Here is a 72,089-nt window from a genome sequence, read left to right as displayed (position 1 = left end):
TATACCTCCTTAACATAAAACTAACCTCAACTTAACAAATAATGACCAAAAATGAAATGACAGGTGAAAAAATTAATTATTAAAAATGATTACCCTAAACCCACACCTAAACCTAACCAATAGTGTTGTTAAAGAAAAAGCGACATGAAAAGCAAATTTTCTGATGCAACCTTGTAATTTTGTGCCGCTTCATTGACACTTCAGTCTCACGTATCAGCTTGCATGCTTGACTGGACTCGAAACGAGGACTTCTGAATCTAAAGTCAAACACTCTATGAGGTGAGCTCCCATGGAAGCTAATCACATTGGAATTGTACTACAAGCGTTAAAATTAATTGTTTTTCAAATGATGTGTTATAGTAAAATTGTTTCAATATCATAGCATAGCAGTGTGTGAGTGAAAAAATAAGTGCTTATTAACTCATAGGTTGGAATTTTCAAAGTGTAGTATCATGCTAAATGGAACAGTTTTTTACTACACGGAAGCATGCACCGTTTAACAGAAAGAGGCTCTTTAAATGCATGTGTGTGTTGTCGCTTACTGCTAACGTTAGTGCGTTAACCAAGCTCAGTTCAACACTTGTATCTCAAACAGGAGTTGTGTAGGATTGGTGGTGGCGTAATGGGCTAAAGCACATAACTGTTAATCAGAAGGTCGCTGGTTCGATCCCCACTGCCACCACCATTGTGTCCTTGAGCAAGGCACTTAACTCTTTAAGTGCCTTGTCCCTGTAATATGTGCACTGTAAGTCACTTTGGATAAAAGGGTCTGCCAAATACGTAAATGTAAACAGCATCCATATTCACACAGTGTGGGGTGATGGTAAAGCATTCAACTTACATTTGAAAGGTGCTGCCTTCAGAGTAGTTTCGCTAGTTACATTCTCCATTATTTACGATCATTTGTCAGACCAGCAATAGACTTTATTCACACTAGCGCCATCTTTTTTTAATGGGAATGACATCGAGGCTGTGAGGGATAGACTTACAGTCTCTTCAATGGCATGGACAGTATAAAGCTTTATAAAAGCTCCTAGATCACATCTGATTTTCCACAACTCATGTTGTCTGGAGTTCTTTGTATAATGAATGTTCTTGGACAGATATTTTGTCAATGTTTTTTCAGCTGAACAATACACTAAAAAACTGCACCAAAAACACTTTAAACTGCAGTATGGCCCATTGAAGAGGCTGTAAGTCTATCCCTCACAGCCTCATTGTCATTTCTATTAAAAATCTAAGATGGTGCTAGCGTGAATAAGGTCAATCCAACCAGGTAATTCCGCCCTTCTGCTATGTACGGCAAGCTTTGAGTGCATGAAGTGTCCAATATTCAACACTCCGTTTTGACATTTTAAGAAGTGCATCTTCTGGGTACTCATAGTACACTTCTTTTTGTTGCATCTTCAGTTTTAACAAACTTGTACTAGGAGGATAGTGCAAAAGTGTGCAGTTTGGGGCGCAACTACTGAGTGCATGTAGCACACACATCTGTATGGGGTAGTGGTCAAGAGTATACTTTCAAAGAACAACCATTTGACCGTGCATGAGATGGAACGGCATATGAAAAAAAGTACTAGAAAAAGTATACCCTAGCTTTAAGGTCCAAACCATATTCTGCATAGTGTGAGCACGCAAATGCTTTGTCTATGCAAGCTCAGTTTTGCGCAGTCTTGTTCATTCATTACTTAAGTGCATTCTCAGTGCTATTAGCTATGAATAAACTGTGTATGCTTGTACGGTTAGTTTTCTCTTCCATGTCAAGTGCTGTCAAGGCAGAGTAGCCGTTTAAAGAAAATGTTACTGAGCAAGTTAAAATCAACAATTTATAAGTACAGTAGCTACCTGATAATTAACACGTTAGGTATGTTTAAGGGGACCACATTCCTGCAATGCACTGTCCAAGCATTCGCGTCTGCATTTGTGTGCCATTTCTGGCCTAAATTGTGTTTTTGCTTAGTACAGGCTTTATTAAGTTGTGTTAAACATACAGCGGTTAGCGGCGACAAAGTGTCTGGAAGTAGTTCATTTTCAATGAGTTGATGAACAAATCCGAGAACATGTACCAGCTCTAAAAAACCTGGAGAAAGCAATATGTTCACATTCCCATTCACATCAATAACATCTGCTCAGATAGCGCAGGGTTCCCCAGAAGAATGAGATCTGGAGGCTAGCATCTTTGCTCATGGAAGTTCAGTTTTTGTGATCTGGTGTCATGTGACCAATCACTCCAATCACAATGGATAGGCAAAAAGTCAGTTTCACACTTTCAAGCGTCCTTTAAAGCATTGACCACTGGAAAAGGATGTACCATATTGTAGTGGCATAAATGCCATTTAAACTTTTATTGGAAAAAATAAATATATACCCTGGTGGCCAAAAGTTTGGAATAATTATACAGATTTTGCTCTTATTGAAAGAAATTGATACTTTTATTCACCAAAGTGGCATTCAAATGATCAAAATGTATAGTCAGGACATTAATAACATGAAAAATGACTATTACAATTAGAATCTTTTTATAACTACTTCAAAAAGTTCTCATCAAAAAAATCCTCTACATGCAGGAATGACATCTTTGCAGATTCTTGGCATTCTAGGTGTCAGTTTGTCCAGATACTCAGTGACATTTCACCCCACACTTCCTGTAGCACTTACCATAGACGTGACTGTCTTGCACTTCTCACGCACCTTACAGTCTATCTGATCCCACAAAAGCTCAATGGGGTTAAGATCCATAACACCCTTTTCCAATTATCTGTTCAATGAAGCTGTCAGCTGAGGACATGTGAGGCGTCTATTTCTCAAATTAGAGACTCTGATGTTCTTATCCTCTTGTTTAGTTGCACATCTGATCTTCCACATCTCTTTCTGTTCTTGTTAGAGTCAGTTGTGCTTTGACTGTAGTGTACATCTTTGTATTAAATCTTCAGTTTTTTTTTTTTGCAATTTTAAGCATTGTATAGCCTTCATTCCTCAAAACATTTCTGACCTAATATTGACCTTAAGACATGCCAGTCTATTGCATACTGTGGCAACACACAGACAATGTTAAGCTTCATTTAATGAACCAAATTGCTTTCAGCTGTGTTTGATATAATGGCAAGTGATTTTCTTGTACCAAATGATCAATTTAGCATGATTACTCAAGGATAAGGTGTTGGAGTGATGGCTGCTGGAAATGGGGCCTTTCTAGATTTGATCAAAAATGACTTTTTTCAAATAGTGATGGTGCATTACATCAGTAATGTCCTGACTATACTTTGTGATCAGTTGAATTGAAGTACCAATTTCCTTCTGAAACAGCAACATCTGTACATTATTCCAAACCTTTGGCCGCCAGTGTATATTGGGTCAGAAAACACGGCTACTTTTGAAAGTGGTCTATGGAGCAGCATGTTTTTGCCCTCACAGTATGTAGTTCCAGCATCTACCTGGAGTTGCTAACTGGAACCTGCAAACCAGCCAATTCCTGACTCATTGATGTGAACCCGGTGTCCTCACTTAAATATGATTGTTTATTTTGTCTCAGCATAAGTAGGTGGAAGCCTGATGATGCTACGGAACCAAAGCTATCAATAGATTTTTGGTTTTACTTAAAATAAAGGTCTTTAAAATGGACAAATTAAAATGGTTTTATTGGTTGAAATGGGTGAAGAGAAAGGTCTTGACCATAAGAAAACTGTTACAAACTGTCACCCTGCTTTCTCCAAACCATTAAGATTTAAAGCAATTTTTTTCCCTCATTTATATATATATTTTTTTTACCCAAAAAATACATTAATCCTTATTTTGAAAGATGTGTAAAAATAATGAGTGTGCACATGCGATAAACACAGTCATATCAGTAACCTTATAAAAGCTGTTTTATTCTACATGTACAGGGCCCACTTTTGAGGGCTGCCATGTTATGATCACAGGACCAGCTGAATACCATTCACCTAATCTCTGAAACCACCCTGGCTGTTATTGGACACTTGTACAATCCGGATTTCATGTGCTTTTTTTTTTTTCAGTTTAGACTGAACTGATTTGAATTGGATACACCAAAAGCAGATTTTGCTGCCTGTCTGAACAAAGCCTTAGTAAGTCCTGTAGTAAATTAAGCTCAAATTCCCTTCCTCAACAAACATGCCGTTTCGCAGGGGTGATCCAAACCAGGTGTTAAGAATGTGGCCTCATTCCAGCCTCAAGCCCACAATGATTATTTGGTTTGATTTGTATTCAAGTTGTCTTTTCATTTTGCTGTTCGTATGGTTACTCTCAACTCTACTGGTGTCTGAATCAACCTGGTCTTGTCGGAACGATAGATAGAGACCATCACATTGGAACAAAAAGCCTGCAAATCATACGGCCTGTAACACACTATTTAGCCACAAATGGGTTCAATTCATCTTGATAAGAGACTCCAGAACATGGAGGGAAAAAACCCCAAACCTCATCCTATCACTCTCTGAGAACTACAGGTGCCTCAAGCGACCCTGCGCTGAGTGCGTTTGAAGTACAAAACCACCAGAAACCACTGAGACCGCAATCTACACCAAATATAGGTAGTTTTATTTCACTCAAGAGATGGTTATATGAATGTATATGAATGTCTTGGGGAAAGTCTATATGTTAGGTGCAGTAACTGGTTACCATTTCTTTTAAATTCTTCATAATTTGTCATTACATTTTTGCCTTCACTTGTTCATTTTAAATGGCCCTGCGGGGTGAAAAACAATTTTTTTATGTATAGATATTAAGTATAAATATTGGAGAGAGTTGTCTCCCCCGCCCCCTCCTCCCCAGACTCAAAGCTCACTCGGGTTGGCAGGTTGAGGACCCGCAACAGGAACGAGCAAACTGACAATGGCAAGCGATGAGACTTACACTGTAAGTTTGTCAGCTTATGTATATGTTTGCAATGTTTTTATTGTTTGCAAATTATAAACCAGCTCATTTGGATTTTTTTAACTCTGTCAATTATGTATTGCTCACTTCCATGGCTGCAGCACACTGTGTTTGCCCGCTAACTTGTTTCAAATCTGGCTACACGGGGTGTTGAAATACTATTGGGAAATGGGCCAAAACACAAATAGAAATTTTGGCCCGGAATGGACATTTCAAAGTAGAATTTACTGGCTGAAGCAGTGTTTTCAGAGAAGCCAGTATTTCAACTTAGCATGTTTCCTAAATCTCTGATAACATATTATGATCATTTTATTCTTTAGTACAGTAAATATATTACATATTACACCTTTAACAAAGACCCAATGCTCATATAGTTTTACAAGAGTAACCACAGAGAAACCAAAAACTAACCACACAGCAGCTTCTAAGAAACCACTGACAAGCCATTATAAACGCCAATGAAACCCCTCCAAACTGGCCTTTCTGTGTTAGTGACAGAGTGTCTGTCAGAGTCAAGGGTTTTTGTGGGTAGAGGAATGCATCTCACATCTCTGCCATAGCCAGCCGTGGAGGTAATGCACTCGCATGTTGGCACATGTTAAGGGAAGCGCGCCTTGTCTCTTATTAATAAAGCTTGGCCTTCTCTCTCAAAACTAGCTCTAACCACTTCATGAATCATCACAGATCGCAACCCACAACCATCACAACTGTCTTACGCCCAACCTTTTCAAAAAAGGATTTTTAAAAGCATTTATTACACAAATTTCACAATATGCAAATCATCGGGACATGTACCGCTTGAGAGAGAAAATGAGAGAGGGACAGAGGTGTAGGTGTCATCCTAACAGATTAGAACAGGATAGAATAAAAACTGAAATCTGACAATGACAATGATGGCTTCATCTCTGTCTAATCTAAACATACCAGCATGATCACTTATTTTCCCTTCGGGCTATCGTATTGTTCCACTTCCATTCTGAACGCTCTCGACAAATGTTTGAAATGCTTCTTTGCTTTTGGGATGCACCTAGGCAGTGCGTTAACATGTCATGTTTTTGATGTACCTGACCTCTTACAGCACAGAGCAGATCTGAGAGAAAAGAGAACAGAGAAAAAACACACATGTACATGAACTCATAGAAACATGCTGGCAATACTGTATGTATAAACAAACATAAATACAAACACAAAAGGTGAGAAAACATGCAAAGTAATCCACATAATGCTCAGTGAGACATGCTGCATTTTTAAAGCAGTGTTTCTTAACTGTTTTTGCTTCAGGACCAAGGTTTTATATTGGACACCATGTGGCAACCCAATTTAAAAAATTTGTAAATGCACAAACAACAGCAGAGGGGTCATTTAAATGTGATTCCATATAATGCATTCTGGGTAGTATTTTCTTTTTCCAGTAGTAGTTCATGGTTTTCTAGGATGAGGGCATGTCATGCCACCAGTCCATGTTGGCATCTGCCTAATTTTGACAGATGAATTTGAGGCAAAACATTAATAAGTTTGATTGGACACACATCTTTTGACATCATCAACAAAATAAATGGGAAGCATTATCTCTTCATTTTTAAAAGTTAATGCACCTATTTATTTGGCTATCCTAACTATTTACGAATATACAGTTAATTGCATTACATTCTTTGTATTTAGCATTGTTTTTCCCTGCTGTCCATGACCATATCATAACAAAAATACAACCTATTTTTGGGACATGAACCACCAGTTAATAACACTGCTTTACAGCACCTCACATGAGGAAACTCACTGGATCTCTTGATTACTGGCATATTTTTATTTCTGCAAGGTTTAACGCAACACAAGATACCATACAACACTTCACAGATCATTCTGTCTTTGCTGACCTGAAAAGACCAACCCTATTTGCCATCTACGCCACATATATTCCATCTGTTTCATTGGTTCATTAGAAGCAAACTAAGCTCTTAACATTTCATTAATGTGGTGCGGTTGTGGAACTTCTCACTTTCCCACAGTCCTCGGCTACGCCTGTTCTGGCGTGAACTTTCTCTCAGGTAGCATGGGGCTCTGGAGGAACACGTTGCATAATCATTTCCCCACCAATGGAAAAAAAGAATGCCTGAAGTATGAGAAGAACTGACATACGATTCTGGAATAGCACACTGGAATCTGCATTCAAGCAGGATTGGGCAAACGTTCCAGATCATTCCCGGTTGACCGCGTTGCCTTTCAAAGTACACTCTTTTGACCATGTTTGAACTACCGGAGCTCTTTGACACTACCGGAGCTCTTCATACGCATATTACACAGTCAGCGTAGGGCACCAACTCCTTAGGGGGGCACCATCTTATCCTGGGGGAGGGATGGGGGGGATGGGGTAAGCATGTCTCGCTAACCCCTACCACACCCCCCTGCCCCCATCAATGATCGCTAACCCCCACCCCTAACGATCTGTAAACGGTTTTAGTACAGTCAATGAAAAGGACTGTTCGCATGTCGAGAAAATCTGGGCCACATGCGGACAGTAAATACAACTTAAGCTCTGTCAAAAGCATCTGCGGCCTGCTGTCGATTGCCAATTAAAATAAATTCCACTCTTTCTCCAGTTTGTTAGAAGAACTGAAAACACATTTACAGTAATGCACTTACAATGGAAGCCTAGCAGGCAAAAGTTCTGGAGGGTTTAAAAGCCAAAAAGTTAAGGCTGTATTTGTATTTTATTACGTGCTTGTGGCGACATTGTTGCAAAATTATATTATGCATCTTATAAGTATCGCAGCAATTACAAGGTGCTTTGTTTGAAAGTGACTGATAGCACGTTGCGCGAGCAGCCTCAGTGAACCGGGTTCAGTTTCCGTGGGAATCAGGAAATAATCCTGTTTAAATAAAAAATAGTAAGCGTGATTCTGAGTCTTCATTTACGCTGACGGTTGGGGTTTGGGTTAGGGTGTATTGTTAATTAAAATGTACATTCCTGTTCAACATATTACATTATTTACAACTAAAAATACAACTCTCTTTTGGCGCCAGCTTCGTCCACTGGGGGTAGCGAATCGCAATTCAGTAAGCATAGACTGATTTTAGCAACATAACTTTTGACCTCTTGTCATTGAATTCATAGTGAGTCTGAATTTTCTTGGTACAATCTTACAAAGATTTGATGCCACTAACCGGGCAAAATTTGGCAAATGCAGTTATTAGTTCTTCCTTGTACAAACCCTGTACTTTGTAAAAACAAATACATTTTCAGGTAGACAATGCATCCCAAATGCTTTATGATCAAATAGGTGGTCAGCATGTTGTTTACGATACTTCCGGTACTGTATGACTGGCCACATTATGCCAACTGATTAACAAGTGGCATCTCTCTATCAGACATTTTTACATCGGCTCATGCGTGTTTATCTTCCCCTGTGGTGCAACCAGAAGTGCATTGTGTCAGCAGTGTGGAAGACCTGGGTCTGGATCATGCATTGAAACCAGGAAGTTATCGATTTCGCAATCATTCCAAGTGAGATTCAGAGTTTGCATTTTTCCCTAAAACTTTACATTTTTACTCCACTGATGGTTAGCTTTTCATTCTGAGACTAGATAAATGTTGATGACAAATTAAAGGAAGAATGGACCCTGATCCTTCACTCAATTTCACTCTTTGTTTAGCAGAACACTTTAAGATGTTAACTAGTCAAGGGAGTTAAAATATCATTTTTTGATAGATCTGGTGGTGCCCAGGCCCAACCCAACCAATCACAATCATCTCAAACCCAAATGAAACTGGGCCATATGACTGCCAAGCTCCTGACAGCTGAAATTGAGGAAACGTCAAACATTTAATCAGCCTTGATCCATCCAGTTTTTGCCCTCTGGGGTTTCTCTAAACATGCCAAGTTGCCATTCTTTCACTCTCCCACAGTCAATGTTTACAAATCAGTCACCAGTGCACTTCAGCAATCTGTGTTATCACCATGAGCATGAATTCTTTGTTTTACCTGGCCCAGGTGAAACAGCCAGTGTCAACGTTGCATCTTTTCATACACAGCATCAGCTTTAAAGACCACATGAAGTGGAATAAGTTTTGTTAGTTTTAGCCAATGGATATTAGCTTTATGGTCATCTATATTGTACTAACATTGACAAAATTTGCTTTAATTTTGCAGTCTTTCTCTTCTGGCTAAAAAGACCCAAGATAGATAGAATTGTGTAAGGAACAGAACAAAAAGCATGTGTTTATGAACTGATAATCTGCCATTTTTATCGAGATTTGATGTTGTAGTGCATCTAATGTTCATTTCACCAGGAAACTGCCATGATATGTACATGAGGCAAAACCATTTAGCAAAAATGTAGGTATAGTAACGTGCTACTATGAGACCAGGTTACCAAGACCTGTAGTACCACCACTCCCTAGAAGCAGACTAAGCAGTCTGGGACACTAAAAATCCACCAGCTGCCATTACTCGCACATTATACGTTATTCAAGGACCCGAAAGCAGTTGGGGAACACAGATGATCACTTCAAGCTCATATCACCCCCCTCCCCCGGAACTCTGCGTAGGGCATTAAGTTGACCAACGGTGGCCCTGAAGACCTGGTGTTTGCACAGTTAAACACTAATGTGTGCAGTGAAACACAGTGTTCAGGACAATCAGGACAGCTGCTTCTGTTCCGTCCCATTATTAAAAGGCATCAAAATGCTTTATGCCCCCAACATGATCTTCTGGACACTCTTGGTTTGTGACCCTCCAGTCAATATCAGTGAAATATTCTATCATTCATTCTGATTAACTGCTGATTGGAACAGCTCATGAATTCAGGTGAAGAAAATGATGTCTTTAAGTTCTCTTCCATCTCTGTTTCTGCCCAGAGAATGTGCTGATCTGGAATTCCTTACCCTTGGGAAAGAAGGGGAATTCCACACTTCAATAGTTCTGCAAATGTATTGCCCCATACACACCTTGTCTGCTGAGCTCACTTCCTACTGTGGACCCAGACAACAGGAAGTAAGTGAGTGTCAGCAGGCATAATGAAGGAGAGTAATTCAGGTGAGGGTGATTTATTGCACCTTACACCACAGTGGGAGATGACATTTCTGAAATCAAAAAAACCCATCTCATATAAGCCATTATCGCCACCATGTGGTGACAGCATGGAGAATATTTTTCAATCTAAATTAGCAAAGCAATTTAAAAGGAAAGCTCAATTAAACCCCCCAAGAAAGAGCTTTCCAAAGCTAATACAGATCATAAAGGGTTCAACATGTCCAGTTCATTCATATGAGTACCGTATCACTCGAGAGAGGCCAACAGTTTCTTATGACATCCAGGAACAGTTTGTGATGGTTCATTTCATCTGAGACAATCTGCAGATGAACACAGATTCATTTAACTCTGCCCTAAACATTAATCTCATTACCTGAGTGTGTGTTATACGGTCGAATGAAATGAAATCTGAACCGGTTTACTTTCTTAATAAATGTTTCTGGTCTTAATGTGCACAATTCATCAGTGCAAGTTACTCCATAGAAATAAAACAAGTCTTAATAATCTTTCATCGAAAAGTACTTGCTCGACCTCCGAAATAGCTTTCTTTTTTTTTGTAGTCGTCACTAAGGCCAATGTTTTCACTCCTTGAATTTGAATTCTTGGCTTCAGTCAGAAATTCGTCACATTATAAAAGTAAAAATGGTTGTGAATTTTGTTTCACATTGACTTCAAGGCAAGGCAAATGGGCTTTTCCATGTCAAGTCAACCAAAATTCAGATTTTGCCAATTTGTTAATACTTTTTCTGAAGAAAGAGAAACAGAAATGAAAATGAAAGTCAAACCATTATTTTATAGAGCGGTGCCAAAATGTCAATTTTCACCTGTGATTTTGGAGAAACACTACAGGGGAAAAAGCGTTGAAAATTATTTTATTTTTACACAGAGATAAGTTGGTGTACTATTAAAATCAGTTGACTTCAGCAGCCATTGTTGCATTAAATGCCTATTGTGTCAGTCCAAAAATGGGGAGAAAAACACCTTTTTTGTGTTGTTGTTGGTGTGCCTATAACTCCAGATGTATAAAATATTTCTTATCATTATTTTAGATTCTGGTTCAGAACAAACTTTTTTATATGAACTTTTAAGACCCATTATGGTTAATTCTTAAGAGATATGGGGCTCTCAATGTGGCTCCACCTGTTTAAGCAATATTTCACCTAAAAATAAAAATTCTCTCATGATTTACTCACCCTCATGCCATTCCAGACGTGTCTGACTTACTTTCTTCAGCAGAACACAAATGAAGTTTTTAGAAGAATATTTCAGCTATGTAGGTCCATACAATGCAAGTGAATGGGTGCCAAGATTTTGAAGCTACAAAAATCCTCATAAAGGCATCATAAAAGAAATACATAAGACTCCAGTGGTTTATTCCATGTGTTTAGACACGACATGATAGGTGTGGGGGAGAAACAGATCAATACTTTTTCATCATAAATTCTCCTCCCTGCCCAGTAAGGCGCGATATGCATTAAGACTGTGAACCACCAATACAGAAGAAGAAGAAGAAGAAGAAGAAAGTGAAGTGGAGGTCGACTGAGCAGGGAGAAATTTAGTCAAGAAAGGAATTAAATATTGATCTGTTTATCACCAACTAGAGTTGTCTGGATTACTTTTATGTTGCCCTTATGTGGATTTTGGAGCTTAGAAATGTTGGCACCCATTCACTTGCATTGGATGGACCAATAGAGCTGAGAAATTCTTCTAAAAATCTTTGTGTTCTGCAGAAGACAGTCAGTCATACACATCTGGGATGGCATGAGGGTGATTAAATGATGAGAACATTTTCATTTTTGGAAGAACTATCCTTTAATTGTTAAATTTTATGTTTCTTTGTGTAATACATAAAATAAATAATGATGCTGCCACCTTTCAATGGTCATTTCTTTGACCAGTAGTTTTGCTCCAAAATCATTAGCAAAAATGTTTATTTTGACACCCCTACTATAAAATAATTGATACTCAGTAAATATTTATCCTTGGCATTTAATATTTTGCTTTGCATCACCATTTGTATACCTTTCACCAGAAAAAATAAACTCATTTTGAGCTAAGGACCTCTGAGTGAGTTGATACAAAATGACCCAAATGCTATAATGTATGTTGTTTATTAGTGATACAATCATGGAGGTCTAACAAACTCTTGTAAAATAAACTGTATGTTAAGGGTTTGTTACATGAGATAAAACATACAGTATAAACAAATAATCTTTATACTAACCCAAACCCATCATTGTAATCCTGAAAAAAAAAACTTTCTGTTTCAGTGTGAAGTATATGGATAATGTGACGTGCACAGAACGGGGGCAGCAGGCCCCTGCCCCTTTCATTCACAAATCTAATGCTGCCCTTTGGTCACCCAGAAAAAGGGGTGAAATTGTAATAATTTAATTAAAATAGTAAAATAAAACAAAATTTTAATTAATTGTAATAATCTCACAATAACAGTAATTAAAATGTAGTTAATCACAGAACATGTCTGAAAATAAACAAATAAACAAGTGTATTACCATGGTGATTTTTCTGAGAAATATAATAGAATAGGCTATTATTTGTGATAAAGGAAAAAAAGAAAAACAATATGTACAGTATATATATATATATACACACACAACAATTTTTTAAAAAGCAAATAAAATACTAAATAAATTATTTAAAAAAAATAAAAGTGTTATTTATTCTTTCACCGCAGCTTAGATCTGTGCACATCACTGTATGGATATGACCGAATTCCAAAATGTTCATCAATGTCGGCGCCTATATTCCCACAAATAAGCTGTGTAAATAGGAATGGCAATGCATTCCATTCGGTTGACACTATAATTATTCAGTTTCAGACAAGAATGGGAAGTGACAATGATGACACTTTCCTTCTTTAAGAAACAATCAGGTGAAAATTCAGGAGGAGAAATGGGAGAGCTCTTCCCTGGAGATGGAGAAAATCTGCCAAGATAGATTCACTCATTTAGACTCTTCCTCAAACAGTTTTGGAATTAAGCAATAAACCATAGACATGATAAAAAGAACACATTTTTTTTTTTTTTTTCATAATCACATCTGCAACTATACACTATAACAACACCTTAAAGTTAAAGGTGCAACTCTTTATCCAGAGATGAATTAAAGCTCGAGCACAGGCCACTTCACACTCTTATAACTCACAGGTTGTGTTACAGTCTTTATTTCAAGGATTAACAAAAGCTAGATAACAATTCCCATCCAAGTCAAGACACCCAATCTATACTGCGACAAAACCAAATTGCTGCCAATGAACAAGTGACACAGTGCACTCGCAGTGTTAGATAGCATTGCTGATTAAAATGTGAGCAGTCTAGTTTTGTCATGTTGCACCATTTGTGTGGTGTACAGACATGCTGTAAATATCATATCTGTACTAACACAACATGTGTCAAATGAATTAAAACAGATGGAGGACAGACTATTCCACTTTTAAATCAACTGCATAAGGGATTTCATTCACGCTACAAAAATAAAAGTTTAGCGTAAAAAAACAAAACATATATATATTTCTATATCTCTAAGCTGGATTTCAAAACATATCATTTTTGTGGTCATACCAACTGACCTAAATCACGGGTTAACAATCACATTTTCCGAGGCATCTTCTGACCATACTTCTCAAGCGTAAACGTTTACTGGAGCTTCTACAGCACTTGAGATGATAGAAAACTTTATACAGGCTATTAGAATTGCAGCAGGACGGGACCCCAGGGGCGGCACGGGATACAGCAAGCTAGATGGAATATTCGGTCAGAACGAAATAAAGAATTGTGAGCTGTAAATTTAGAATGAGCTTTTATTTTGATGTATTTTTTATTATACCGTAGTGATATCAAGGCATCATAAGTTGATCTAGGGTTTTCCTTGAGATGCTTTCAAGCCTTACCTTTTTTTTCCCCAGAGGGGCCTCACGAAAAACCATGAATCAATGTCAGTTCAATGGCCTTTTCTTCTATTTTTCTACAAGTATTTAAGGGTTAATCTCATTAAAAAAGTAAATAAAAAAAGCAATAGTTCACCCAAAAAATGAAAAATCTCTCATTATTTACTCACACTCATGCCATCACAGATTTGTATGACTTTCTTCTGCAGAACATAAATTAAGATTTTTAGAAGAATATTTCAGCTCTGTTGGTCCATACAATGCAAGTGAATGGTGACCAGAACTTAAAAGGTCCAAAAAAGCACACAAAGTCAGCAAAAGAGTAATCCAACAAACTCCAGTGGTTTCATCCATGTCTTCAGTACCTACAGTATATAACAGGTGTGGGTGAGAAACAGATCAATATTAAAGTCCTTTTTTAGTATAAATCTCCACCCTTCACCAGCCACAACCAGTAGGTGGCGATAATGCGAAGAATGTGAATGGCCAAAAACAAAAGAAGAATGTTAAAGTGGAGAATGACAAGGCCTCACAAACCTATCACATCACTTCAGAAGACACCAAACTTGCGGAGAAACACTCACCAGGCGTGTGGCAGTGAACTCAACGTGCTACGAGTGTTTCAAACAGCTACAGAATGCAGCGTCTTCAAAAATGAATTCAACTTAACACCCGTGTTAAAAACGCAATGGTTAAACCAACCATTGAAAATAGACAGTTCAGACAGTCACAAAAAAATGCATAATTACTAAGATTACTACGGTAACCTGAAGGAAGAACAGACATACGCGCGTTGTGCACATTCTTTCATTGAGTTGGGCAGCGAACCTTCACATAATGACAAAATAAGATGCATTATATTTTGCTCATGCAATCATTTGAACATTTTGTAACAGATTATTTTATAACAGCCTATAATAATTAATAGATGATACACTGGATTTAACCACTGGATTACTTTTACACTGCCTTTATGTCCTTTCTGGAGCTTTAAAGTTCTGACCACTATTCATTTGCATTGTATGGACCAACAGAGCGGAGATATTCTTCTACAAATCTTCATCTTTTGTTCTGCAGAAGAAAGAAAGTCAAACACATCTGGGATAGCATGAGGGTGAGTAAATGATGAGAGAATTGTCATTAATTAGGCTTATAACTTTCTTTTGGTTTTGGGTTGAAATATGACCTGGACATGTTCTTGACATGATTTTGTGAGATGAACTCTTTAAGGAATATTCAGGATTCAATACAAGTTAAGATCAATTAACAGGATTTATGGCATAATGTTGATTACCACAAAAATGTATTTGGACTTGTCCCTCATTTATTAAAAAAAAGAAAGAAAAAGGTTCAAAATCTCAGTTACAGTGAGGCACTTACAATAGAAGTGAATGGGGCAAGTCTATAAATGCTAAAACACCCACAGTATCAAAAGTATAGCTACAATACGTAAACATTATAACATGATTTTAGTGTGATAAAAATGCCTACTAACCTTATCTGTGTTGTTATTTTCAATATTAGAATTTTGTTGCCATGACAACAAAACTCTGTAATCCCGGTATTGGATATAACTTAACACAGAAAAGGTAAGTAAGTGACTTTATCTCAATAAAATCACATTCAAATGTATAATGTTTACGTCTTGTTGCTATACTTTTTTAGTGATTTAATTTTAGCATTAATAAACTTGCCCCATTCACTTCCATTGTAAGGGCTTTACTGTAAATGCAAATATTTCCCTTTATTAAACTGAGAGAATAGATCAGAGAAGAGCAGACGGATCACGTTAGGAGGGGAATAGGCCAGATTGCACAGCTTAAGTGCAGTTACTGGCTCACCCCAGACTTCTGCTTCACCGGGACGGGACGGGGAGCGCAGAGCAGCCATTACTTTTTCAGTGACTGTAAAAAGTTCCAGAGTTCTTTGATCACCTGCAAGAAAACAAATGTGGAGAGAGACAGACAGAGAGAGACAGAGAGAGAGGGGAGGGGGAAAAGGATGAGTTGGTGAGTTTCTGTGATCTAGCAACTCATTTGGATTCTTGATCATTTGAGCTGAGAGTAAGTTTGGACAAAAACTCCACATTAGCGGTGCGTCTAGGATTTAACTACAGTGCAGAGCCCAGAGGAAGGGGGTGCAGTCATTGCACATACCAGAGGGTATGACTAGTGCCTCTCTTTGATAAAAAAATGTCTCACACCTCTTTGCCTGCTGTGATCCATGCTCAAAAACATACACGTGCACACGAGCACACACTCACATACTCAACCCATTCTACATCTGAGAGGACACCTGCTCAGTGAAGCCTGAAATGCTCCAGCCACATTTCTACAACAGATGCATAGGGTGCAATAAATCAAATCATACAACTCATTACAGACTAAAACACAATAGCACAAACTCTTGTGAAGGGCTGCACAATTACTCCAAATAAAATAAAAATTGCATTATGACCTCACGATGAATGCTTAGCGTATGCGTACAGTAGAACATGAATATTCCAAAGTATACTTAATTTGACTGTAGGCTCATACACGTGGTTGGTGCATGTGCACAACGACTGCTATGAGATCCTGGACTATTTATTGTCCTTCAGACTTAAGATGTATAAAGGCGTATCTCCTGATGAGTTAAGTGGCGATTAAATCTTCTTCGAGCGCTACTTTGTGACAGCAACAGCTCAATTGTGAGCGTTGTCACCTTGTGGACCAGCAAATAATTCCAGGTGATTGCACATACTGCACGTTCAGAAGACACGTGGTTACAAATATCAGGCTGCACACGCTCAGTGTTTGAGTTCTAACCGAAGTTCACTTTGGGCTTAACAGATGTCCTCCGAGTTCGGTTCAGTTGACAAGGGACTCACCTTCATGTACATACTTATTCCAATGTGATTCACTTGCGCAGTAGCTCACCTCATAGAGTCTAGGTTTGGACAGAAGACTGCGATTCGAGCCCAGCGAAACACACAAGCTGACACGTGATTTCATATTTTCATGTTTGTGATGCTGATAGAGGTCTTGGCCCTCCATCAATAACAGACCCAAATATGTTTGAGTTTAACAGGCCTTTCTTATTAGAGTTTCTTTTCTTTCAGTTTCTATTTTATCAACTTTTCTCCCAATTTGGAATACCCAATTCCCACTACTTAGCAGGCCCTCGTGGTGGTGCGGTTACTCAACCTCAATCCGGGTGGTGGAGGACAGGTCTCTGAAGCAGGTCCGCTTCTGAGACCGCCAATGCGTGCATAGTATCACCTAGCTCGTTGTGCATGACACCGCGGAGACTCACAGCATGTGGTGGCTCGTGCTACTCGCCACAATCAACGCGCAACTAACCACGCACCCCACTGAATCATGACCACGAGGAGGGTGCGCCCAATTTGGGTGCTTAGGAGACCTAGCTGGAGTCACTCAGCACGCCGTAGATTCGAACTCACGACTCCAGGGGTGGAAGTCAGTGACAATACTCACTGAGCTACCCAGGTCCCCTCTTATTGGAGTTTCTAAAATGATGGACAGGTAACCGGGGCAAGTTTACACAAATGTGGTCATGCAATTTTGCCATTTTACAAACGCCATCCATGTGTAGTAAGAGATCAGACTAGTTATATTTGTGAATCAGTGACATGAAAACTTCTCAAAGTCGCAATACACACAGCCCTCACCCTCTCTTCCGAAAACACTCTACTTACAATTTACTGCTGTTGTCTTGTTAATATGTAATCATGTAATCTATAAAAAGTAACTGCAGTTACTGATGAGAGCCTCAACAAACAGGTAATAATTTCACACACCAGTCTTTCTTCCTTCCTTTCTCTCTCGCTCGCTCACTCACACACACACACACACACACACACACAATAAACTCGCTGCTGCGGACAAGTGTGCTTACATTTACATATCGTCAATTTGAAGCAATGTTATGCCTGATGAGAGCCACATCAAACACCAATATCTCTGTTTCTCTCTTTCTCTTGTTCATACACTCACACACAAACGTACACACACATGCACATGCACACTAACTTGTTACTCCAGTAAGTGCTCCAGCAAAGCAACACATCCTCCGTTGCTAGTTCTAAAGTGATGTTTTCAAACTAGCAACGAAGACTTCAGCTGTATCAAAACAAGATGTTGAATCTGTGGCCAAGGAAGTAGGTCCACTCACAAGAATTTTAGGGCCTGCTACTGACAAACTATTTAGGAAACTTAATAGCCACATAAAAAGCTCACTATAATCACGATGTTGCTTCATTTTATTTCACCAGTAAAATCATCATGAATTTATCATGTATATTTGATATATCCCCATTCCTAAATGGTACCACTACACAAACATACACACACACACACACACACACTGACTTTTGTGCTCTCTTGCTTATAATTCATCCTGAGACAAAGAGAAGCAACAGCAGACGTGATAGTGCTCTAGTTAAAAGAGAGATTTTTCTCTTTCGATCCAAACTTTGCCATTTGTGAGGGCTGCTTTGCACAACTGCAATATTTTAGGTCAACACCCAGCTTGACACATAAGACTGCGAAACAACTAGTCTAGAAGAGATTAAAAGAGGGCAATGAGTGAACGAAAGATTTAAATCACAGCTAAAGATGTCAGTCTTGACAGTTCCCGCCTGATTATTTCAATGCCAAAAGGTCATTTAGTACATATTTCATTTGCTGATAAAAATAAAAGAGAGAGAGAGAGAGGCAGGATCCTCTCAGTATGCCACCCCCAACCAAACCTCTAAAACACAAGATGCTAATGCTTCTGTATCTCTCTGCTGGCTGTGGAGCAGGGATGTGCAAAAGTACATATTTTCAACTTGACTAGTTGTTGGGTTGAGTGAATGTCTAGTCTGAGTTAAGGAAGCTCTGTATAATTACACTGGTTTAGGATCATGCAGACACCACCAATTTAGAGATGCTACGTCTTGAAGAGGGTTTTAGCGTGCTGTGCTTAAGTGAGTTAACAGTAACTGTTGGACTACCAAAACCAACAAAAGATGCATCTCTGAATCCCCTTTAAAGCAATACCACTACAGCCATCAAAGCACTGTGTTTGTAACCCACTTCAACAAAACGTTTCAAGACAATTACTGTCAGACTCCAAATACATGAAGTGTTGGTCTATTTACAAACCATTGAGGTCAATCAACTAGTCGACCATCTTCACCAATAGCTTCTTCTTAGTCTCTCATCTTCTCAGCAGTAGGGTTTTAATCTTTTAAGTGGACTATACTCATTTCTTATATATATATAAGACCTTTCAGAAGTGTTGATAAAGTGCCATACATACTTTCTCCGTAATGTACAAATGGTATAAATAAGCTTGCCAAAGTGTGACAGTGCTTTATGAAAGTGCAGATACTCACTTGCTTATCTGAGATCTTGAAAGAGCTTTTAGCGTAGTTTTCAAACTTCTGTTCCGTTTTTGGAAGTGACTTCCCCTGTTCAGAGAAACACATTTTTGAAGAAATGAAATGCCTCGTTTTCATCACTCGTGTCTCTCTGCTAAGTGTTGAGATCATTCTGACTTTGCGCCAGAGCGCTGCAGCCGTGATGAACAGGGTGAGTGTTGGGTGTTGGACACACTTCAGTGAACTTGTATTTTTGTGGCCTTTACTGTAATTCCAGTTCCCCTTATCTACAGCAGACCGAATGAAATCACATGGACACAAATCATCGTATCTGCTCAACACAATCCATCCGCTGTATTCTTCCAGTTTCAAACTAGATGTTACTGCGCAACACACTAATCATCCTACTGTCTTGTTTCTGGTAAAAGGAACATTGAGCAATTTTCAACTTAATATCAATGTACTGCATCTATGCTGGTTATTACCATGGACAATGATTTTAACTCGTCCCTCAGTGTGTATAAAATGAATGGGAAATGAGTTTATGACTCATGTTGAAGGCATATCATGTATGTCAAGATGGGACTAAATTTACCGTTTCTGGACATATCTCTAAATCGTCTTTTTTTGAGATGGGACTACTTCTCTACGTGGAGGAACTTCCGGTTGTGCAATACCAGCATATTTCCTGTGGGTGGAGTCAAGTTTGTTCCTTGTGTCCTTGTGCAGAAACCATGCGAATGTAACCAGGCTGAAGTTTTTGTGACTGGCAACTGCATGTGTCAAAAGACAGGATATAACTTTGCATAGACAGAGTTAGTAAGCAATTCTATCCAACCAGTCTCATGCTTACAAATTTAAAGTATACACATTCTGATTGTACATTGAACAAGAGTGTCAATTGCATATTTGAAGCATTTATTAGCGGTGATGTACTCTTGCCTGCTTGGCTTCCAAGTGCATCACTGTAAAAAAAAGAAACGTGTATTTTTTTTACAAACTGATGGTTAGGGTCAGGATTATAAACATATAGTGTCAATAGTGTAGGCCGATTCCCAAACAACTGACACTTATGAGCCGATTCTTTTAAATCTACAGCATGAAACATAAAACAGGACCAGTGCAGTCAGATTCCCAAACAAATGACCGGTTCTTTTAAACTTAAAGCTCGTGAGACTTCAGTCAGGCAGTGCAGTTACAGACTGGTTCAAATGACAATGTGTCGTTAAAGAGACGCATGAGTTTTGTTGTAATCGGTGGAATTTTTAAATAATACTTCCTGAAAAGTACTAATAATATAGTTAATGGATTTGGTGAAGGAGATGTAATCGTTAATTCCATCCCTACTGACGGGATGAGTCAGGATTATTGTGTCTGGTAATCAACAACATACCACACATGCAAAGCATAGACAATCATTAGTAACTCGGAAAAGAGAAAATCTCGATATATTAAAGAAACACAATACACTGATTTTCCTTTGTCATGGCATGTATTTTCATACTTTTGTTTAACATGGAGAGGGTCAGCACTTTTTAAGAACATACCAGTGCTATGAGACCCTCACAGAGATCAAGAAGTCTCTAATCGAGAAAACAAAGTTGAGGAGGGTGACGATGTTGACTGAGGTGGCCTCCATGTGCACTCAGTGAATCAAAGTGTTTTAGGAGTTGATTGGGGAGGTGAGCAGGTGGGCTCAGGAAGGCGGCTTAATCCCGGCACAGGGCTGATTCGGTGATGTCACAGACCTGGTCAACCCACCTCCGGCCTCAATCTTGTTACTCACATGCCTCATTAATACCCGACCATCGCAGTGTCTGCTGCCATGGCCGACTTACCGTTAACACTTAACGCAAGTGTTTGTTTGTATGTCAGAACTTTGACAACAACAAATGGGGTGCTTATTTAGAACAGTAAGCGTCGATAAAAGTTTGTATCGGTAGATCCACAGATAGCAGAGAGAGAAAACTCTGCATGGAAGGGAATACATCGAGTTCTTTGCATACCTCTTGAACTACTGATGATAGCTTGTTTTTGACCTCACTCAGGTTGGGAGCCTTCCCAGAAGGACCTGCTGCAGACTTGTCTTTTACTTTCTGTGGTGCCTGTGAATAAGAGAAACCCTATTCATCTACCCAACATCCAAACACACACAGCAAAACATGTTAAAACCCAATTTTTAAACCTTGAAAAAGTCATATTCTCAATAAATACTAATAATTTAGATTGTGACAAAAAATACCTTGTTAATCTTGTTAATAACATTGGTTTATATTCATAATTCTGTCTGTTAGTGACAAATACAGTAACATGTCATGTTTACTTTTCAATTTCAAATATAACTGAAAACCTCTGCCTTAAAATGAATCAATCTGTTTACACTGCAAGTGACGATTTGTCTACACAGCATTTACATACGTTTTTGAGACATCATTACTCGTTTTGCTTCAGGGGGCGCACTTACTTCCGGAGCAGGCATGAAATTAAAGTTGAAGTCAGAAGTTTACATATACTTAGGTTGAAGTCATTTAACCACACCACAGATTTAATATTAGCAAACTATAGTTTTGGTAACTCCTTTAGTACATTTAGTTTGTGCATGACACAAATATTCATCGTTCATCTTTACAAACAATAGTATGTGTGGCAGCGGGGGCGTGGTCAAGCGCCCGTCCGGGAGAGAGAAGCGGTAAGGGCGCTCACACCTGGGCCAAATTATGTCTAACACCTGTGTCTAATTGCAGTAAGCGTGAGGAGAGCGGCATAAAAGCAGAAAACGGAGAGCCTCGAGAGGAGAGCCCGACACCAAGCCAAGAGAAACTAATTGTTGTGATAATATTGTGAAAGTAAAAAAGATTAAAAGAAGCCTTACCTTTGACGCTGTTTCCTGTCCCTTCCTTAGTGGAAAGTGTTACACTGGTGCCTAAACCCGGACATTAAAAAAACCATAATAATGGAACAGAGTCGCCCCATAGAGTCCTCCCAGCTGGCTGAAGTCCTCCAGTCCCTCGCGACACTCCACCAGAGCCACCAACAATCCCTGCTTGAGCTCCGCAAGACCAGGATCGCCGCTTTTTGAAATCATGCGGGCTCAAGCAGAGGACCGGCTCGCCATCCGAGCCTCCTCAGCCAGGAGGCCGCCCAGCCGCAGCCGCCACCCCCGACACCCACGCCACATTGCCCCCACCCGCTATACAGAAGATGGGGCCGGGCGGATCTACCCAGAGGCCTTCATCGACCTCTTCGAGAGGACGGCGGAGATTTGGGGTGGCCCCAAGACCAGTGGGCAGCCCGATTAGTCCCTCTCCTGTCCGGGAAGCACAACTCGCGCCCAACAACTGCCGGCAACAAGCCTCCTGGCTTACAACGATCTGCGAAGAGCCATCCTGCAACGGGTTGGTCGGTCCCCAGAGGAAAGTCGCCAACTCTTCCGGCCTTAAAACTGGAGAAATCCGACCGCCTGCTCGCGTCGCCCAACGGCTCCGCGGATGCGCGTCGGAGGTGGCTGCTTGCGCTGGACCACGGGCGCCGAGGAGCTCGTCGACCAGGTGGTACTGGAGCAGTTTGTCCAGCGCTTGCCCCGAAGACGGCCGAGTGGGTCCAGTGCCACCGCCCGGCGCCGCTGGAGGAAGCCGTCCGCTCGCGGAGGACCACATGGCGGCGATTCCGAGGGCGGATGAGCCCTCTCTGTCTGTCTCCCCTTTCCCTGTGTCTTCCCCTGTTTTTTTTCCCTCCCTCTTCCCTCTCGCCTGCTCTCTCCCCAGGGTCCGCTCCTGCCCCTCGCAGGCGTGGAGCTGCTCAGCTCCAGCTCCCCCGGTCTTGGGAACGCCCACCAAGCCCTTCTCCATCCTTCAGCCGCCTCCTCCTCAGGTGGGGGCTCGCCAGCACGGTGCGGCCGCAGCGCCTGGGCCGGTCTGCTGGAGGTGCGGGACCCGACCACTTCCGGATCAGTGCCCGCTGATGGAAATAGGGGCGTGGTACGGGTCTCCGATGTTCCACAGGCTGCCCCCGATCGGGTTGGAGCGCATCGGATTCCGTAAGAATCTAGGGTATATACCAAGCTTTGTTGGATACCGGCTGTAACCAGACCACCATCCACCAACGCTTGGTTCAACCCGGGCTTTGGGCTCAGCTAAACTGGTGAGGGTAAGGTGGTACACGGGATATTCACAAATATCCCGTGGTGACTCTGGCGATCAAATTCAGGGAGAAAAACATAGTGTAGAGGCAGCTGTTAGTCCTCACTCACCCATCCGCTAATTTTGGGTACGGATTGGCCGAATTTTAGAAAGTTATTGGAGGGAGTTTGTGCGGATGGGTCCTGCGCGAGAGTGAAGGGGTGTGTGATGTGCGATGCTTTGGCGGGAGGCGGAGCTAGGGCCGCCCTCGACTGCTCCGAAAGTGACGGGAAGGGGCGAGGTGGACGCCTCCTCTCCGGAATTCCCGGAGGGGACTTCCCTTGAGCAGTCGCTGGATGATACCCTTAAGCACGCTTTGACCAAGTGAGAGTAATCGATGGTCAACAACTCCGCCGGGTGTCGCCGCCTCATATCCGTGATTTTTCGCTTATTAAAGATCGCTTATACAGGGTGACGAGGACGCTCAAACAAAAGAGGAAGTAACACAATTATTGATTCCACGGAGCCGCCGGAAATGGTTTTCCAGGCGGCTCACTATAATCCTATGGCCGGTCACCTAGGGGAACGAAAAACACTTCTCCGCCTAATAGCCCGCTTCTATTGGCCGGGCATTGGCGGTGACGCCCGCAGGTGGTGTGCGGCGTGTCGCGAATGTCAGCTGGTAAACCCACCGCCACCCCAAAAGCGCTTTTGCGCTCTCTACCATTAATCGAGGTCCCTTCGAAAGAATTGGGATGGACCTCGCCGGGCCATTAGAACGGTCAGCACGCCGGACATCGCCGTGTTAGTCCTAGTGGATTACGCGACGCTGATATCCGGAAGCAGTGCCTCTGAGCAACATCTCCGCGACGTAGTGTTGCAGGGGCACTCTTCAAGATAATCTCCCGGTGGGGATTCCGAAAGAAATCCTCACCGATCAAGGCACAACTTTTATGTCACGGACACTTCGCTAACTTTACGAGCTCTTGGGCATTAAATCGATTCAAGACTAGCGCTTACCATCCTCAGACAGATGGCCTAGTGGAACGGTTTAATAAAACGCCAAAAACATGATTCGTGAATTCGCACACGATGACGCTTAGAAATTGGGATAAGTGGCTAGACCCCCTGTTATTTGCGGCACGAGAGGTCCCGCAAGCCTCCACCGGGTTCTCCCCGCTTGAGCTGTTGTACGGGCGACGCTCGCGGTGTCCTCGATGTCATCCGTGAAAATTGGGAGGAGGGACCTTCTAATGCCAAAAATGAAATTCAATACGTTCTTGATCTTCGAGCAAAGCTCCACACACTGGGGCGATTAACACAAGAGCATTTGCTCCAAGCTCAAGAACGCCAACGCCGGCTGTATGACAGGGGTGCTCAGCTACGGAATTTGCACCGGAGATAAAGTGCTTGTATTACTCCCAACATCGAAGCTCAAAATTACTCGCCAAGTGGCAAGGACCGCTTGAGGTCACACGACGCAGTAGGGGATCTCGATTATGAAGTCAAACGCATCGATAGAGGGGCGCTGCACAAATATATCACCTCAACCTCCTGAAATTGTGGAGGGAGGAGGCGGCCTCTGTGACGCTGGCCACGGTAGTTCCGAGAGGGCGGAGCTCGGACCGGAGGTAAACAAAAACTACAATCTTAACACTCCGGTCACTTGTGGGGACCAGCTCTCACCGCTGCAGCTCACAGAGGTTTCCGAAGTTACAAAAAGAGTTTGCGGACGTGTTTTCCCTCTCCGGCCGCATGAACCTCATACAGCACCACATCGAGACCGAGCCGGGCGCTGTGGTGCGTTGTCGCCTTATCGCTACTCCGAACATAAAAAGAAAGTCGCTCGGGAAGAATTAGATGCAATGCTCGATATGGGCGTAATAGAGGAATCCCACAGTGATTGGTCCAGCCCGGTTGTTCTTGTTCCCAAGAGTGATGGGTCGGTTCGGTTCTGTGTGGATTACAGGAAAGTCAACGCTGTGTCTAAATTTGACGCTGCACTCAATGCCCCGTGTTGATGAACTGCTCGATCGGTTAGGTACTGCTCGATTTTACTCGACCCTGGATTTAACAAAGGGCTATTGGCAGATCCCCTTGACACCAATGTCCCGCGAGAAAACAGCCTTCACCACGCCGCTTGGATTACACCAATTTGTGACGCTTCCTTTCGGTTTGTTCGGGCCCCAGCCACGCTCCAGCTGACTCATGGATCGGATCCTCAGACCGCGATACCGCGACGCCGCTGCCTATTTGGATGACATTATCATCTATAGCAATGATTGGCAGCGGCACATGCATCATCTGAGGGCCGCCCTGAGATCGCTGCGACGGGCGGGCTCACGGCAAACCCTAAGAAGTGTGCGGTTGGGCGGTGGAGGTACGGTATCTGGGGTTCCACTTGGGTCATGGCCAGGTGCGCCCCCAAATTGAAAAGACTGCGGCGATATGCGACTTGCCCTAGACCTAAGACCAAAAAGGGGGTGAGACAGTTCCTGGGGCTGGCTGGCTATTACAGAAGATTTGTGCCTAATTATTCGGACGCCACCAGCCCGCTGACTGATCTCACTAAAAGGGGGCTCCAGATCCGGTCCAATGGTCGGAGCAGTGTCAACAGGCGCTACGCAGATTAAAGCTGCACTTTGTGGGGGCCGCTTTACATGCACCTGATTTTTTCTCCCTTTTATTTTGCAGACGGACGCTTCAGACAGAGGGCTGGGGGCCGTACTCGCGAGCTGGTGGAGGGGAGGAGCCCGGTGCTGTACATTAGTCGGAAGCTCTCCTTAAGGGAGACTAAGTACAGCACCGTGGAAAAGGAGTGTTTGGCCATCAAGTGGGCGGTCCTCACCCTCCGTTACTACCTGCTGGGGCGGGCCTTCACCCTCTGTTCGGATCATGCCCCACTCCAGTGGCTCCACCGCATGAAGGATACTAACGCCCGGATCACCCGCTGGTATCTCGCTCTCCAGCCTTTTAAATTCAAGGTGATCCACAGACCGGGGTGCAGATGGCTGCCGCCGACTTCCTCTCCAGAAATGGGGGAGTGGTAGGCAGGCCGGATGACGCCCGCCTGAGTCGGGCGGTGGGGGTATGTGGCAGCGGGGCGTGGTCAAGCGCCCGTCCGGGAGAGAGAAGCGGTAAGGGCGCCACACCTGGGCCAAATTATGTCTAACACCTGTGTCTAATTGCAGTAGCGTGAGGAGAGCGGCATAAAAAGCAGAAAACGGAGAGCCTCGAGAGGGAGAGCCCGACACCAAGCCAAGAGAAACTAATTGTTGTGATAATATTGTGAAAGTAAAAAAGATTAAAAGAAGCCTTACCTTTGACGCTGTTTCCTGTCCCTTCCTTAGTGGAAAGTGTTACAGTATGCAAATATAAACACACCATGGGACCACGCAGCCATCATACCGCTCAGAAATGAGACGTCTCCTAGAGATTAACGTAGTTTGGTGCGAAAAGTGCAAATCAATCCCAGAACAATGAACATGCAAGTGAAGATGCTGGAGGAAACAGGTAGACAAGTATCTATATCCACAGTAAAACGAGTCCTATACCAACATAACCTGAAAGGCTGCTCAGCAAGGAAGAAGCCAATGCTCCAAAACTGCCATAAAAAAGCCAGACTACAGTTTGCAAGTGCACATGGGGACAAAGATCTTACTTTCTGGAGAAATTTTCTCTGGTCTGATGAAACAAAAATGTAACAGTTTGGCCATAATGACCATTGTTATGTTTGGAGGAAAAAGGGTGAGGCTTGCAAGCCGAAGAACACCATCCCAACTGTGAAGCATGGGGGTGGCAGCATCATGTTGTGGGGGTGCTTTGCTGCAGTAAGGACTGGTGCACTTCACAAAATAGATGGCATCATTAGGAGGGAAATTTATGTGGATATATTGAAGCAACATATCAAGACATCAGCTATTAAGTTAAACCTTGGTCGCAAATGGATCTTCCAAATGGACAATGACACCAAGCATTCCTCCAAAGTTGTGGCAAAATGGCTTATGGACAACAAAGTCAAGGTATTGGAGTATCCATCACAAAGCCCTGACCTCAATCTGATAGAAAATTTGTGGAACTGAACTGAAAAAGTGTGTGAAAATATCCATCACACATTGAGACAAGGAGCTGTTGGGGGTTGGAATATAATAATTGACAATAATAAAAAATCAATACTGTGTGTAGTGAACGTTTGACATGCATATATGTCTTTACCATCTTAAAAGGAATATTCCAGGTTCACTACAACTTGAGCTCAATCGACAGCATTTGGTGTGGTGAAATTGACTTCATACATCCACTAAATCAAAGCAAAACAAGTTGTATAAATGTCACTGCAAAAAAGTGAAATTAGTTTTGAGAAAAGTTCTAGCAGCATTTGTTTGCAGATGCCACTTGGTTTGATATTTTGTTGTTTGATGCAATGAAAATCATGTATTTTAAGTGTAGCTTAAGTGTCCAAATACTTTCGGGGCCACTATATATCATGCGTAGGTACAGAAAACACTATTTCATTGGTATGATCCAGTTGTAGCAGCAGCTACGTAAATGCCTCCAACTTGCAAAAACTACGTTAGCACCTTAAAAGGAAAATATTTTACATGGCCATTGATGTTCAGTCAGAGTAAAGAGGGATAATTGGGTTAAATGTCTATAATATTACATCTTCACTAAAGAATCTAGTGTCCAACCTCTGAGTGTGGGTGTATGTCTGTGCTCATTGGGCACAGGTGAGTGCCCGAGATATACTTTCCCCCTGCTGCACACTGATGTAAATGCACACACACATTGGCCTGTCCATGCATGCAGCCCAGCCAGGAATCTACACTGATTGCAGGTTTAAACTGATGGACAGAGTCTTATTTTTCACAGGCAGAGAGAGATAGAAATGAAGGGATGGAGAGGGAGAGAGAGAGAGAGAGAGAGAGAGAGAGTGTGCATGTATGCGAAGGTGAGATCTGTATATATGGCAAAGACACCAGCAATAAATGTTTTGCAGCAGTCATGAAAGGGGCCGTTCAGACCAGATGTGTTTGTTGCGTTAAAGAAGTGAGATGCAGTGTAATGAATAGAACAAACTGCAGGTGTCACAAGATGTGTGAATAACTTAAGAATTTGGCTCACTTGGGCAATACGCTGAAAAAAGCTGAAATAATATAAAATCTGAAATAAACGTGATAAATCAAATTAACTGCGTGTGCATCTCCGAGCCATCGAACACTCTGTGTTCAACAGTGGTGCTATTACATTTCATATTCTGTCCATCACGAAGAGTAACATGCAATTTATATATATATATTATTTGTACATAAACTTGTCATTGCCTCATTTCATATGACATTTTTGGGGAAGCCATTCCAGAAATAATTTTATTGGACAAAAACTGCTAAATGTTTTTTGTAACGTTTTTGCCGATTCATCGGCATGATAGTTGGCACCGTTGAAGGGTTCTAGAGTATGAGTGCACACTCTGGAGGTGAAATAAATAATCCCTGACACTGTGGAAATTTGCTGTATTTATATAATCAAAATTTCATTCTCATTTTAAAGTGTTATAATTTGAAGCAACGGCGTGGAAACATGCCTCATCAGCACATATCTGGTTAAAGATAATACATAAAAAAAGGCAGATGCTATTTGCACCCTGGTGCAAATAATGGTGTATGCTATTTTAAGTGCAAATAGTGGCCCCAACCCTGGTGCAATGGTAGATGGCGTCCAAGATGGCGGCGCGGTAGCACGCAGCGGCCACTCCGGATCCACAATGGTGCTATTTTTGTTAAAAAAGCCAGACTTTTGCAACACATGGACATCGGAGCAACCGGTGTTCGTGTCTACCATCGCCAGACACTACTGAAATATAAGACTCATGCAAAAACCAAGCTGCATGATGACCTGCAGGAGGCGCTACGCGTACTCGGCTTGCTGCGGAGACCAGGCCTCCAGCCCTCGGCGTCGCCTGATGCCGGTGGCCGGGGGAGAGGACGTCGTAAGCGGTGTGCGAGAAAACGGAAGCGCGGAAAGAGGGCGGGGGTCCATGCTAGGCTAAAAACAAACCCTAGCCGGCCGGCTCTCCCGTCTATCCTGCTCTCAAATGTTTGCTCCCTGGACAATAAACTGGACTATATCCGACTCCAGCAGGCTACGCAGCGTGAGTTTAGAGACTGCTGCGTCTTTGTTTTCACGGAGACGTGGCTCAGCGACAGAGTTCCGGATGCCGCCATTCAGCTAGACGGGCTCGCCTCGTTTCGTGCCGACAGAAATACAGCTCTCTGCGGTAAGACTCGCGGTGGTGGCTTGTGTGTTTACATCAACACGGAATGGTGCAAGAACTCTATGCTAGTCTCTAGTTACTGTTCATCGCTGTTGGAGCTTGTGACTGTTAGATGCAGACCTTTTTATCTACCACGGGAATTCACCACTGTTTGCATAACCGGAGTTTACATTCCCCAGCGCTAACGCTAAGGAAGCGCTCTGTGAACTGTATGGGGCTATGAGCGAACTGCAGAACGCTCACCCCGACGGACTGTTTATTGTCGCCGGAGATTTCAACCATGCAAATCTCAAGACAGTGCTCCCTAAATTCCATCAGTATGTGGACTTTGCAACGAGAGGGGCTGAACGCGCTTGATCTTGTTTACACAAACATCCCAGGCGCGTACCGGGCGGAGCCCCGCCCCCACCTCGGCTACTCAGACCACATCTCTGTTATGTTAATTCCAGCATACAGACCGCTCGTCAGACGCACAAAACCGCTTCAGAAGCAGGTGAAAACCTGGCCAGCAGGAGCCATCTCTGCTCTTCAGGACTGTTTTGAGTGTACTGACTGGCACATGTTCAGGGAGGCTGCAACATATGGCGATTCTACCAACTTGGAGGAATACACAGCATCAGTGACCAGCTACATCAGCAAGTGCATTGATGATGTCACTTTCTCCAAGACCATCACCACACGCTCCAACCAGAAGCAGTGGATGACTGCGGAGGTGCGCACGCTGCTGAGGTCCCGAGACTCCGCCTTCAGAGCAGGCGATAAGGCAGCCCTAAGAACAGCTAGGGCCAAACTGTCACGGGCAATCAGAGGCAAAGCGCGCACACGCCCAGAGAATCCACAGTCACTTCCAGGACAGCGGTGACACGCGGCGCATGTGGCAGGGCATCCAGGCCATCACCAACTACAGGACAACATCAGTTGCCTGTGACAAAGATGCCTCCCTTCCAGATGCGCTGAACGAATTCTACGCTCGGTTTGAAGTGCAGAACGACGTGATGGCGAGGAAGTCCACCCCTCCTCCCAACGACCAGGTGCTCTGTCTTACCACGGCAGATGTGAGGAAAACTCTATGTAGAGTCAACCCACGGAAGGCTGCTGGACCAGACAACATTCCTGGCAGAGTGCTCAGAGGATGTGCAGACCAGCTAGCAGATGTTCTTACCGACATCTTCAACATCTCTCTGAGCAGCGCCGTTGTTCCAACGTGCTTCAAGGCCACCACCATCATCCCCATGCCAAAGAAGTCTTCAGTGTCCTGCCTCAACGACTACCGTCCCGTCGCACTTACACCCATCATCATGAAGTGCTTCGAGAGGCTCGTCATGAGGCAGATTAAGACCCAGCTGCCCCCCTCACTAGACCCACTGCAGTTTGCGTATCGTTCAAACCGTTCAACAGACGATGCCATCACCACAACCCTCCATCTGGCCCTCACCCACCTAGACAATAAGGACTCATACGTTCGAATGCTGTTCATAGATTTCAGCTCAGCATTCAACACAATCATTCCCCAGCACCTGATTGGAAAGCTGAACCTGCTGGGCCTGGACACCTCCCTCTGCAACTGGATCCTGGACTTCCTGACTGGGAGACCTCAGTCAGTCCGGATCGGGAACAGCATCTCCACCACCACCACACTGAGCACTGGGGCCCCCAGGGCTGTGTGCTCAGTCCACTGCTGTTCACTCTGCTGACTCACGACTGTGCAGCAATGCACAGCTCGAATCACATCATCAAGTTCGCCGATGACACGACCGTGGTGGGTCTCATCAGCAAGAACAACGAGTCAGCATACAGAGAGGAGGTGCAGCGGCTGACGAACTGGTGTAGAGCCAACAACCTGTCCCTGAATGTCGACAAAACAAAAGAGATGGTTGTTGACTTTAGGAGAGCACAAGGTGAACACACTCCGCTGAACATCGACGGCTCCTCTGTGGAGATCGTCAAGAGCACCAAATTCCTTGGTGTTTACCTGGCGGAGAACCTCACCTGGTCCCTCAACACCAGCTCTATCACCAAGAAAGCCCACCAGCATCTCTACTTTCTTCGAAGGCTGAGGAAAGCACATCTCCCACCCCCCATCCTCACTACATTCTATAGAGGGACTATTGAGAGCATCCTGAGCAGCTGCATCACTGCCTGGTTTGGGACTTGCACCGTTTCAGAGTGCAAAGCCCTGCAGAGGATAGTGAGGACAGCTGAGAAGATCATTGGGGTCTCTCTTCCCTCCATCAAAGACATTTACAAAAAACACTGTATCCATAGAAGCAACCAGCATTGTGGACTGACCCCACACACCCCTCACACAAACTCTTTACCCTCCTCCCGTCTGGCAAGAGGTACCGAAGCATTCAGGCCCTCACGGCCAGACTGTGTAACAGCTTCTTCCCCAAGCCATCAGACTCCTCAATACTCAGAGACTGGTTTGACACACACGTGTCCTGAGTTGCACTTTAATTACTGTCACTTTATAACTGTCTGCTACCTCAATAACTGCTATGTGCATAGAACATTATCTCATAGTATGTTATGTTTACATTTTTAGAAACTGTCATCTTTTTGCACTACTGAGTACTGGTCGGCGCTGCACTGTCTATTGTCCTGTTCATTGTCAGTAATTTGTTGTACTGTCCTGTACTTTTTGCACATGTTTGCACGTGCACTTTATATAGGTATATATAGGTAGTTTATTTAGGTATTTTATTTCGTTGTGTAGTCTCATGTGGTCCTGTGTTGGTCCTTTGTTGTTTTTATGTAGCACCATGGTCCTGGAGGAACGTTGTCTCGTTTTGCTGTGTACTGTACTAACTGTATATGGTTGAAACGACAATAAAAACCACTTGACTTGACTTGACTTGACTAGATACAAATTGCACCCTGGTGCACATAGTGCCAGATACTATTTTTACCCATATTTAAACACTAACATACAGTAAATGGGCATCGCTTCAGTGTGTTCATTGTGTTTATTTAGAGTTCAACAGTCACACTACATTAACCTCTAAACCTAACCTTGCCAAAAAGCCTGGTTACTACAATATTAGTAATACAGTGATGCAATCTACACACAAGCGATGCCGAGCCGCGGGAACGAGTGCGATCGACAAACCTTGCCTCCGGATCAAACCCTTCTCTACACTCCTCGACATTCACTATGACCAAATCACTGTGATGAAATCAACAATTATATTACAGTGTATCTATTATTTTAAGTAGTATTAAAGGAAATATTAAGAAAACGGATGGGAACAAGAGTGGGGACAAAACGCGGATTAAACTGCAGTCGCACATTCACACACCGTATTTACAGTCCACGCCACTGCAGCCACACCTACTGTTCAGTTTGCCATATATTTCTGTGGTTCTACCAGAATATTGGGGTGCAAATGGCTGACCTGTGTGGCAGATGCTAATTACACAGGGGTGCAATTAGACACGTCATAAAAAAATGCATCAAATGAATATAAAGGCTATATAGAAAAACTGAAATTAGGTTTTTGATATAATACTGGACATTATGGTAAGCGGTCGCTGATGAAATACTGTTGATAAATGTCTGCTCATAGTTGTTAAATGACATGTGTATTTTGTTTCCCTTATCTTGGCTTGTTTGTAGTAGTTCTGAACAAGATTTTCCAATTAACAGCATCTGGTATTTCATATATTTTGGTCTCTTGTGGCCTACGTCTGGGTCACACCGTCACTATAAGGAGAGACTATGAAACTGATTTAACACATTCAATATATCAATTTGAAAAATTAGCGGCCGATAAATCGTTTAGTGGATTTCCTCCAAAACCTTTGTAATCGGTCTCCGCGAAATCCAACAACGGTCGACCTCTATTGTGTATCTCTGCAAAATCAATTTGTCCAATTTAGGAGAACTCTGGCATAAGGATGACCTCAGAGCTAATAGACATGGCCACATAACTCTACGTCAAATTGTAATTACGTCAAATATGTTAATATAGTGAAACACTTTTCCAACATGCGATTCATTAATATTGATACTACTGATTATTCACAAGAGAAAGTGGACTGAGACCAAGTCACAAGTACACATGAGATTTGAGCACACTTCTATGGCCAGATAAAGAATGCAAACAGAACTGGGTTTTTTACTCTGGTTTCACTCGGTTCACTTTTGATCCACTTACATGAGTCTAGTTTGATTCATTCAAAGGGTAGTGAAGTGTGAAAACACCCTGAAATCAAGTATCTCTTGAACTATTGTGACACACTAGCAGTTAAGCTTTGAGGAGAATGGGTGAACATCTCAAGAAGAAACTCGCAGAACTTTTGTTTCAGCTAGATGAAAGCAGAAAGGGAAGGAGGAACGTTGAGTAACGGACAATGTCTTCCAGTCGTTCATTCTTTGTAAAAACAAAATAAATAATCCCCCTTTTCTCTGTAGCGATTGACGAGCATGCGATAGATCAAAAGGCATCAGATTAAAGGACAAATGCACTCACAACATACACACACACACACACACACACACACACACACACACACACACACACTCACTCAGGACTGGCAGTGGGCCAGGGAGGCCCGGTGTGGTGGAGTCATTATATAGCAGGGCGTTTTTCTCTTTTTTTTTTTTCTATTTTTTTGTTGGGAAAGGACAGCTGTAGAGTTAAGACAGCTGACAGACAGAGAGTTCAGCGAGCTTTTTAATCTACGCCAGACACTGATTACAGATGCCAGGGGACGGCACTTAATCATTAGCACGCTAGCATTTGATGTAATCAGCTGTCCTCAACACACATAAACACACACAAGCAGAGCTAACGCACCTCTCTGTCCTCTATGACTCTATGGCGGCCAGTCGAGATGTTTCTTGGAAGCAGTGCTCGATCTCATAACTTCACAATCCCCTCTGTGACATTAAGGGATGTCCACAGCTCTAACATGAGATCATTTTCAACTCTAATGATGATGTGGTTTTACCAGAGAAGTGCTGCAGCCAGAAAGGAAGATGTAGCTCGCAGTCTAGACACACTTCAAAGAACTCAAAATGACATGGATAGCAAAGTATGGGGAAATTATACAAAAATACAGTGAATTACAGAATCAATATTCTAGTGAAATAAAGTGGAGGTGGTGTTCCACTGGAGTAAGACATGCATATTAGCAAAGTCACCCCAGATAAACAGCCCAGTGTTTATCTGTCATTTTATTATATACCTGCTTTATTAAAGTTAAATTAATAAAGTTGTTCATTTAAATATTTTCCCTGAAAAAACAAGACAAAATACTTGGAATAGGTATTTTTTAAAGATGCTTAAAATTTCATTTCTTTATGTTAGTATACACATGTACAAACTCTTTGTCGTAATAATCGGTGCAATAATCAGCAAAATATTTGATGAATCGTTCTATTAATCGTACAGTTAGACAATTATCAAAATAATCATTAGTTGCAGCCCTAAAGCACTTGTCCCCCAGTTTTTTAATAAAAACAAAAATGGCAGTTACAGTAAGTCACTTACAATGGAAGTAAACAGGGTAACTTGACAACATTGCTCCTTATTGTGGCCAACAACCCACTGTGGCCACGACCGCTTTAAATGAAAATTTTGTTTCCTACATTTCAAAACACAGGTGAAGGAAAATGCTGTTCCTGTGTGAAATGGAGGTGTTAATGAGGTGTACACTTTTTCAAACAAAACCGTGGTAGTGGTACTGTGGATGTGGCCATAGAGAGGAAATAGCTGTCTGATGGGAAAGTTTACCAGCCAAGCACAGTTCAGCCCACTACACAGAGTATATCACTTGCATTTGTGACCAAATTTTGCACTATGCAACTAAAAAATGTCTGTTAGTAGCCACTGGCTAGTAAATATTAACATTTATTTTGAAGTGTGATAAATGTGTAAATATATAAATATTGAAAGGGGAAATCATACATTATGAAATATTTTAACTTCAACAAACACTGTAAATATTTAGTTTTTTCTCCCCAATTTGGAATGTCCAATTCCCAATGCGCTCTATGTCCTCGTGCTGGCGTAGTGACTCACCTCAATCTGGGTGCCAGAGAATGAATTTCAGTTGCCTCCGTGTTTATGGCATCCACGCACAACTCACCACGTGCCCCACCGAGAGCATTATAGTCACATTATAGTGACCACGAGGAGGTTAACCCATGTGACTCTGCCCTCCCTAACAACCGGGCCAATTTGGTTGCTTAGGAGACCTGGCTGGGCGTCTTTTCTCGCTGAGCTACCCAGGCCCCTAAAACACTGTAAATATTGAAGAATTTAACAAATAGGCTCTTGCAACATCTATAGGGGTTTGGTAAAAATATTAGGCCCCTGACCAATAAACCTTGTTTGTTTGATTTTCTTTTTTTTCATAGTACTTTTGATATAGTAACACTTAAATGGTATAAAGTATTTGGAATTCTATTTTAATTATTAGGTTCCAACCTTATTGATATTTTGTGTTAAAAATGTGCATGCCATTTTAAACAGTGACAACAGCTTGTTTCATCATTATTAAAGCAGTTTCGTTACATAATATAAATTGATAGAATGTTAAATATATACATTTTTGAAAAGCTAAAATGTTATTAAAATGACTGAAAGCTAAATATGAAAAAGTATACATACTCACATACTATACAGCGTTTGAATTCAGATATATGAATACTACATACAGTATGTGAAAATGACCCGGTTTGTTTAATACCTTATTAATTGCATTACGCTTAAATGTTGTCAAAAGTCTGGCAAGTAAAAACAAAAATGTACAAGCCACTGGCAATTCTATCTCCAACTTTTCCACACAGGGTTGCTGTTCTTTTATTTTTATTTGACGTTTAGAGCGTTTAGATTAGATCTGAAACTGGACATAACTCTTGCAACTGAATTGATTTTTTTTTAGCAAGTTTGATGTCCTTTCCAAGTTGTTGAAGCCATTGACTCAACGGAGTTCCGTCGAGCTCCATCTCCCACCTACTGCCGAGCGATAATGTAAATTAAGTCTACAACTGAAAATAAAGAGGAAAAAATGGCTCGTGTGACACTGGCCACGCCATCCTCCCCCGCCTGGTTCAGGCCAGGCGTCACAGGTCTGACTAACTCCTCCCCAATCTCTGGCAGGGAGATGCTGCCCTTTCGGCCATTCTATCAGCTGGTGGTCCACCCTGCCTCCTGTGAACCTGGGGGAGAGACAAGGGGAGGCATGGGGAGAAGGAAAGGGGCGAGCAGAGACACAGAGAGAGAGAGAGAGAGAGAGAGAGAGCGAGAGAGAGGGAGAGAGAGAGAGAGATAGTGGAGAGAGATAACAACTTGCTTGCCGGCTCCTGGGCATGCTGTAGCCCGGTCCTCAAAGGCTCCTCCACCCTCAGGTGGATGCCAGCTCACTCCTCCTCTGGCCCCTGGGAGACGGAACCGCTCCTCCCCTTCTCTGCAGATGGCGGCGGTCCCCTGTCAGATGGCAGTAGCAAGGACTCTGTGACAGTGCATCCCTCCTCCTTCCTGGGTTTCGGCACTACTGTAATAGGTAAAGGTTGGGCGAGCAGGAGACGGGAACCGGCTGAACAATTAATTAAAAAACATATGCAACGAGGCCACATGCATCTCTCTCTCTCTCTCTCTCGAACCAGTGTCTCTGGCTGCCCTTTATCTTGCCCTCCCGCTGATCAGCTGATTCAGTGCCGACTATGCTCCATCATGGCCTGGCCACACCCTTCTCCTCATCACAAGTACATAACTCTTAGCAGCAAAGCTGAATATACAGGTATGTTCACGATCTGACTCTAAACAACCTGATTTTGGCCAAAGGTGTCACACATACCGACCAACTGAAAATAATCAGTTCAGAGTCTTGTCACTTCTGCAATGTGAGAAAAAGCTTATTGGTCACTTGACAAGACCACCAGAGCCCGCAGTCAGGCAAGGGATGAACAATCTCTTGCTGGCAGAAGCTAATGCGAACTATGACACCCTCAGACTAGCCAGTAAATATGTAAACTAAGCTAACAATTGAACTGTAGGAAAAATCGTCAAGTGTTACCCCAACTCCACAATGCACCACCAAGCACATATATTCCTGTATTCTTTAGGACATACGATACCATCTTGTGTGCCATACTATTTTGTAAACTTGCTTCTACATGTATGCACAGTCAACAAAGCATTCCACACGTTCTCATGTGATTTCTCTTCATAAGTCCATACAGAGATGCAGCTCTCTGGTTTAATGGCTCATAGATGGGAGAATGTAAAGTGTTAAGCAATGTGTCTGCCATGCTTTAATGACAGAGCACTTGGTTTCCGCTCATCCCATAGCCTGTAGGGACACCCAACTCCAAGCCCTAATGATTTCTAATGGCAGAGGAGTGGCCACCGGAAACAAGGGTGTGGAGACGGACGAGCTGTGTGCTCAATTTGGGGGAGGTATATAAATTAACGAGAGGAATGTCCAACCGGAAGCAAAAATGTGAAAAGTTCTGGCCCTGAGAGACAGGTTTTGAGATAGATGGGCGTATGACAGTCTGTTTGAGTGTCTAATCTCATCAAGTGTTTTAACAACCACTGTCTTGCTTCAGAACATGGCCATTATGGAATTAGCCAAATGCGTGCGTGCACACAAACTCACTGAGAAATACACATCCTCCCAGGCTGTTTCAAACAGTAGGTAATTAGCGCTCCTCACGACAGCATCTAAGATGGTAATAACATACATACTAAGTCTTACATTGTTAGCTCAAGTAAACAGCAAGTAGGAGCAGTGAAGGGAAACTCGTTGAGACATTGTGAAGTGGTATGGGGTGGCTTATGTGTTAAAGGTGGATCGGCTTTGCATGTAAAAACCAAAGGTCAACCTGTAAGGGTTTAAACCTGTCCTAAGGGGATGTGTTCCAGGGGTCAAAGGCCAGACACGTTTATATAAGTAGGGAAAATTCAGCCTTGCTTTTGTTTGTCACCTGTCTTTCTTGTCAGCCGCAAAATTGTTGCTTTTAGGTAATTGGTCACCCCGTTTGTGTAATTGCTTTGGGAAGTTTGACAGGCAAAACTTGATGGACATTAATTGGAATATTTAAATCTGATAATTCTGTGAGCACTCAAGAGATCGAGCACAACAGTGACCACCCACTGTTTCTCCATATGCATTGAAAAATGCCTATATTGTTGTTTTAATTAAGTTGAAATCACACTGATTTAGTATCTGCAGCATTGTATACCATCACTAAACAACCTCAGAGCTCATTGTACATTTGTCTTGAAAGGTTTGTACGTTATTGCTAAAATCGATTTCTCTTTGGAGAAAATGAATGCAAGTTTTACTTTAGGAACCCTACAACTGCATTCTGTTTCTCTTTAACAGAGTGTTTAATCAAACAGCCCTGTTATTCTATAAAGTGGTTACATGTGCACCAAGCACTGAACATCTGGTGAACAAAGTTTACTTAATTATTATCATTCTTTGTTTTTACCAATCTCTCTACTTCATCTAAATTCATCGAAAACAGATATTTCAGTTGTTTGACTTCAAGTTGGATTTGATATTTATAAAAAAGTGCCTCATTCCACCATGGATGTATTTGAAGAACCCTCGCTGTGCTCCTGTGTCTCTGATTCAGCACCACAATTACAGTGAGGAGAAAAAAAACTACATCAAAGACAATTCAACCCCACACGACTAAATGTGTACTGGTGTGATTAGGGGTCTGTGATTAGAAGAAAGTCTGGTGAACGTATTTCAGATTCCCAACATCGGACACCCTGCCAGGAGGCAGTGGCTTTGAGAATAGTTTGTTGTTTTAAAGCAGACCACAAATGACCCTTTAAATTGGACGTTTTGGGGTTGGTGCCACCAGCAGCTTGTTATGAAGGCCTTTTCCATGACCTGAACAAGAACCTTTGAATGTCAAGATGTTTTCGCTAATATTCTTGATTATTAAAAGTGCATTAAGTGCATTCACTCCAAACAAAGATACAGAAATAATGGCTTTGTGGATTTGGAATCGTAGTGTCCTCCAAAGACTGGGCGGTTTTGAGCTAATCACAGCTGGATTTTTGAATGCTGTTGTACACTTTTATCTTGAGGGGTACTGCTGGTCTAATTCACATTTTGCTTTCGGCATTGTTGGCTGATCGTAAACAAAGGCAGGTCTGCTCATTATCCTGTGGCTTTCTCTGTTGGGCTGCCATGCCGTTGGCCTTTCACACTGCACCTGGACGTTTGGTTAGAATTACCTTTTGGTTGGCACAGCAATTTGGAAATGGGATCTGGACTGAATACCAAAACCTGAAGTCCAGACAGCTCCTACAATCTGCCATAACCCAAATGGGGTCTTTGGAGCTGAGAGGAATGATGCTTCTGTATATAGTGGGTCGTGCGATGGTAGAAATGTTTTTGCTAACTCACAGTAGATATTTATAGGCCAAAAGTTGGCAGGACAACTTTACGTTTTTTACATGTGAGAGCGAAGTGAAAATACAGAAGGGAACGTGTCCCAAACAAGCAAAGGTGAGAAAGAACTCATTAGCTGCGTTTCCACTATTGAGCCAAATAAGGGCATGCTAGTGCGTTTCAGGGCCAGTTCCGTTCCCACTGCCACTTTCGGGGCTTCACCGGCCAATTCTGGCCTTTCTCCAGGCCAAAGGCTAATGGCCATTGGCCCGCTGATTACCCATGGGCCAAACAAGGCCAAATTGGGATTGAGGCAGCGTCAACATCAAGTTTCGCCGAAGTTGTCAGGTTGTACAACCAACGGGACAGGTTCGGGAAAAATAACAAAAATTGTGGGCACAGTACAAATAAATCAAAACGCACAATGGACAAAGCAGTGCCCAAAAGATAACTTTCCATGGTTCGAGATCATGGAAAGTGTGCTGAGGCATTGTCCTGCTGTTACTGGAGAGACCACTGGGGACACCAAGGCAGTTAAAGATGGTGAGTTGTTAATGCTAGTTTATCTTGCTAGCTAGCTAATGTTTACAAATTATTTAAAGTCGATATTCTAGATAACTAGATAATATGATACCTCAGATTGAGCTGCCCTTAGATAATATGATACCTCAGATTGAGCTTCCCTTTTGCTTGTGAAATGGGCAGGGTGTCTGATGTTGGCACCAGGGCAGCATATTAAGGGCAGGTTTTAGGGCAATGCTGCGGGGCTTTTGGCCCGATGGTGGGAACGCAGATCGATTATGGTCTCGTGGCTCGAGGTCCGGGGCTATTAATCCTGACTAGCCAGTTGATAACCCTGACTCTCACTGGCCCGATAGTGGAAAAGAGGCTATTAAGGATGTTGTTAGGCACAATGTGAAGCAGTTTAGTTGCTAACTGTTACAGAGAATCACATCAACATGCCTTATTAATATCAAATGTAACACAACTGTGTGTATATCGCCTTTTTTGAATGTGGATCATCCAATAATAACCAAACTGTTTTAAGTCCTTGTTTTTAAATAAAGTGTACCACAACTTCAGGGCTGTATTAGGGATGTGCACGTGTAATCGAGACAAGAGTATGCGTTCTGCACAAGGTACTTAGTATTAACGTTACTCGAAAATCGCAAATTCATTTTCCTTTCCGCATTTGCCTCCTGTGAGCAGTGCTGAATTACACTATTTTGCCTCAGAATCTCTCTGCAAATCTCGCAGTTACAATTGAGTGCACTTGGGGACGCTGTGTCGTTGAAGTGTTGGATGAGAGAAGATGATGGAGTCTGTGCTTTTGAAAGCAAAGCAAAGTGTGGCGATACATATAACGTTTTGATTCTTATTTAATTCTGCTCTGTTTGTATTTGTTTCTTGTTGGAGTCATGTAAGCCAACTGACAAGGAACAACTTTTGTTGTGGAAAGATCCAAGGAACTCTAAACTTACCAATATGTGTGTATGTGTGTTAAATCTCTTTAAAAGATTTGTTATGCGTCATTAGGGCCATGTCCTGAAGGTACTCAAATTTTGGGGACAGTGCCACCTACATGTCAAAAGTTATAACAAAATGTGTAAAATTGCTTATAACTTCTAATTAATTTGGCCTATCGTCCTGTGATGCTCTCTTAAAATTCCTTGGGTCATGCAGAGTACGATGATACCTAATTTGCCATTGTCATCCATACTTCCTGCCCGCCATTTTTAATTTAATTGAAAACGTACCTTTTCTAACTCCTAAGCCAAAAGTCCAATTTGAACAACATTTTGTACGTATCATCTAGAGACACTCATGACAAAGTTATGAAAAGTTTTGATAAACCAAATCGTACTCGTGTAACACTTCACCGAATTTCATGGCAACACGCCAATAAGGATCTGAGGCTATATCTCGGCAATGCTGTGCCATATTAACATGAAACTTTTTCATGTGTTATTGTGACCACATCCTGACAGCACACCATATATTTGGAGACAGCACCACTTATAGATCATTCATAATGAATTGTATTGTAATATTAGCAATTCTTCCAATGTTTTTATTCTGCTTTTCTTAAAGTCATAACCAGTGATGTCCAGTGATACTTCCTTACATGCCATTGGTGTGCTTGGCACCGTAATTGCGGCTTGCAGCTATATTTTTCCCTACTTTGATTAATACATATTTCAAAGTAAAGCATAGTTTGTTGAAGTTACAGTATCTCATTTTTAAACAGTTCTTGGTAACATTTGTGAATAATACAAAATATTAATTTCAGGTACGTGTCATACATGTACATTTTTTAACATGCATTTCAATTTGTGAGTAATGTGTTAACTGTTTTTTGTGGGTTAAATTATTTTAGTACAAAGCAAAAAGCCACTTTTGAAAGAAAAGGTTAGAGTGGGCAAAGAAACAGACATTGGACAACAGATAATTGGAAAAGAGTGTTATGGATCTTTTATGGGATCAGCTAGACTGTAAGGTGCGTGAGAAGTGCCCGACAAGACAGTCACATCTATGGCAAGTTTTTTATTAAATACCAAATAAGAGGAGTATAAAATCAAATTAAGATTAGGTACCTTTTGTATTTGTTTAATATTTTATTTGCTGGATTTTCAACAAGTAGTAATCACTACATGAAATTTCAACAACTGTTTTGTACCATTCCTGTGATACAAATGTACTCATATACCAAGACTTTGGTCTTACTGTCCACCTCTATCCTGAAATGTAAATTTAACCAGTTTAATCTGTTACCAAATCATAATCTTGGCTAAGCCTACCTGGATTTGTGGTTTCCCCAATGACACTGCTTTCTTGTTCGAAGAGCCATTCTGTTTATCTGCACTCTTCTTCTTCTCTGGGGCCTGGAAATAAACAGAGATAAAAAGAAAGTAAGGCCCTGTAAGGCTCTGACACCTGTTATTAAAGGAATAGTTTACCCCAGATGTGTATGGCTTTCTTTCTTCTGCTGAACACAATTGAAGATTTTTAGAAGAATATTTCTGCTCTGTTTGTCCATAGAATTTCAATTGAACAGTGACAAAGCACCAGAAATCATGCAAAGGCAGCATAAAAGTAGTCCATATGACTCCAGTAGTTTAATCCATGATTTCTGGAGAGATCCAATCGGTTTTAGTTGAGAACAAATCAAAATATAATCAGTTTTTCACTGTGCACCTCGCCATTGCAGTCTCTAGGCACAATCATGATTTCAAGTTCGATAACACTTCCTAGTGCTTGATGCATGTGCAGAGTGCTAGATGGAGCTTGAAATCATGATCGCCAAGGAGAGAGCTGTCAAGATTTATAGTGAAAAAGAAGTTACATTTTGATCTGTTCTCACCCAAAACCAAGAGCTGAGATATTCTTCTACAAATCTTCATTTGTGTTCTGAAGAAGAAAGAAAGCCTTACACATCTGGGATGGCATGAGGGGGAGTAAATGATGAGAGAATTTTCGGCATACATCACTCACTATGTCAAAGTGTTAGTGCATTTTGATACAATTGCAAAAAAGGTAAACAGGGGCACAAACACTGTTGCTTCAAAAATACTTCCAAATTTGAATCTAACCGCAAATGTGATATTTAGAGGAAAGTGTCGAGCTCCTATATTAACTGAACTTTGAATAACGGTCACTGCAGGTTGATGTCAGGCAAACCCGAAAAGTTCAGTGAAATCGTGTGCATGTATATGTATGGACGTAACAAATGCAGTGTGGTCACATGTCTACTTCTAAATGTGGGTTCAGTGTGTGGATCACAAAACCTTTTGGACAGAGCTGTATATTGGACATAAATACCAGATGTAATTCACGTCAGAGAGAGACCACACGGCCCTCCATCTCGAACTAAAACAAGCAGAGAAAATATTTCACACGTGTCATACTCTCCTGTCATACTCCTCGTTAGACTCTTAATAGAGGATAATGTTAGTGAATTGAGTGAATGTGACGGCTCTGCTCTTCTGCAATGTAATATAAAAAAGTGTCAGATGTTGTTTTTTTTTTTCAGTCGGGTTGTCAGAGAGCAGTGATGAAAGAGAGCAGTCATTTGTAGAAAGTGCAATCTGTCTACTCACGGCCTCAAGGGACCATTCGACACTTTCACTGTTATATAAACTCTATAGAAAGAGAGAAGGATGGATGGATATACAAGACATATACATAGATATTTTGCATGTAGAAAAAAACTTTTCTTTTTTTATTGTTGGTGTCAGATGGGCTGGTTTGAGTATTTCTGTAACTGCTGATCTCCTGGGATTTTCACACACAACAGTACAATTGTGGTGAGAAGGATATAATGTCAGAATGCTCTTCTGAGATGAGGGTTGGTGCTGTTTAGGCAGCACGAGGGGGACCTACACAATATTAGGCAGGTGGTTTTAATGTTGTGGCTGATTAAGATATATAATATATAAAATATATTATATATCAAGACAAAATATGAAATGAAATTATCCTGTTCAAAAGTTTACACACTCATGGTGCCACCCCTTGAGCATCAATGACTGCTTGCAGCATTTTGTGATAATTGTGTGTGCAATTTTTATGATGCCTCCTATTTGTTTAAAAACTTTGATTTAGATTTAGAGCCAGCAAAAGAAAGAATGAGTAAAAAAACGATGGAGAGATTGAAGAGCCGTGAGAAGAGAAGAAAGCATTCTGTAGGGCAGGATCAGAGAGGATAGAGGAGTGTGTGACAGAAACGCTCGCCTGTTGTCCCCCCTCAGGGCAGGAATCAGTCCTCACAGAGCAGGTATGTACCTCTGACTCTTTGATCTCTAAACACACACACACACACACACACACACACACACACACACACACACACACACACACACACACACACACACACACACACACACAGCGTTTACATGCACTTTAAAAGTTCAACTTGTGGCGATTAAAGCAATAATTGGTCTTGTTAAAATGTCTTGTAATGCGTCAGTCCGACTGAAATCCTTTCAGTCCGTTTTTTGCGAAATAGAGAAGCAGTCCTAGATAATGCAGTTGTAGATTGTTCCGCCCAGCATGTAAACACTTCAATCGATCTGCAATAGGCCTCGGCTTTTATATGCCCATGCTGCGAAAAACAGAGATGCTGCGTGACGTATATTTAACCCAGATATCAAACACAACTCAAAGCAGAGAAGAACACAGATGGTGTGTTTCATACAGAAGTGATCATCCCTATGCCCAATTCCTCTCAAAGACTTTACTCTGAGAGCTTTGGAGGACTGAAAGTTGTGGGGCTCAAACATAACGTTTATTAAGAACTCACTTATAAGTCATTTTATATTGGAAATTCAGTTTGAAGAGTTCTTACTGCATGGGTACTATGATTGTGCCCTTCGAAGGCTGATTTGTCGCATTTGTAACGCAAATTTTTTTTAAGATTCATTTTTAGACGAATCAGCAGTCTGTAAACGATTGACACCTGTGACACATTATTGTGCCTCTTATTACTTTTCTTTTTTCCATAGACTAATCCTAATCTACCTGCCATAGTAACAGTCGTATCACCCAACACCAATCTTCGCATTAGCAATAAATGTCTTTCTTTAATAAAAGAAGTATAATGAAACAACTTTTTTATGATCTTACGTGGACAATTTTCACACATTCCATCACAAAATACCGTAATAGAGGGTAACAGATGCATACTAGGCAGAAAGCATGATTTTACTGAATATACAGCCTGAAGCCATCGACAGGTATACAGCAGATTAATATATAGGCAACAAACATACTGTAAATCCACCAGCGATCACTTGGTAAATGTATACATATAGATATAAACATCTCTCATCAGTTTACCCATTATTATTGCACTTTACACTGAGTTTATAGGGATAATGTCCAAGTGAATCAAAGCCCAACTCGTATAGTTAGAACAATCCAGGAGCAAATTCGTCGTCTTATGACATCAGACATCACCATCAACACAACGGATAACACACACATATAAATTCACACAGCAAGGTTATTAGAGATTAATATAGTAATATTAACCTCAGTCACCATTCACTGTTAATGTATGGAAAAAGATGCAATGAAAGTGAATGGTGACTGAGTCAAACGTCATGTTCTATGGAAGAAAGAAAGTCATACAGGTTTTGAACAATATGAGGGTGAGTGAACAATGACAATTTTTCATTTAAAGTGAACTATCCCTTTAAATCTGATTATAAAAGTCACATAAGTTCAGACCGATTGAGAGAGTGTGGCTCTGAGAACAGAAGGGTGAGGACAGGACAAGTGTCATGAGATAAAAGAAAGTGAGACAAAGACAGACAGGTCAATGACAAATAAGAATGTCAGAAATGACCCTTACAAACAATCTAGCGCTCTGGCAAACTAGCTGCAAACTTGCCACTCATTATTTTCACATGCAAATGAGCTTGTGATTAGCAGAATGAGCACTTCACTGGTAGTGGTGAACCTGCAGCAAACCTTTGGCAACAATGAACAATTTGCCGCAAGTTTGCTACTAAGCTCATTTGCATGTGAAAATTATCAGTGGCATATTTGCCATGAACTCTCAATATTTGTAAGGGGATACATTTTTTTTTTAAGTCTTTTTAAAATCTAGTTTAAAAAGCATGTGCAAGTTCTCAGAAATGTTGTATTCATGTTGGTTTTTTTTTTTATATTTATATTTTGGCAAAAAAGTTTATTCTATTTAAAATAATAATTTTACAAATAATGAATTATTATTTTATATTAATAAATTATTAAATTATTAATTACTGAACAACAAATTCAAACATATATTCAAGGTTACTTTTTATTATTTTATATATGTGTGTGTACTGTAAATAGATTATGCTCATGGCAATAGCATCCTTTTAATGATTTTTCAATCTGTTTATTTTTCACAATTAGCAGACAGTTACACCACCTACATTTTTTTTTTTTTTACTTTAAGCCCCACAAAATTTATCAATATTTATTTTACTTCAGAAACTGGAAACTCATAGAAGAGCCGTGTTCAAGCTATTTTTCTAAAAACTTAATAGATATGCACAAAAACACATCACTGATCCAGACACAAGAGAAAGAGAAGTTTCAATGAGATAGAGACTGGGTGTTACTATATGGAGAGAGCCGATAGGATAGATCTGGTGATAAATGTGTGTTGGGGGTAACCTCTCGCTTTCTCTTTCTAAAGCAGAGACTGGCACCTGCTGGTCATTCAGGTGTTCATTCAGGACAGCAGCAGTAATATGCAGCAATAGAACACAATTCAAAATACTTTAAATGGAGAGAAAACAGCAAGACTCACTTTTTGAAGTGTTTTTACTGGGATTTTTTCAACTTTCTTTTCTTCCTCACAGTCCCTTCAAAGCCAGACAAAAAAAGCAGGTTTTAATCTGACACTTTATGCTTCAAAACAAATAAAATGACATTGTACACTTCTGCATTGTGCATATTTCGCATAAGGCAAATTTTACAAACAAACATCAACAGAAATGAACCCTCAGAGAAAGTTCTTGTTAACTGAGAGTGTTCCTGTCATCCAAGCCTATATTATTTGTACAAATTTGAGTTCTCACTCTTCATCATCTTCATCTGAGTCATCCTCCTCCTCACTGTCCTCATCTTCATCTTCATCCAAATCCATTTTTAGCTTTTTCTAAACAGTAAAACATAACAATGAGGAAAATAAACTCAAATGTAAAATCTTAGCAGCACAAACTGAAATAAATAAATAATATGTATACACACACACACACACACACACACACACACACACACACACACACACACACACACACACACAGTTGAAGTCAGAAGTTTACATAAACTTAGGTTGAAGTCATTAAAATGAATTTTTTAACCACTCCACTTTGGCAAGTCGTTCAGGACATCTACTTTGTGCATGACATGAGTAATTTTTCCAACAATTGTTTACAGACAGATTGCTTAACTTTTAATTGACTAAATCACAATTCCAGTGGGTCCGAATTTCACATTCACTAAGTTAACTGAAAATTCCAGAAAATTATGTCAAGTCTTTGGACAATTAGCTTCTGATATTATGTGTAACTGTGGATGTATTTTAAGGCATACCTTCAATCTCAGTGCCTCTTTGCTTGACATAATGGGAAAATCTAAAGAAATCAGCCAATACCTAAAAAACAATAAAGAAATTTTGGACCTCCACAAGTGTGGTTCATCCTTAGGAGCAATTTCCAAATGCCTGAAGGTACCACGTTCATCTGTACAAACAATAGTATGCAAGTATAAACACCATGGGACCATGCAGCCATCATACCGCTCAGGAAGGAGACGCATTCTGTCTACTAGAGATGAATGTAGTTTGGTGCGAAAAGTGCAAATCAATCCCAGAACAACAGCAAAGGACCTTGTGAAGATGCTGGAGGAAACAGGTAGACAAGTATCTATATCCACAGTAAAACGAGTCCTATATCGACATGACCTGAAAGGCTGCTCAGCAAGGAAGAAGACACTGCTCCAAAACCACCATAAACATGACAGACGACAGTTTGCAAATGCACATGTGGACAAAGATCTTACTTTTTGGAGAAACTTCCTCTGGTCTGATTAAACAAAAATGTAACTGTTTGGCTATAATGACCATTGTTATGTTTGGAGGAAAAATGGTGAGGCTTGCAAGCCGAAGACCACCATCCCAACCGTGAAGCATGGGGGTGGCAGCATCATGTTGTGGGGGTGTTTTGCTACAGGAGGGACTGATGCATTTCACAAAATAGATGACATCATGAGGAAGGAAAATTATATGGATATATTGAAGCAACATCTCAAGACATCAGTCAGGAAGTTAAAGCTCAGTCGCAAATGGGTCTTCCAAATTGACAATGACCCCAAGAATACCCCCAAATTTGTGGCAAAATGGATTAAGGACAACAAAGTCAAGGTATTGGAGTGGCCATCACAAAGCCCTGACCTCAATCTGATAGAAAATGAGCGTGCAGAACTGAAAAAGCGTGTGCGAGCAAGGAGGCCAACAAACCCGACTCAGTTACACCAGTTCTGTCTGGAGGAATGGGCCAAAATTCCAGCAACTTATTGTGAGAAGCTTGTGGAAGACAACATAAAACATTTGACACAAGTTAAACAATTTAAAGGCAATGCTACCAAATACTAACAAAGTGTATGTAAACTTCTAACCCACTGGGAATGTGATTAAATAAATAAAGCTGAAATCAATAATTCTCTCTACTATTATTCTGACATTTCACATTCTTAAAATAATATAGTAATCCTAACTGACCAAAGACAGGGAATGTTTTCTACGATTAAATGTCAGGAATGTGAAAAACTGAGTTAAATGTAAACATCTGACTTCAACTGTGTACATACACACACACACACACACACACTCACACACACAGTATTTATACTGTATATAAAAAGGATAGTTTCAGTTATAAATTCCGTGATTCGGTGAGATACATTCAAAGCTGTTTATTTGACATCTGTGAATCAGAATTGTCTATAATAAAACTGATAGATCCTTCTATTCATTCTAACTAGATGAGCTGTAAACGGCCTACAGTTAAGGTGCGTCCCAAATCGCACACTTCTTCACTAGTCTATGTCATTTTGAAGTGTAAGTAGTGCGAGCAGTACAGCCGTGGCCAAAAATATGGGTAGTGACATAAATTTGTGTTTTGCAAAGTTTGCTGCTTCAGTATATGTAGATTATTTTTTCACATGTTTCTATGGTATACTGGAAAACAATGATAAGCGTTTCATAAGTTTTAAAGGCTTTTATTGGCAAAAACACTAAATTTATGCAGAATCAATATTTACAGTGTTAACCCTTGTTCTTCATATCCACACAATTCGCTCTGGCATCCTGGATATCAGCTTCTGGGCCAAATTCTGATGGTGATCCATTCTTGACTTATTAGTGCTCAGATTTGATCACAATTTGTGGGCTTCTGTTTGTCCACTCGCCTTTTGAGGATTGAGAGAGCCCACTCCCTTGGATGAAAAGCAACCCCACACATGGACGGTCTCAGGATGCTTCACTGTTGGCACGCCACAGTACACATGGTAGCGTTCACCTTTTCTTCTCCGGACTATCGATTTTCCATGTAAATAGATTATGCTCATGGCAATAGCATCCTTTTAATGAATTTTCAATCTGTTTATTTTTCACAATTAGCAGACAGTTACACCACCTACATTTTTTTTTATTACTTTAAGCCCCACAAAATGTATCAATATTAATTTTACTTCAGAAACTGAAAACTCATAGAAGAGCCGTTTCAAGCTATTTTTCTAAAAACTTAATAGATATGCATGTCCCAAACAGTCGGAAGGGGGCTTCATCAGAGAAAATATCTATACCAGTCTTCTGCTGTCCAATCCTTGTACTTAATGCAGAATTTCAGTCTGTCCTTGTTGTCTTTCTTGGAGAGAAGTGGCTTCTTTGCTGCCCTTCTTGACACCAGGCCATTGTCCAAAAGTCTTCGCCTCACTGTGCGTGCAGATGCACTCACACCAATCTGCTGCCAATATTGAGCAACCTCTGCACTGGTGGTGACACGATTCCGTAGCTGACTCCTCAGGAGGACACGGTACTGGCGCTTGCTGGACACTCTGGGACATTCTGAAGCCTTCGTCACTGCAGTTGAACCTCTCTCCTTGAAGTTCTTGATGATCTGGTAAATCATTCTTTTAGATGCAATATTCTTTGCAGCAATTTCCTTGCATGCGAGGCCATTTTGATTCAAAGCGATGATGGCTGCACGTCTTTCTTTAGAGGTAACCATTGCTAACAAGAACACAATGAATGGAAATACTTCTTCCCTTCTTTCATAGCAATCAGTCTGCTCTTATAATCCACTCCAATAGAGTTATTTCACCTGACTAGTACTCGTTCACACTTTCCCAGGAGCTGCTATGATTGGTGAAATGATGTTAACTGGTCATTTTGTGCCAGGGCCAAAAAACAGTGAAATTTTTTTTTTTGTGATGAAGTTCATTTTATTTCATTTTGCAATTATTTAAAATGCATCTGATCACTCTGCACAATAATTGAAACAATGTGAATAAACACCACAACAACTAAAGCAATACTTCGTTAGTTTTTGGAGTCAGTTTGATTTCAGGTTCACCTGAGGCACTTTTGTGAGGGCAATGTTGGATGGTCTCTTTACCGGTGATGTGTTATTCTCCTCTTCCTCCTCCTCTTCATCAGATTCCTTCACACCTGAACAAACCACAGAGATCATCAGACATCAATAACCGAGTCTTCAGGCTTAATTTACGTGCAACTAGCAACACCAAAAGGAATTGCAAGAATATTCCCTTTCATACGAGTTTCCCGAGGTCTGTAATTGCCGTAACTAACAGAAGGTTCGAGCCAATGTTGTTGTGTTGGACTGATCAGGATGCTTCAGAAAACAAAGCAATGATTTTTATAAAACCACAGAACCACAGTGGTTACACTATTCGATGAAATCAACTTACAGATGGTTTACTTATTGTTGTCTCTGCATAGGCCTGGAAAAGCTTGGATAGCTTAAAATTAGGGAGGGGAATATTTTTCCTATTAAGGGCCATTTGAGTACAGACAAAATTATTCACGGGCCATACAACTGTATGCAATTTCTGATTGTGGGTTGAAATGAGGGATGTGCATGAATACTCTAATAATCAAGTACTCGTTCTGCACCTGCTAGTCGAGTATTAAAAAACGCTATTTGAATATCGCAAATTAATTTTCCTTTATGCATTTGTCACCCAAGGTTCTGTAGCCCATATTGTATTCATTAGTATTATTAGGAGCCTAGCACCAAAGGTGCTAAGGACCCTATTGTATCCACTAGTATTATTATTATTATTCCTCCAATGGGAGTCTATGGCAGCCCACAGAGTCATACTTAGGAAAATTATAAAATTTGTCACACTGATAGGGATGGGCATCAATAGACCACATACAAAATTTAGAGTCTCTAAGAGAAACTCTATAGCGCCACCACCATGTCTCATTCACTTATCTTTTGTGTGTACCTTGTGAACCATTTCTCTAAATTATTTTACAGTCCGATTACTCTCCTCCTGATGATTAAAATTAACCCATATACATTATGACTCCACCCATTGCAGTAGTTGCCATCCTGGATTATGATGTTTCATAATCCAGGATTATGAAACGATCTCCAGACTAAGCAACACATATTAAATCATATGGAATTTTGATATTTGCCTTTGTTTAAAAAATTGAACAAGGTAGATGCAAAATAGGATGTAAGGCTAAATCTTGGCAGCGCTTTCTCCTATTAAAACAAAACTTAATCTGCTTCATCTGAGGACCATGATCAGCGGGTACTTGCACAGTTTGGAGACAGCACAACCTATGTGTCTAGTAATGGGAAAAATATATATTTTTGCTTGTAACATTTGTACTGTATGAGGTTGCCATCTATGGATTCTGTGGGTCATGAGGATTTCAACGATACCACATTTTACCAAATCAGCCATACTGTCCCTCCACCAAATATTATTTTATTAAAAAGTGATATATCTTTTAAAAGCATTGTCAGATTTAAAAGCAAATTGGTATGCATCTTCAACATCATGTCCTGAACATAACTGAGCAGTTTGGAGACAGCACCACCTGTAGTTCAAAAGATAATCTACACTTGTGTGCTGACTCTAAACTCTCTTTGCTATGGCTGAGCCATTGCAACCAAGTGGCTTAATGTGTACTTGACTATAGTTCCAAAGATTAAGGGTTCGATACCTGCCTCTGCATATCATGCAGTTGAAACTTGTGTAGTTCTGGTCATTTTTGTATTGCGCTTATTGGTTTCTGATGTTTTCCACAATCATGCTCTTTGGGTTGTGCAGTGTTTTCTATGCTGGTTCTTGGACCCGTAATTGCTGCTTGCAGCTATATTTTTATTATAATTTTTTTAGTTAATAGAATGAAGGCCATTTTTTTCTCAATTGGCCTCATGGACCACGTAAAATGGTCTAGCGGGCCTTATATACGGCACTGAGGACAGGCGTTCCCCACCCCTGGCTTAAAGGAATGTTCCAGATTTCAATACAAGTGAAGCACAATCAATAGAATTTGAGGCATAATGTTGATTACCAAAAAAAAAAAATGTTCCTGTGAGGCACTTACAATGGAAGTGAACGGGGCCTATTTTTGGAGGGTTCCAACTAGGGATGATATGATATTGATGCTTTTAAACGGATCGGGTTACTGTCAAGCTCCAAAAATGACTTAAAAGAACGATAAAAACACAACTAAAGTAGTTCATATGACTCGTGCATTTTATACAAAGCCACTTGAAGACGTGCGATAGCTCCGTGAATCACAAAAGGCTGTGTTTAATAAGTAAATATATAAAATGCACTAGCAGCTCCAGGGCATTATTGAATGGCGCTGCTCTGTTTACACACACCCACAGCTATTTTTATCCTTCACAGCGGTGAGCAATATTTGAGTGCTACTCACGAACAACATCTCAGATGTAGATCCTCAATAGTTCAGTTCACTTATATATGCATTTAGAATGACACTGGAGTTTGCTTTTTTTTTTACCAGAATTTGAATAAGAAACTAATTAAACTACTGTGAACATGGCTACAAAAAGACACATACAGGACTTCCTAAGGAGCATGAGGGTTAAAGGTGTCACAGAGAGACTCACAGAGGCAGAGATATGAACTCATTAGAAGGGTTTATTGAACATGATTGAAATGGTGATGTAAACATCATGTGAGTAAATCCAGTTGAGCAGAGTGGCAAACAGCAGGTGAGTAATATCCAGACAGTATATAGACACGATGAACAGATAACTCACAACAGTCTTATGATATTTGCAGGCAATAATGAAGACACAGGAATGTTTGACATAGTAGAAAAGTCTGGAGTCTCAGAGATACTATCGATGAGAACAGACAAGGAGTGTGTGTTAAAGCGGGGTATAGAGTGGCATACAAACGTTTGGGCACCCCTGGTCAAAATTTCTGTTGCTGTGAATAGTTAAGTGAGAAGATTAACTGATCTCCAAAAGGCATAAAGTTAAAGATGACACATTCTTTTCAATACTTTAAGCAATATTAGTGTATTATTTTTATTTTGTACAATTTTAGAGAGAAAAAAAGGAAAGGATCACCATGCAAAAGTTTGGGCACCCCCAAGAGATTGGCACACTCAGATTACTTTTACCAAGATCTCAGACCTTAATTAGCTTGTTAGGGCTATGGTTTGTTCACAATCATCGTTTGGAAAGGCCAGGTGATGCAAATTTCAAAGCTTTATACATACTCTGACTCCTCATCTTGTCCCAACAATCAGCAGCCATGGGCACCACTAAGCAGATGCCTAGCACTCTGAAAATTAAAATAATTGATGCCCACAAAGCAGAAGGCTATAAGAAGATAGCAACGAGTGTTCAGGTAGCCGTTTCCTCAGTTCATAATGTAATTAAGAAATAGCAGTTAACAGAAACGGTGGAGGTCAAGTTGAGGTCTGGAAGACCAAGAAAACTTTCAGAGAGAACTGCTCGTAGGATTGCTAGAAAGGCAAATCAAAACTCCTGTGTGACTGCAATAGACCTTAAGGAAGATTTAGCAGACTCTGGAGTAGTGGTGCACTGTTCTACTGAGCAGCAACACCTACACAAATACGAACTTCATAACAGTCATGAGCAGAAAACCTTTCCTGAGTCCTCGCCACAAAATTCAGCTTCAGACGTTTGCAAATGAACATCTAAACAAGCCTGATGCATTTTTGGAAACAAGTCCTGTGGACTGATGAAGTTAAAATAGAACTTTTTGGCTGCAATGAGCAAAGGTATGTTTGGAGAAAAAAGGGTGCAGAATTTCATGAAAAGAACACCTCTCCAACTGTTAAGCACAGGGGTGGATCGATCATGCTTTGGGCTTGTGTTGATGCCAGTGGCACAGGGGAACATTTCACTGGTAGAAGGAAGAATGGATTAAATTTAATACCAGCAAATTCCAGAAGCAAACATCACACCATCTGTAATAAAGCTGAAGATGAAAAGAGGATTGCTTCCACTACAGGATAATGATCCTAAACACACCTCAAAATCCAGAATGGACGACCTCAAGCGGCACAAGCTGAAGGTTTTGACTTGGCCCCCAACCTAAACATAAAAAATCTGTGGATAGACCTCAAAAGAGCAGTGTATGCAAGATGCCCAAGAATCACAGAACTAGAAGCCTTTTTCAAGGATGAATGGTTGAAAATCCCCCAAACAAGAACTGAATGCACAAAAAGCATTTACAAGATGTGATACTTGCCAAAAGGGCTGTTACGAAGTACTGTCCATGCAGGGTGCTCAAACATTTGCTTCAGGTCCTTTTCCTTTTTAGTTTTTTTGAAACTGTAAAAGATGGAAATAAAAAAGTATATTGCTTAAAATATTAAAGAAATGTAACATCTTTAACTTGTGCCTTTTGGAAATCTGGCCATCTTTGATCAAGGGTGCCCAACCTTTTGCATGCCAATGTATATGCCATCCTTGATTAGCCAGTAATGATATGCAGGTGCGTGTAATCAGAACTCAGGGGAGAGTGAGCGCTGTGTCCGCAGTAAGGGAGAAAGAGAGAGAGAGAGAGAGAGAGTGCATCTGTGACAAAAGGTGCATGATTGAGATGTATTACTATTATAATATATGACTATTATCATCATCATTTGTTTACAAATTATAATATTTATGTTGAATGGGTTCAATGAAAAGTGAGCTGATATCTAACAACTAAATTGAACAAAAAAAGAGATCTGATCCTTTAAAGTCCAGATACAAGCTGAAGATTTTTAGCAACAAAAAAAAAGTCATCTACTGATGACTTATACTGGAATTACTGTTAATTTTGCTGCTGCATTATAATAATAATTAATAATAATTATTATATAATAAAACTGTGATCTAAAAGTCATTTTTTAAAAATAAAGACTTGCTTGTATAAAACCTGTCTAACCTAGCCCCTTTAAATTCATTATTACTTATTTTGCTAAATGTATATTGTTTTAATCCTTTATTCCTATTTCTCCAAACATCACACAAATCATGTTCTTGAATCACCTTAGAAAGTACTACAGCTGATTGAAAATGAGGTTCTTCACCATTTCTATCAACCTTAAAATCTACAGTACAGTTCCAGTCTCCAGCCATAATGATACAAACATTTTCATCATAGGTCGAAATGTGCCTCTAAATATTCAAAAATAGTTCAACTCTCTCTGAACCAACATTTAGTGCATAAACATGGATCAATAAAAATGTTATTCCTTCAACTTCTGCATGGATAAATAATGCTCTTCCAGTAACTACTTCTTCCATTTTTAAAATATCAACAGTTAATCTTTTTGAAAAAGAACAGCAACACCAGCACTTACATTTGACCCATGACTGAGTGCATACTTCCCCTCCCACCATAAACCCCATTCTATTTCATTAGACCTATCAGAATGAGTCTCTTGTAACATTACTATATCAATATTCCAAATTTATACAAATTCTGATAATACTGCCCTTTTAGTATGATCTCTCACTCCATTTATATTAAAAGAGCCTATTCTCATTTGCATTATATTAATAAAGGGAAAAGACAGGAGAGAAAAAACACCCAGTGCATCAGACTCATTTTCCTATTTGTTTGAAGACGTTTCATAAACACCTGACATTTGAGAGAATGTGTCATCATCTCTCATTTCTGCTTTATATTCATCTTCTAGTAGGCCTACCACAGTATTCTGCATTTTCTCATACATAAGCATCTCAACTCCACTTGTGCTCGCAATCTCAGAACTCAAAACATTCTCATCACTAATATCTTGTACTTCTACAGACTGAATTTCATCTTGTACCACAACTTCCTGAACCTCAATTACATCATCACATTCACGTACTTCAGCTATAGCCTGTTCAGTTACTTTTTCAGTTCGTTCAATATGAGTATTTTCTACAGCCAACTCACTCTCTTCAAGTTCTACGTTATCAACATTATCCTCCTCAGTGTTCACTTGGACTTTATGAGGACAAGCGAACTGTTTGTGACCAACATCACCACATTCAAAACATTTCAATCCAACAGTTGAAGCATAAATCATAAACGACTTACCTTCATCCACGACACGAAACTATATATCCAGCGTTGGCTCTTTTAAAAATATGAAAACTTGTCGTTGAAATGACATAACACATGACATGACATAAGTTCTGAACTTTTACAACCCAGTGATATGGCTTTTATCGAGCTGGCGATTCTTCCGAACCTAATGAGTTCTCTCTCAATAACTTCGTCGGGGATAAACGGCGGCACATTCGAGATAATTACCTTAGATGTTAATGTTGCCAACGGAAAGATTGGACAAAAACCTCCAATAATCACGACACCACTTTCGATAAGTTGCGCAACAAAATGCTCCTCTTTTAGAAAAATCACTACCGCTTTGTTCATCCTTGATGCCGAAGATATATTTTCACATTCGATTTGTTCTCCCACCGCTAACAGCACACTTTCAACCGTGACTCCCTGTTCCGGCATGCACCTAATTCCATGGCGGAGTGAAGGAGATGGTGCACGCTCACCTGGGAGCGACGCCATTCTCACACTCACCAATTTAACAACAAAAATTAACTATAGATATATTTATAACTAAGAAAATCAGGACAGATTTTGAAAAATAAAGAAAAGGTAAAGAAAATATATTTAATCAGACAGTTGAAACCAATTTGTTATTCCCCACCGCACCCTCCAACACTCTCCTACATCTCGCAAGAAGAGAAGAGAAGAGATGCCTCGAGGGAAACTGGGTCTTCCTGAACTCTGGGAAAGCTCCTTTTTGTGAGGCTGTATCCTAGGTCATAATAACAAACAAGAAAAGACAAAAGGTACTCACTGACGAAATGCTGACCGCTGATGTGGACTGGCCCCCCTCCTGACTGAAGGCGAAAAGACACAGGAGGTGTGACCTCGAACCCTCCCAGACTAAGCTAGAGGGAACATGAAGAAACACGTGTTGCTATCCAAACTGAGTGGTGAATCTATTAATTATCAACTAAAGGTGAAATGTGTGATTTCTGTAAATAAATAGTTCATCCCCACATTTATGCCATTGGTTGAACCAATGTTACTGTGTTGGGCTGGTTAGCATGCTCAAACAAACAAAGCAATATTTTGATAGATCCACAGTGTTCACATGTTTTAGGTCAATCAAACTATGAATTACTTGTTTCTGCATAAAATGTTCTCATAATATATGCACCCTCATGTCATCCCAGATGTGTATGACTTTCTTTCTTCTGCAGAACACAAATGAAGATTTTTAAAGAATATCTCATCTCTGTAGGTCCATGCAAGTGAATGGTGACTAGCACTCAGAAAGTCCAAAAAGGACATAAAGACAGCATAAAGGTAATCCATAAGACTCCAGTGGTTAAATCTGTGTCTTCTGAAGCAATATCATAGGTGTGAGTGAGAAACAGATCAATATTAAGTCCTTTTTTACTACAAATCTCCAGCTTTGACCAGCTCCAACCAGTAGGTGGCTGAATGTGAAAGTGTAGATTTTCAGTAAAAAAAGGACATGAATATTTATATTTTTCTCACCAACACCAATCGTATCACTCCTGAAGATATGGATTAAAAGTGTTGTATGGATTACTATTATGATGCCTTTTGGTCACCATTCACTTGCATTGTATGGACCAAAGGAGCTGAGAAATTCTTCTAAAAATCTTCAAGTGTTTTCTGCAGAAGAAAGAAAGTCATATACATCTGGGATTACATAAGTGTGATTAAATGATGATTACCCATTTTTGGGTAAACTATCTCTTTAAAAGCTCAAGTTCAAATACTCAATGGTCATGCTTTTTTTTTTCTTGTTTTTAGATTTTTTTTTTTTAAGAAACTGTATGCATAGTTTATCAAGGGCATATCTGATTTATGATTTGATTAATCTGACCTGTACTGTGCGGTGCTGTTATCATCCATTCCTGTTTTCTGGCTTCTACTAAAAAAAGAAAATGTCATGGCCAGGTCGCTATTTCTATGGTCAAAACAGCAAGAATTCTTTACCAAGAATGAAGTCGTATGATCTAATTTATTAAGTAACACTCTCTTGCCCAGCATGGTTTCTAAATTTTGCTTTAGAGCTAAAATCTGATGACAAATGATGCCCACCACAAACATGATATGCCACATGATGAAGCATTTAACCCTACAAACAAGATTATCTTTTCCCAGAATCACTTCCCAACTGGGACCCATCCTGATCACACCACACCAAGCACATACGAGACAGAGTCTGTGTTTAGCCATAGGCCTATCAAAACAAGCTTGCGCAACTCACAAAATATAAGCCAAAAATTAGGAATGAACATTCCATTGCGCCAGGCAACGACACTTCCGGACATGGCAACCATAAGTACACAGATGAAGGCGCGATAGTCTGGTTAATGCTTTAACTGACAGCTATAAAACTGATCTAACTACACTGAATGAAGAGCAATCCCTCACGTCCAAAATCATCTCAGATTTATTATTTGTGTTTCAACACAAATGCTGATTGATGAGCTGATTGTCTCATGAGCAATCGAGACAAAACTTTGTAATTAAGGTTTAATTACTGCTCGACTCCTTTTGGAGTAAGATATCCAGTGAAGCGTTCTAATTTCAGGAATATGGAATAAAAAGACCTTAAAGACAGGGTCAAAATAAAACACACACACACACACACACACACACACACACATAAGAATCAAAGGCTTTATAAGCATGGACGAAACCGTTATCCCCTTAAGACAGTGTAAGAACAAAGTTTTAAGAAGGTTAAAACTAGTTCTTTGGAAATGGTCCTATTTTCCATAGCTGATATAAAACAGAGGCGAATATGTGTTGATGTCATTGAGAGCTTGTGCTCGCTGTCCTGATGATGCAACAAAGGCCCAGCCCCTTCCAAAAACAATCTGTCAATCACAACTTGACCAGCCTCAACACAGCTGGAATTTTTATTAGTCACATTCTTACAATACCATAAAACCCCATAACAGGCATCACTCTACAGTATAAACCCAAATACAGCGACCAGATCAACGTCAAGGTATTATTCTGAGCAGAAGAATGTAACTGCCCTTTGCTAACTGCACTCTGCATGTTCTTTGATTGTAATCTTGTCCAACTGTTTAGTAGATTTTGGTCTTTCCCCATTCAAGTAGATTGGAGCTGCACTGTCATGACTGGAAATAGTCTACCGGGAGCATTCCAAAGATGGCCGACAGTGGACTGACTTGCTAGAAAGACTTTGCATATAATCTTTTTTATTTCAAATGATAACATGTTTTAACCGTTAATATGATTTTTTTACACTTGATTCTTTCTAATCTTCCCTCAGACTGTGTACGCATGATAATACAGCCAGTCAACTTGTCCAGCAGGTGAACTGAAATAGTTTGTGAAGTGTCTCAAATGTTTTCTTTCTTGTTGAGCGAATCAACAAACTCTTCATCACTTCTGCAGATTGTAGCGAAATCAGTTTTCTTTTCATCAATCTGCTTGTCAAGTACCTCTTCTTCTCAAAGTCATGGGCGGAGGGAAGACCCGCTCAAAGATGTGATGATCCACCAACCGTACCGGGGTAAAATTGCTTGTTAGCACCCCATATCGTGTAAAGGCATGAATGTGCTAACGGCGGATATTCGCTTCGCTTTCTATGGAAGAGGGCCATTCACCGGCGATTCGCCTCTTATTATCACGTCGCATTTGGTCTGATGTCAATTTTCATAATCGATCGTCACTGAAATTAACAATAATTTAATCGTTTACGTTAATATCGCAAAACACAGATGGAGGACTCCAAATAATATGCGCATGATGTAGCCTATTGTTTACAAATAATATACATTAATTCACTTAAGTAATGCAAGTATTGGCAGTTTCTTCTTAAAACATACTTAGTTCAGTGTAGTGTTGTCACGGTACCAAAAGTTCGGTAGTCAGTACCAATACTTGTGAAATTTCACAGTTCTCAATACAATTTTGGTGCCACAGCATAAATATGCTAATATGACAATGTGCTATTGAACACATCCTTTTAGCCTATTTTAAAAAGCTACTTTTCAATGTAAATAATAAATGAAAAGAAATCCATGTTTCCTTCAAGTGTTTCTCAATCAAAGGATCTCCTTTTCTTCAATTTTACCTTTTCTAAATTGTGAATTAAGAAATAGTTTTTTTTAATATATGGCTTTTCACCAATTTTCTATTTTAAAATTTTTGCTTCTTGCAAGTTGTGCTGTGGGCTGTACCATTACCACGGAGTTGTGGATGTGTGTGGGCTGGGGAACAGACTGCTTATTACTTTGATTCTGGCCGATGGCTTTTGTTAGTGGTTACTTCCTTTTCTATGTAGTTTTTTTTTTTCGTAAGGGAGTGTTGTCCCTCCTTTGACCAAAATGATAATTTTGGTGAACTCCATCCTGAGCCCATGCTTCAGACAGTGACTCATAAAGAATCCCATGTCTTTTGAGTTCTTTGAATTCCCATGTCTTAAAAGCTGAGTTATCTCCCCCTTGTGTCATTTCCAAAATCTACCTACAGCCTTGTCAATATACAATAAACTTGGTGATATAACCAGCAGAATTCAGAATGTTTAATACATCACAGAACTCCAAATGTTTGGGTTTATAATGCATAAAAACACATTAACAATATCAGCAAATGTAAGATTTAGTGACAAGACAGCACCGGCCCAATATGAAGGCCCAGACTGAACCTGCACACACAGAACTCTGCAGAAAACTCCACAGAATTGCAACATCGGTCATTGATAAAAGTTCTACGCATTCCCCACCCCTTGCACGTTGTTTATTAAATATTTCAGCTAATTTCATAATGTTTTCAGCTCACTCTTTTAGCTAAGATTGTGAAACTCTCAGTTCTGGGCCTGCCAAGAGGAAAGTGGCAGCTCTGTCAACTGGGCCGAAACTCTCTTACACTGGTCCCAGGACAAAGGACGATCCTTATTGTTGAGCCCTGCTGTCATTTCACTATTAATAGGACAGATTGCAATAGAATAAAATGATAATAACTATGTTTACTGTATTCATGAATAGGCATCTACAACTAATCACATAGAGCCAAACTTGAGCATTGTGTTCTTTCGGTGCACATGTGTATAACAGATGAAACGTTTTATAAATTTAGCACACTTACAGAGGGCAGAACGGATGGTTTCAATACAGCAAGAGTGATTTTGGCTGTTTTGCCACCGTAAGTCAATCCTTCCATCTCTATAGTGTGAAATGTATCCTCCGCCTCTGCACCCAAACACACCTGAGAACAAAAGGACACTGAGAATAACATACACTGAAAAATAACAACAACGTATTAAGATAAAAAAAAAAAAATTTCTCAAATAATTGCATATTTCCGACATTTTTTGTTTGAATTAAAATGCATTAATGTGTGCGCCACAAAAATTTCAACTGGTAGTTAAAATTAAGCACACTTAATAAAATGTTCACGTATTTTACTACAAACCATGTGATCTGCAAGAACGATCATTTGGAGTCACCATTCTGAGAAGCTCGTGATGTCGGTGATGTGACTATGCACGCCCGGCCCCCAATTGGGCCAATCAGCCGAGGAGAGGGATAAATGCAGCGGAACGCGGCAGTCCAGGAGAGAGAGAGAGAGCCACATGCAGCTGCCATGTGTGTGTTTATGTTGTGTGTCTTTTTGTTTAAGTTCTTATTAAATATAATTTTGACTTTTCAGCCGGTTCCCGCCTCCTCCTTTCCCAATCTTAAACTTTGTTACAATATTGGAAATTGTCTTTTGAACAAGAGTGTTTCATAAGCCTCAATATCAAAATTGCATGTCTAAGTATCACATAAGTGCAGCGAGTTTGCACGTGTTTTATAGTGTTCATAAACTTTTCACATACACATGAAAAATGCATGTGCACATCCATTGGCAATTAATTGTAGGGTATATGCATGCACAGTGATGACATGTAAGCCTGAGTATATAACTGGTAGCATATGTGCATCAATCGAGTTGCAAATATGCGCAAGTTATTTAGAAATACAGTATGTGCGCATCCATCAAGTTTCACGTATGCACGCAAATTTTCTAATTTATGTGTGCGCCAATAAAGAGAGGGGGTGGCGGGTCACTTTTTACCACTACAGACTATGCAGGTCAGTTTTTCTTAAGTATAGTATTAAATATATAGATTTCACAAGTACATGATGATCCATCGAGTGACATTAATGCGCGAGTATTTAAGTATTTGAGTACTAAGTATATGTGCATCCATGGGGTTGCTAGCATGCGTGTGAAACTGACATTTTTGTGAGCCATTTTCCCATATGCATGTCTGCGTGAGTAGGCAAGACTTTTAAGGGCTGTTCACACCAAATCAGTGACGATTTTGCAAGATGAACCTTTGACGGAAGGTCTATTCACATGGAGTTCGTAAAAAATGGAATTAAAAACAACTTCACTCCTGTACAGTAGGTGGCGCTGTTGCAGTGCTGTTGTTATACCGGTCTCATGTCCGCAACTTCAGCTGATTAATATACTGAACGCTGTTAAAGCATGTATTTACCTTATTTGCCAAAGCTTTTTCATGTCTTTTCCATGGTGTTGATGCATTTTGAAGATTATATAATCCATTTTTTCTATGTGAGTGAGATGAGTAAAGCGTAGTGGTTGACCGATATGGTTTTTTTAATGGCTGATGCCGATATCCAGAGAGCAGGGTGGGCGATAGGCCGATACAATGCCGATATATCACAATTTAATATTGTAAATAACATAAACATAACATTTATAAACAATTAAAATAATAAACTCTTAATAAACTCGGAGTGGTGGTGTAGTGGTCTAAACCACATAACTGGTAAACTGGTAATGAGAAGATTGCTGGTTCAATCCCCACAGCCACCACCACTGTGTCCTTGAGCAAGGCACTTAACTCCAGGTTGCTCCGGGGGGATTGTCCCTGTAATAAGTGCACTGTAAGTCGCTTTGGATAAAAGCGTCTGCCAAATGCATAAATGTAAATGTATTTAGCTCTATATTTACTCACTTTCACACAAAACTTTGTAAAAAGGAATTAAAAAATTATATTGTATTTTAAATGGTAGATAGCACTTTATTCTGATTTCTGTTTAGTCATCAAATTTTTGTGATTTATTTGCACATTAAGAAATTGTTCATATATTAGGAAGAAGGGAATAACACTACACACAGTAGTCCAGCAACCATGGATGGCATGTGTGCATTAACAATCGCATTTACTAAAAAATACAGAATCAAACCAATTGTACATACAGTACATAGTAAGACATTTATTTATAGCGCATGTGAAGTGCTTTTACTTTGAAGTTGCAACAGAGACTAAATTGAATGGGGGAAATTAGAATGCCCAATGGCAGCCAATGGTCAACAAATGTAGATAGGAAGTTCCGCCTTACAGGTAAAAGAGCCAATCACCTTTTAGGTGCAGACATTGCCTGTCAATCAACTCTAGAATGTGCATGTGCATTAGCTATAAAAGCTGGGAAAATTGTGTTTTTAGTGTAATCTGAGGTAAAGAAGCACCATTTATGATACCAGCATTGTCATATTGTAATCTTGACCAGCCATTTTGGAGATTTCTGTCTTTCTCCATTCAAGTAGAAAGGAGCTGCACAGTCATGACTGGAAATAGCCTCCCGAGAGCGTTCCAAACATGACCGAATGTGGAATGTGACTTGCTAGAAAGACTTTGGATGCGTTCGTGCGGATCCAGCTTGAGCATCAATCTCATGACAGTTTAAACGGCCTGGATCGCCTGCTTGGGTTGTGACCACTGACCATTATGATTTGTGAATCAGAGAAACTTTTGATCCTGATGTTTTGATTCTGGCTGATCGAATACGCGCTTCAGAGGAAGATATTAGATGAGCGCTCGATGGGAAGAAAACACTGGATTTTCTTGAGGTTTGTGAATTACATCTGTTTATACGAGATATCTGCATATTTGTAAATAGTATAGAATACAACTTTTATTGATATGTGCCTTTTATCATAAGAAACGTTTGTTTAAATTGACAGGGAACTGTTGAGGAGAGACTGGTAGAATACATGCTTTAGAGGTAAATAAATGAGCGCTACACAGGATGCTGGATCTGCTCAAGTTGTGTGAGGTTGGTTTATTACATCTGTTTAAAAGAGATACGCTCATATTAGCAGACAGTATATACAAGATTAGTTTTATTGATATTTGCCTTTTTGTCATTAGACAAGACAGTTACAAGTTACAGGGAACTGTTGAGGAGAGAGAGGAAGAATGAAACATGCGAGTAATTAAACATTATGAGCTCAAATACGTCTGTCAGGGCTCTGATATGTGGACTGTTTAAATGAGACTGTGTTGCACACCGGACTATTATTGTAGTAACATGATGCAAGTAACAACAAAAATAACCATGACTGGTCATTTACATTAGTTTCTCAGTCACTTCACATGCAAGTAATTAATAATGTCGATAATTAAAAAAAGTCTGAATATCAGCCGATTTCTCGGCCTCTGAGACATATTGGTCGACCACTGGTAAAGAGTATCTTTCAAACAGACTCCAGAACAAAACTTAATTTCTTGTAATGTCTGGATTAACATGGCTGTTATGATTCTGTTTCCACCACCACTGAAAATTTCTGCATTATGAAGCTTTTAATAAGACTTGTAATTTCTCTGTTTGTTTTTCTTTCTGCTTTTAGTGCCCATTGATTAGGATGGACATTTTTGCACACTGTTAGGATGTGCTCAACTGTGCCATATTAAAAGAAATGGGTTAAATACCAGGTAGGCTCAAATCCCCACTTGAAAAAGCGATCACGATTACATCAGTAACTTACAATGGAAGTCAATAGGGGCCAATCCATAAACTTACAAATACTTACTGTTCTAAAAGTATAGCCAAAAGATATAAAAAAAAATATACATGTTCACATGATATTAGTGTAATAAAATCACCTTTTAACCTTCTTGGTTTTAGTTATATCCAATTTTACAACTTGATGGTCACGATGCTGTAATAGTAATCCCGGATTTTAATGTTTATTGACAGACACCATTCACTTCCATTGTGAGTGCCTTACTTTAATCACAATTATTTAAAAAAGGAACAAGATAACTGTTTTCTAACGTGCATTAATGAATCAAACATGTGTTCTTAATATTGGAGATGCATTAATCAGGAGGGTGGCAGTGGAATAAAACAAGTGAATTTTATGAAATGTCCTTATTTTTTAAATATTGTAATCTGTTGTTATTTATCTTTGAGACATTACCCATACTGCTCATGTCGCACATTGCTATACTTTTAAGAATAAATAACACGTTATTACTGAGACTAGAAGATGAACATATACACTGGACAGATTTTGCCGTTTCTGAAGGAAATTGGTTTAATTCTCCAAAGTGTCATTCTACTGATCACAAAGTATAGTCAGGACATTACTGATGTAAAACAGCACCGTCACTATTTGAAAAAAGTCATTTTTGATCAAATCTAGACAGACTCCATTTGCAGCAGCCATCACTCCAACACCTTATACATGAGTAATCATTTGAAATTGATCATTTTGTACTAGAAAATCACTTGCCATTATATCAAACACAGTTGAAATCTATTAGGTTTGTTAAATGAAGCTTAACATTGTCTTCGTGTTTGTTTTTGAGTTGTCACAGTATGCAATAGACTGGCATGTCTTAAGGTCAATATTAGGTCAAAAATGTCAAAAAAAAGAAACAGCTTTCTCTAGAAACTCGTCAGTCAATCATTGTTTTGAGGAATGAAAGATATACAATGCTTGAAATTGCCTAAAAACTGAAGATTTCATACAAAGGTGTAACTACAGTCTTCAAAGGCAAATGATAACTGGCTCTAACAAGGACAGAAAGAGATGTTGAAGGTCAGATGTACAACTAAACAAGAGGATAAGTTCATCAGAGTCTCTAGTTTGAGAAATAGACGCCTCACATGTCCTCAGCTGACAGCTTCATTGAATTCTACCCGCTCAACACCAGTTTCATGTACAACAGTAAAGAGAAGACTCAGGGGTGCAGCCTTATGGGAAGAATTGCAAAGAAAAAGCCACTTTTGAAACAGAAAAGCAAAAAGAAAAGATTAGAGTGGTCAAAGAAACACAGACATTGGACAACAGATAATTGGAAAAGAGTGTTATGGATCTTTTATGGGATCAGCTAGACTGTAAGGTGCGTGAGAAGTGTCACATCTATGGTAAGTGCTACAGGAAGTGTGGGCTGAAATGTCTCCTGAGTATCTGGACAAACTGACAGACAGAATTACAAGAATCTGCAAAGCTGTCATTGCTGCACATGGAGGATTTTTTGATGAGAACTTTTTGAAGTAGTTTAAGAAGTTCTGAAAAAAAAAAAAATTATAGTAATTTTTCCCATTATTAATGTCCTGACTATACATTATGATCAGTTGAATGCCACTGGTGAAAAAAGCACCAATTTCCTTAAATAAGAGCAAAATCATCTTAAGAACAGAATAATACAGATTAGATCAGAATAGAACAGAACTAAAAAAAAAGTTCAAAGAGCGTTACACTCTAGAACTGAAGAATAGAATAATACATATTAGAACAAATCAGATTTTAAAACACTGTTAGAAGGTTAAACTCTAGAATTAAAGAATAGAAAAATATAGATTAGACCAGATTATATTAATATGTTAAAGAATTGAATATGGAACACGATCCATTATATTTCAACAGAATCTTCAAATACTTAATGACAGCGCCTGTCATCTTCTGCATATATTGCTTGTGCAGTATTTATTTAACTGTTCCATGCAGAACTGGACAGCTGTGAAACTGATTATCTTTAGTGACAAATTCATGAAATCCTCTTCCTCACCGCTTTGAGTGACAGCTGATGCTCATCATCATCATCATCATCAACCTCAACTTTGTGCTCTTTCTTCTCCGCTTTCAGCGAGCAACCTACAGAAGAAAAGTCTTTCATTCTCAAATAAATGACATGAAATACTGTACTCTAGATAAAACCATCTGAATATACAAAATCAAACATGCTGCACAAATGAATCATTCACTGAGGAAAGCAGACAATAATAACAACATTTCAGCTCATCCACAACATTAGTTTTAGGCTACAAAGGCATGAGGCTGACTGCATTTGCCTGCACAATTCTCTTTTAAATGCGGAAATAATGCAGTAAAGGCGTGTCAAATGGTTGCAATTAACCGTTTACCACACACGTATGATTATTCAACATGTGGGTTTATTTTAGCTTACCAAATAAATACATCTGAGGTCGGCTGAGATCTTTAATTTTGTCCTCCATATTTGCGCCACTATTGGTGCTGCAATCGTAGTTCCGGCGTGAAGATTGACATGTGAATGGACGAATCAGAGCGCTTGAATGAGCGGGTGTCGTCCAACGGCGTGCATCCTGGAGGATGAAATAAAATGCCTGTTTATGTATTTCTCACTTGCAATACCACATTTATTCGCCAGATGACGCCATATAATAAATATTCAGTGCGCATGCTTGTGTGTCACGACAAGGCGGTTCGTTACACACAAGTAATGCTACATTATTTAGTTCAGTGGTTCTCAAGCAGGGGGTCGGGACCCAATAGGGAGCTTGAGCACACTTCCAGGGGGGCCTCAACTTAAATGATTTAAAATATGATAGATGATCATAATTTTTATTTAAGTATTATAATTCAACTTACTGAAAATGCTAAAAATGCATTAACTCCCTTCAGCAGCTTCATTTTTATGAAGTTCAAGAAATTTCAGGAAATGCGGGGCCTTCGAATATTTTCTCTGAAAATCATATTGGACATGGGTTTCATGGTTACTAAAGTTGGTGTACGCAATTTATTATTTAATAAAAAAAATGGAATATCATTCATAAAATGTGTTTGTTTTTTTCCCTGACAGAAAATTGAAATAGATGTCCTGATAAATCACACCTGTCTCTGTGATAGACTTATAGGCCCTTAAAAAAACTGATATGCAAATCTCCACTCTCCCTTTCACTTCCACATTATTCTTTTTTTGTTTTTTGGTGATTCGCCTTTTTTGTGCATATTGTCACAGACTGGTCGGAGCTGGTCAAAGTTTGAGATTTGTATTAAAAAACAACTTGAATATTTATCCGTTTCTCATCCACACCTATAATAGCATTTCTGAAGACATGGATTCCTTTTATGCTGCCTTTATGTCCTTTTTAGAGCTTCAAAGTTCTGGTCACCATTCACTTACATTGTATGGAACTACAGAGCTGAAATATTTCTCTGAATATTTTCATTTGGGTTTTGCAGAAGAAAGAAAGTCACCTGGGATGACATGAATAAAAAATGAGAGAATTTTTATTTTGGGGTGAACTATTCCTTTAATGATTTACTGTTAAACTACTGCCTCGTCTTGTAGGCTGCACTGGCACACTTTAGCAATAGACACATTGTAGTTCAGCAGGCCATGGCGCGCTTCTGCTATTTAATAAACTCTTCAGAGGATTTAGTTGATTTCCCATTCACAGAACAAAGCTTGTCGCTTTGTTTGAGGTGACTTGAAAAAAGACATAAATAAAGATGACGATAATCGCTTCCACCTTTCATGCAGGCTATTGCTAAAAGCGACATCTTGAGAGAAAACTGTTCAAAACAGGCATCACTTCAACGTGAGTAGCCCGTATATACACACAAAGACATGCCAGTGTGATGACATTCCCCAAAACACATGCGTGAATGCCGGAACTCAGGGTTTAAAAGAGTAGTCTCTGAACTCTGTCAACACATTGCTTAACATTCAGATGAATGCTTCATTCTATTAAGACCTCAAATGGATGGTGTAAACATGTAGTCATCTGTTTATTAGTTTTAATCAACATAATACAGAAAATGTCACACTGATTGGATCTGGCAACCCTTTTAATGCAGTGCACCTTTTCATTTGCAATTACAGTGTGTGTGTGTGTGTGTGTGTGTGTGTGTGTGTGTGTGTGTGTGTGTGTGTGTGTGTGTGTGTGTGTGTTCATTATTCATGGGTTTTCACCTGAAATAATAGCAGTTATGTATCATTACACAGACATTTGTCATGTTAACCGGAGTATTTGGTGAATCTTTAATTGAGTGACAAATGGCTGATACAATACAGATATAGACACAATACAATTAATAGTGGCAACACATTAATGGTTTATAAAGGTGTTTATTAATGGCTCATAAGTAATTAACAAATCATAGTTGCCTGAAGTCCTCTGCAAAAATCTTTTTAGCTATTCATTCTTGTTCACAGCTTATCTCATATAATAAAGCTGAACCACCATTAAATCAGACTGAACTTTACATAGGTTAAATTTACATAGGTAACTCTTCATAGGTTATTTTTGTTGAATACGTGTTATTAAGCAGTTATAACATGTTAGGTAAAAGGGCTCTTCTAAACACATATCAGTGATTAAGAATGCATTTATAAATGAATTATTAAACATTAATAAAGCCCTTTATAAACCCTTAATAAAAGGAACATTCATCTAAAGTGTTATCATTATGACAAATGAGAAGGGTTGCCAACTTTGCTACGTGAACACTGAATGGGAAGTTTCGCCGTCCAAATGGGAGGTCCTCGAGCATCTCACCACTAAAAAATGGGACATTAGGCGTCCGTACGGGTACACTACATGTACAGTATATCAGATATTTTTCGTCTTGTTGTTTCCTTTGGTGACAATTTTGATGGCTAATACTCAAACATGTTTTTTGAGTAGCTAGACACACAGATAGAATCACAGCAGCCAGTACCAAACTCTAACCTTGCGCTGGCATCTATATAAAGATAAATATAACACTGGTTGTAGGTTCTTGCAGCCAGTAGCCCTTTCCTAATCTTATTTATATCATTGTGCAAAGCTTTAACTGTGCTTATCCTTTTCCTGATGTTTGTAAAACACGTTGTGGTGGATCTTTGATCTGTTTGACATCTGATGCAATCTGAAAGTGCAGACTTATTATGAGGAACAGTGGAGGCCATATAGGTCATATTGGTTTGCAACGTCTGCGAGATAAACAGGAGACTGTCTAGAAACATTGTGCAAGATAGGAAGTGTGATACTTTTCACCTCTGTTCCTCGCTCATCTTGTGTGGCAGCATTTTATTGGATAGGTTGAGGGCTTTCAGGTAGATAGGAAAAAGAATATATAAAGATGCATCAGGAGGAAAATGAGAAACTCAGAGCACCTGTGGCCAAACACAATAAAGAGCCTCGAAAACAGAGGCTGAAAGGAATTTCTGCTAAATGAGCCAAGTCACGTCGCTGTGGCAGAACAGACAGGAAGATGAAAGCTGTTGGAAGACTGGCAGAGGAAATGGGGGTAGAGGAGGCGTCACCGCGGCAACCGACTCTGACACTGACAGGTCTTAACCAGGTTGTTTTTGCCTTACATTCACCCCATGGATGTTTTCGCCATCCAGAAGGTGAATGACCCATGGTTATTTTAATAGTTCACTTTTGGTTCGGCCATCACAGGCCCCCTTTTACCTCATTGCACTAGGGCAGCTACCCACCCAGCCCTCCCAGTTGTTACGCCAATGATTGTGCTCCACCTCGCTTATTTAAAATCCTGTTAAACCTTTTTCTTTCTGTAAATAGTTTATATTTGTCTACTTACAATGTCTAGCAGTGTATGTATGCATCACAGGTGATTTTTATTTTATAAAAAAATTTTTTTGAAGTGTTATTTCAGTCTTTATCTTTATTTTGTGTTTAAAGGAATTCTGTGGTGGAAATGACGCTGATGGAAATTACTTTTTTGTTATTTAAAACAAAATATCCTTTATCTTGCATAGGATAATTTCATAGCTAACATTTATGTAATACATACAATTAAATACAGTTTGGCAAAGTTAAAGCTTTGTTGGAAGTGACACCCATTAAAAATATTCATATTGAATTTTACCTTGATTTACCTTAACTGTGGGACAGTTGTTTAAAAAAAAAAATGCAGTAAAAACGCTGGTCTACAATTATGTTTTAAATTAAAGGCACTACCAAGGGTGTACTACTATGAC

At 40.1% G+C, this 72,089-nt stretch overlaps 1 protein-coding gene across 2 annotated transcripts; it reads right to left on the bottom strand.

Moving 5' to 3' along the window:
• Positions 1-12,031: 12,031 nt before the first annotated feature.
• Positions 12,032-68,376, bottom strand: LOC127663005 (nucleophosmin-like). Of its 2 annotated transcripts, none has more exons than XM_052154382.1 (11): positions 68,304-68,376; positions 67,905-67,990; positions 62,177-62,296; positions 57,864-57,957; positions 51,088-51,182; positions 47,530-47,609; positions 47,259-47,313; positions 42,754-42,837; positions 21,202-21,300; positions 19,211-19,285; positions 12,032-15,764 (listed from the first exon to the last, which is right to left on the bottom strand). In XM_052154382.1, the coding sequence occupies exons 1-11, from the start codon at positions 68,350-68,352 to the stop codon at positions 15,720-15,722; spliced, it is 882 nt and encodes a 293-aa protein (XP_052010342.1). In that variant the 5' UTR covers positions 68,353-68,376; the 3' UTR covers positions 12,032-15,719. The 2 variants fall into 2 exon arrangements, with proteins under 2 accessions (XP_052010342.1, XP_052010343.1); XM_052154383.1 differs by having other exon boundaries at positions 51,130-51,182.
• Positions 68,377-72,089: the final 3,713 nt, after the last annotated feature.

Source organism: Xyrauchen texanus, chromosome 23 (assembly GCF_025860055.1).
Source record: "Xyrauchen texanus isolate HMW12.3.18 chromosome 23, RBS_HiC_50CHRs, whole genome shotgun sequence".
In the NCBI taxonomy this organism is placed as follows: domain Eukaryota; kingdom Metazoa; phylum Chordata; class Actinopteri; order Cypriniformes; family Catostomidae; genus Xyrauchen; species Xyrauchen texanus.
Note: the sequence above shows the minus strand (reverse complement) of the source record. Positions and strands in the feature narration are given on the sequence as shown.

Coding starts and splice junctions, on each gene's coding strand:
- LOC127663005 (XM_052154382.1), bottom strand. CDS start 68,352: ATGGAGGACAAAATTAAAGATCTCAGCCGACCTCAGATGTATTTATTT. Junction 57,958..62,176: donor AACCATCCGTTCTGCCCTCT/GTAAGTGTGCTA, acceptor TGTTCCCTCTAG/CTTAGTCTGGGAGGGTTCGA. Junction 42,838..47,258: donor CAGTAAAAACACTTCAAAAA/GTGAGTCTTGCT, acceptor GTTTATTTCCAG/GCCCCAGAGAAGAAGAAGAG.